Source organism: Synchiropus splendidus, chromosome 5 (genome assembly GCF_027744825.2).
Source record: "Synchiropus splendidus isolate RoL2022-P1 chromosome 5, RoL_Sspl_1.0, whole genome shotgun sequence".
In the NCBI taxonomy this organism is placed as follows: Eukaryota; Metazoa; Chordata; class Actinopteri; order Syngnathiformes; family Callionymidae; genus Synchiropus; species Synchiropus splendidus.
Window position 1 is genome coordinate 5,135,774 of NC_071338.1, and position 70,533 is coordinate 5,206,306.

General features: G+C 42.7%; 5 protein-coding genes and 1 long non-coding RNA gene across 9 annotated transcripts; 2 read left to right on the forward strand and 4 right to left on the reverse strand.

Moving 5' to 3' along the window:
- Positions 1–252: 252 nt before the first annotated feature.
- Positions 253–14,178, forward strand: LOC128759408 (protein phosphatase 1 regulatory subunit 1B-like). 2 transcript variants are annotated; one of them, XM_053866305.1, is made up of 5 exons: positions 253–568; positions 7,261–7,344; positions 11,125–11,200; positions 12,002–12,124; positions 12,201–14,178. In XM_053866305.1, exons 1-5 carry the CDS (start codon positions 440–442, stop codon positions 12,326–12,328), a joined length of 540 nt encoding a protein of 179 aa, XP_053722280.1. In that variant the 5' UTR covers positions 253–439; the 3' UTR covers positions 12,329–14,178. The 2 variants fall into 2 exon arrangements, with proteins under 2 accessions (XP_053722280.1, XP_053722281.1); XM_053866306.1 differs by having other exon boundaries at positions 12,204–13,827.
- Positions 14,179–16,062: 1,884 nt separating this feature from the next.
- Positions 16,063–17,692, reverse strand: LOC128758645 (phenylethanolamine N-methyltransferase). The gene is made up of 3 exons (XM_053864818.1): positions 17,527–17,692; positions 16,861–17,071; positions 16,063–16,507 (listed from the first exon to the last, which is right to left on the reverse strand). The coding sequence occupies exons 1-3, from the start codon at positions 17,690–17,692 to the stop codon at positions 16,063–16,065; spliced, it is 822 nt and encodes a 273-aa protein (XP_053720793.1).
- Positions 17,693–18,871: 1,179 nt separating this feature from the next.
- LOC128758985 (uncharacterized) lies at positions 18,872–21,501 on the reverse strand. The gene is made up of 3 exons (XR_008414559.1): positions 21,399–21,501; positions 19,929–20,072; positions 18,872–19,851 (listed from the first exon to the last, which is right to left on the reverse strand). It is a non-coding gene; the product is annotated as an uncharacterized LOC128758985 (long non-coding RNA).
- Positions 21,502–23,706: 2,205 nt separating this feature from the next.
- Positions 23,707–33,920, forward strand: aldh18a1 (aldehyde dehydrogenase 18 family, member A1). Of its 3 annotated transcripts, none has more exons than XM_053865532.1 (16): positions 23,707–23,835; positions 24,685–24,834; positions 26,957–27,061; positions 27,129–27,287; positions 28,193–28,283; positions 28,590–28,714; positions 28,826–28,970; positions 29,050–29,123; positions 30,138–30,231; positions 30,487–30,707; positions 31,075–31,212; positions 31,298–31,493; positions 31,570–31,691; positions 31,773–31,959; positions 32,758–32,853; positions 33,182–33,920. In XM_053865532.1, exons 2-16 carry the CDS (start codon positions 24,715–24,717, stop codon positions 33,376–33,378), a joined length of 2,070 nt encoding a protein of 689 aa, XP_053721507.1. In that variant the 5' UTR covers positions 23,707–23,835; positions 24,685–24,714; the 3' UTR covers positions 33,379–33,920. The 3 variants fall into 3 exon arrangements, with proteins under 3 accessions (XP_053721507.1, XP_053721508.1, XP_053721509.1); XM_053865533.1 differs by having other exon boundaries at positions 27,129–27,281; XM_053865534.1 differs by lacking the exon at positions 26,957–27,061.
- Positions 33,921–37,906: 3,986 nt separating this feature from the next.
- On the reverse strand, positions 37,907–40,486 carry LOC128759395 (gamma-crystallin S-1-like). The gene is made up of 3 exons (XM_053866287.1): positions 40,352–40,486; positions 39,211–39,453; positions 37,907–38,434 (listed from the first exon to the last, which is right to left on the reverse strand). Exons 1-3 carry the CDS (start codon positions 40,358–40,360, stop codon positions 38,159–38,161), a joined length of 528 nt encoding a protein of 175 aa, XP_053722262.1. The 5' UTR covers positions 40,361–40,486; the 3' UTR covers positions 37,907–38,158.
- A 658-nt stretch (positions 40,487–41,144) lies between these two features.
- Positions 41,145–43,720, reverse strand: crygmxl2 (crystallin, gamma MX, like 2). The gene is made up of 3 exons (XM_053865540.1): positions 43,712–43,720; positions 41,879–42,121; positions 41,145–41,414 (listed from the first exon to the last, which is right to left on the reverse strand). The coding sequence occupies exons 1-3, from the start codon at positions 43,718–43,720 to the stop codon at positions 41,145–41,147; spliced, it is 522 nt and encodes a 173-aa protein (XP_053721515.1).
- Positions 43,721–70,533: the final 26,813 nt, after the last annotated feature.

Sequence of the window (70,533 nt, forward strand, 5' to 3'; positions counted from 1 at the left end):
TCTTGCGTGCGTTCATTTCAGACCCCCCTTTCTTGTTTGGACAATATACAATTCTGCAATTGATTCCCTTTTGGCAATCAAGTTGTATTATTCCCATTAATGTTTTTTTTCTTCCACATTAACGCATCACTTAATGTAACATGTCGCAGCAGCTAAAATAAGCATTTTCTGTGTGTAATTACACTGCTGTTTTCCCCACTGAACTTGAACACACCGTGAATGCTCGTCACGCTCCTCCGTCCTCATCCTCGCTGATCGCTCCTGGAGGGGGGAGGGAGGACTTGAGAGAGGACGGCGTGAGCACTGTGACCATGAGAAGGTTCTCCGTCCACAGCTCTGTTTGAAATGTATTTGATGCGGTAATATTTGCATCGACTAAAGCGCATTTAGATACAACTCCCACGGGAAGGTTTGCTGGATCGTCGGAAGCCGGGTCGTGATGGATCCACTGTTGCCAACCGACACGGGTGTGATGGACAGAGAGGAAGACAAGGACGCCAAGAGGAAGATCCAGTTCTCTGTGCCTTCTGGAGTGCCCACCCAGCTGGACCCCCGACAGGTGGAAATGGTGAGTGTTGTTGTGCCGCTGTTTACCCTCTATGGGCGTGCGCGCGTGCCAAGCCTCCAACTACTCCCAGCACCTCGACTTGGTCGCCACTCATGCTTCACCACTATCAATAGGAACTTAAGTATTAAGTACGACGGCTTCTTCCCACAACTAGTGCAAGTAGAGTCGCGTTTGTAATTACAGTTTCCCGTAAAACGTCCTTCTGCCAACATCAGCGTGTGCAGTATGTGTGCATTCTGATATATATATATATATATATATATATATATATATATATATATATATATATATATATATATATATATATATATATATATACCGTCATCGTTCATCATCACTTTTACAAACATCACCCACTTCTCTTGCGCTGCCAGTATTGTACCGTGTAGTTTACACCATGTGCAGTAACCTGCTGACAACCTGTAACCAGCAACCATCACCATATACACCTCGTCTGTTACTGTGAAATCTACCTGTACCACAAAGATGAATGCTCCAACATTTATAACCATAACTGTAAAATGTGATGCAAATGATCGAGTCCAAGATGACCATCACGTTGGCCGCAGTATTTACAACAGGTCGAGAAACAAAAGTTGAAAGACAAAAACAAAATCTAAATGAATCAAAATTACCAGTAAACAAAATCCAATCCAACGGTGGAATAAAAAAAAAAAAAAAAAATGGAGGAGACAGGGCACAGCGGGTCTGGGACACAACACCCAGCGACAGCTAGGCAAACACACAAAAAATGCTAGAAACAAAACTAGAACTCAGAGGAAGACCCAGAAGAAAACTGTGCCGGGTTAAAACAGATCTTTGAGAACATTACGTTAAAATATCAATGCTTCAAAAACACAAGCATACATAAAACAGTGGAAATTTCCACCATGGCAAACCAAGCTCCATTTCTGCCAAGCAAGGACCAACACCAAGCACACAACAGGAAGCGACTTCCACAATATAGGTTTTGGAACCAAAGTTGCATCTGATCCAAAACACTAGGAGTTATGATAGGGTTATGTTCCTAAAGCAGGAAAATAACCCAAACTTAAAACACAAAGTTGAAAATCAGGCTGCACAAACAGGTGTCTGATTGTCACTGGCTAATGCAACTTTTTTAATGATTAGTGGACTTGTTGATGTGTATGGGTTGAAAATGTGTGTATTGTAGTGTGGTAATGGTAATAAAAAAGAAACAAAATATTGTTGGAAATTGCTCCATTTGAAGTCTACTGGCTCTCTCTGTATCTGGTGCAAGTCAAGATGCTCAGTCAAAGCCATGCGTCCAACAATGCGGCAGCTCTGTAAGATGGGTAAAAACAAGGTCACACCCAAGTCTGGTGGCTTGTCACAAGGACTGTGATGAGGTCAACCATGGCATAAACGCTTCACACCTCATGGACCAAGAGAGAGCATTTCCCATTCTGTGTCAATTGAGGCTAACAGGTCATTACATAACAAGCAATGCTGGATTCTGATGAAGTCTTTGCTTTTGATTGAGGGCAGCAGGAGACAGGCAGCACTTGGATTAAGCTGAGCTGTTTGCAGCCTCCGTTGTTGTTGTTAAATATGACAAAGAAGGAAGGTGAGCAGAGAGGGAGGGAGGAAGGATGTCAAGAATACGACTGTCAGGGATATTAAAAAACAGATTTGCCTCGGGCAAACATATGGGAAAAAGGTCAGTTAGTGAGTCATACATCAGAAGGAGGTGGTGATTATGTTATGTAAAGTGCTGCAGTCAATGCTGCACTAAAACTGCGGAAGATTCATCACAATTTGGGCACCCTGAACAGTAAACCGACTTCAAAAAGATGAACTTGCCAAACCATGTAAGAGCAATATGTCCTTATTAGGTGAAGGGCTTTGGTTTTTCATTGTGTTTACTCAATGCAGTGCCCATTCCCATGGGTGCACTGGTGTGCAGCTAATTTGGCTGTCATCATGTCAGCCATCCAATGGTGGCACAGGTTTTTTTTTTTAATTAACTAATTCATTTGAAAATTTATGTTTTAGCAGGGAAGCATCTATCCACATGTTTTCCATTTATAGTCAGAGAATTTGGATATCTGTTGACACTAGGGATGCACCGATTCTGATCCTGGTATTGGGTATCACCCGATTCAGCCTCTTAAAGTTGGATCAGTGAAAAACTGCCGATTCGGGAGCCGATCCTACCGCTTAAACTCTTATGTTTAGTGTTCATGTTGAGATCATGCGGGGAGCCCGTCATTATGATAACATGGCAGCAGCTCACAGCAGATACAGCGCTGTGCAGCGGAGTTCTATTTCCTATGTGCTCTGCCCTCTCACGGCCTTCGCTATTGGAAAAACACGCTATGAACATATTCATAGAACCTCTGTTATGTGAGTAAGCACCAATTTTCAATTTCCACCTGAAGCTGAGCGGATCACTAGTTTGTCACTGACTTGAATGAGTGAATGAATGAATGGATGTACACAGCAGCTGCGCATGTGTGTACTGTAGGAAGTGCTTCATTGAGCGTAAAACGCTGAACCAGCTTAGCTAGATCACGTGTCACTGCACTACCCCACTGAGATCTGTAAATCATCAAATAAAATCATTGCAGAGTCTCTAAAACGGCGGATGGCATTGTTAAAGTTTGTTTTGAATTGAGCCTGAGCTTAAACTACAATTATAATCCTCCTGAAAAAAAAAAAATCTCCAACTTGCATGTAGAATCCTTGTCGATTTGAGGCGGTGCTGCAGGCAACATTCTTTAGAGAGAGAAAGACAGAGATAGAGAGAGAGAGAGTTTGTAATATCCATAAGACGTCATTTTTACTTAAAGCATGACCAGTGTTATACCACAACATGGAAAGATGGTGAATACCTAAGCACTGGTATCGGATCGATATCGGTCTACACCCAAAGCCCAGGAATCGGTATCAGTATCGAAAATAAAATGAAAGTCGGTGCATCCCTAGCTGATACTGCACATATATTATTCTGATATGATGCTACTGCTCTGTGGTCTATTCTGTGACCAACCGTTGAATGCATTCAAACATAACCCTGCAGAGACCACAAGCTAGCCGTAGGCTCTAAAAAAAGGCCTTCAAAACACCATTATCATGGAGTCAAATGTGGCAGGTTTGGGGCTTCATGCATACTTACATGGATTCCACACTGAAACATGGTACCAAAATACCAGCATCATACCAACTAGTAGTGATGCTGTGAAGACAGAAAAGAGTTTGGTGGCGTTAGAAGCTAGACATCCATAGTGTCAGGTTGTGGTCCATTTCCAACCATGCGGTTACTCAGAAAGTATGAATCATGTGCTGAAACATCTCACCACAGTGTTGCCTCATTGTGTTCACCCATCACATTTGATCTCTACAATGACTGAATTGTTTTTTCATTGACATGTAGTACCTAAACTCAACGACGTGTTTTACTCTGCTTAATAGTGTTGACTGTTGTGGTGTGAATGTTTCTGAAACTGCCGGAGATGTTCTAAATGCAGAGCGTGGGTTGTGGCCAAAGCCATATTCCTGTATGTGTGCTTCGTTTTGATGGGGAATATCAACATGTATTGTGAAGAGAGCACCTACATCACAATATTGATAATGATTGATCATTTGAACTACGTGACTTGCTCCTTCGAAATTCTGTATATTCATATATAATTGTTTCCTATAGTTGGACATGACGTGATTTCATTCTGTAACAACATACTCCTTTTGTCTTTGGTGAATGATAAGATCTTAGGTCATTTTATTTATTATCTTTTGAAGATGATTCATCGCATTTTGAGTGTGCACATGATTTTAACTACAATGTAAATAGACGATGCATTGGATTCAATACTCGTTTGGCAGGAAAAGAAAAATAAAAGAAACTTTTGTTTAAGCTTTTGCAAGCCACTGTGTGAGGTTGTGGTTTCTTCTCAGTCAGTTCAAGTGAGACATGTCAGCATGTCCACATTTAAACAATGATACCTACATGTTTGCTTCAGCACTATGAAGGCATCCATTTTAGCTTCTCTTTGGACTCTGAAATTTGTATAATTTAAAATATTACATCATGATTTATTTTTAGTAGTGATATTTGTCAGACAAAATATAAGAAAGTTGTCGAAAATGCATAAACATTGATCAAGTTCTATATGTCACAGTGGTATACACAATTCCCAGCACCTAGCTATATGGACAAAGTTAAGTTGGTGGACTGGAATGATAGTTTTCACAAAACTGAGAAGTGTGATAATCCGCTTCCCTCTGTGCAACATACTGCAAGTGCTCATGCATAGCAGACATACTACCATGGTCAGAAGCTTAGTTTTGTTTTGGTGTCATCCAATCCAACACTGGTTTGAGTTGCCAGTGGTCTGTCCTAGGGGTATGCACACTTTCACCACCAAAACCGTCCACTTGACAATCTAGTTCCTAAAACCCAGCATGTGGTCCCCTTCAACCCTTAATTCAGGACTTTATTTACACCGTTGCTTATCTTTCTCTTTGAAGATAATGTTTTGAATAAAATATAATGTGAGGTAAAAACCTTTAAAAAGTTTATTGTCAGACAATGAATTGCCTGTAAACAGTCCTGACTCCCACCCTGTCGGATTATGTTGGAGAAAAACACTGACATGCCGCTGCTGAAGACTTCTGGTGCTTTATGGTTCTTATGTAGTGTATATATTTTATTCCAACACAGATTTGTCATCCATTTTGTGAAGAAACAAGTGCTGAACCTGCTGATCCCTCCTCAGAGATACCTCTTTTTGTGTGCAGCAGCACATGTCCACTTTCATATTTTCATGTTGTGGTGTGATGAACGGCATCTTTTACTTCAAATGTAAGTGGTATCTCCCACTCGAAGAGGAATGATGAATATGGATAAGTCCAGAGTGAGCAGCCCACACCTCCAACCCACGCTCTGATCCCAGATTGGACTGGAGCACAAACTAAAGACGGCGATTTCATAACATAATCAGGCTATTCTTTATCAGAAAGTCTTGTTGTTTTTCAATAGTTATGAAGAGCCATTGTTAGTTGTCAGTTACAGAGTCTTGGCTGCTTGAATCTTATTTTTAAGATCTCAAATCAATGTTGTACTCTCATTACCTGTGCTTTATTAAACATTCCCTCAGTCCAAATTATGCAAGGTGAGCTAAAATGTGATGACACTATTTGTTGTAACGTCCCATGAAATATTGTTCAGAGTGCTGGGAGCAGGTCTTTTTGTCAATGGAATAATGGGGAACTCTGTTCAGCTTAATGCTGGCTAGCATAATTCTCCAGCATGCAAGGATCTCCTCACCGGGATCTCTGTACTGAAAGCAGAAGGGGGGGCAGAGTGGTGGTGTGCTGTTGAGCATGTGAACTATGAAAGTGATGGAAGTCATTGCTGACTAGGGCTGAACGATTAAATGCATTTGCGATTAAACCGCAATGTGATAAAACGTGATTTTTTAACCGTAAGGCTGCGAGTTGACTGGTAACGTGACTTTCACGTTGGCGGTGCAGCGCAACGGTGAGCTTTAGCCATTGAGCTGTAAATTACGGCTTTAGCCTATAAAGGTAAAATGGGTGCAAAAGTGGCACATACCCGTAACACAAGACTTGTATCCATGCGTCAGAGGCACATACGCGTAACTGCACATTTGCATCCGTAAACCCCGTGGCATGTGCGTGTAAAAAGAAGATTTACATTCATACAAACATGAAAAGTCATTTCGACTGCATAAGTTCCACATACTCGTAGAACACGATCCGTATGTGCGTGCACCCTTTTGCACCTCTTCTCGTACCTGTAAATAAAACTGATGCGCACTAGTAGAAGTGGCGGCAATACGTGCCTGTTACTCCATGTGCGTTCCCGGTAGTCACGTGACGTCTATTGTCCAATTGGCTTTTTTTATTACTAATTATGGGCTGTTTATGTTCAGACAGTGCTTTAAAAGTGCAGTCTACGTTTACATGAAGAGTTGGACGTGTTAGAGTGGTAAAGCCACATATTGGTTTGCATTATTGTTGTAATATGCACTTTAGTTTGTGTGATTCATCAGTTTAGTAAGTCTACAGTTGAAACTGAAGTAGACAAATAAACCATCTTTCATTTTAATTCATGCTTCATTTGCCTTTATCTTAACATAAGAATAGCCTATAAGGAAGAACAATTATATATACTGAATCACATATGGTTATTATAATACAGATTGATTTATTAGTTGTGTTTGCTGCAAAATACATGAGAAGAGGACCTTGAAAAGTAATCGCACATTTAATCGCAATCGCAATATTGAGAGAAACAAATCGCAATTAGATTATTTCCCAAAATCGTTCAGCCCTATTGCTGACTAGCGTCTTCATCTTGCAGCTCACTTTGCAGCTTAGTTACCTTTTTCAGGCTTTCTTCAGCGGCTTGGCTCTACATGAAGGTGTGCTCAACTCTCTGCAGCTTGACTGTGGACGCATCTGACCAAATCACTGTTGAGCTAAAAGAGGGAAGTAGGGATTCCTCAACTTCCCACCAATGTCCAGCACTAATTCACGTTTAACGTAGCTGAGGCATAACGAGTACAAAGTCCTTCACGCAGCACAAATGTTGAAGTAGAAATCTTCATTTGTATTTAATTATGAGAGCAATACCAATGCTGCTAACTGCCAATTACTAATAAGTTACATTATTAATCAGGAAACTGTCTTCTGTCCCAATGTAGATTCGACGTCGGAGGCCAACACCTGCCACACTCTTCCGGCTAACAGACCCCCCATCACCAGAGGACGATGGAGGACCACAACAGGTTCATACTATTGACACCATCTGATAGTCAGTGCCTAACTTAGAACAAGGCTTTTGGCTAGGACTTTGAAACAGGGCGTCCAAAGGCCCGCCGTCAGCCTATAACCCTGTCCCCATTTAATTCCTCTCCCGACACGCCATGACAACAAACGGAAACTTGCAACAACTTGCGTGGTAAAAAAGAAGCTGTAAACATCTATTTGCACAAAAATAACTTAACAAAACAACAAATAACAAAACAAGCATCTAAATCAAATAACAAACAGAGATAAACAGATGCAGGGGTCTCCTGGGCAATTGCGGACAAGCATACAGTTTTACAGTCTGAGCTTTGTATCTGTGATAATTTTCTAAACTTTCACATCTTAAAACATTCATTCGTTCAAACACTATCTACACTATATTACCATAAGTATTTGCTCACACATCCCAATGATCAGAATTAGTGTCATAGTCACTTGGCCTGGCCACAGGTGTATAAAGTTAAGCACCAAGGTGTGCATACTGTTTTGACCAACATTTGTGAAAAATCGGGCCGCTCTCAGGAGCTCAGTGAATTCCAGCGTGGAACTGTCATAGGATGCCACCTGTGCAACAAATCCAGTCATGGGATTTCCTCGCTCCTAAATATTCCACAGTCGACTGTCAGCTTTACTCCATTTTTTTAGAGTGTGTGTGTGTAAAATAAATAGACATACATGAAAGTTGACGAGCCATACGTTGAAGTTGTGGGAATGAGTAGTGGAAAGTAGACTAGTGGCGGAGAAGTATGTTGGAGTGGTGGAGGACATGGGTGCCGAATGTAAGACGGTGGTGAGGTGTGCTGCAGGTGTAACAGAGGAGTTCAAGGTGGAGGTGGGACTGCACCAAGGCTCAGCTCTGAGCCCCTTCTTGTTTGCCATGGTGATGAACAGGTTGAGAGATGAGGTAAGACGAGAAGCCCCTTGGAGGATGATCTTGGCAGTTGACATTGTGATCTGTGGTGAGAGCAGGGAGCAAGTGGAAGATAAGCCAGAGAGGTGGAAGTGTGCCTTAGAAAGGAGAGGAATGAAGGTTAGCCGCTGTAAGACATAATACATGTGTGTGAATGAGAGGGACCCAAGTAGACAGGTGAAGTTAGAGGATGTAGAGATAAAGAAGGTGGAGCATTTTAAGTTCTCAGGCGCAACTGTCAGGGCGATGGAGAGTGTAAGAAAGCGGTGAAGAAGCAGGTGCAGGCAGGATGGAATAATTGGAGAAAAGTGTCAGATGTGATGTGTGACAAAAGGGTGTCGGCAAGGATGAAAGGAAAGGTGTACAAATCGGTGGTCAGGCCAGCAATGTTGTATGGTTTGGAAACAGTGGCACTGAGGAAAAGACAGAAGGCAGAGCTGGAGGTAGCAGAGATGAAGATCCTGAGGTTCTCTCTGGGAGTGAGCAGGATGGATAGGATCAGGAAGCAGTAGATCAGAGGGACAGCACATGTCAAGTGTTTAGGAGACAAAGTCAGAGAGGCTAGATTGAGATGGTTTGGACATGTACAGAGGAGAGATAGACAGTACATTGGGAGGAAGATGCTGAGGTTGGAACTGCCAGGCAGAAGGTGGAAAGAGGAGATTTATGGACGAGGACATGAGATTTGTAGGTTTGAGAGAAGAGGAAGCAGAGGACAGGGTGAGATGGAGGAGGATGACCCGCTGTGGGAGAAGCTGAAAAGAAGAGAAAAAGAAATAGAACCACATGTATTTTGATGCCTGTTAGTCTATTTTGCCACCAAGCCACCCTGCCACAAATCTTTGGTTTATTCTGCCTGGGAAAGAGGTGGAAGTCACTGGGGACAAGGTCTGGAGCCCACGGTGGATTAGGGAGGAGTTGGTAGCCACACAGGCTTCCAACTCCCAACTCGGCTAGTTTGGACTGGTGTGTCGTTGCGGTGTGTCTATTCCACAAACTGCAGTGACTGAACAACTGCAGCCACCAGTATGGTACTACAGTGGTACCTCGGTTCTCGACCACAATCCGTTCCAGAAGGCTGATTGAGAAGTGATTTGTTCGAAATCTGAATCGATTTTTCCCATTACAATTAGTGGAAAAAGAAATAATGCGTTCCAGGCCTTAAAATACGCTTTTGTAGGAGTGAATGTAGCGTGTCTGCTGCAGGTGCGCTGTTCGTCTATGTGTGTGGTCGGTGCATGAGGGAGGGGCATGAGTGAAGAGGTGCCCAGTGCGTGTCCAGCTCTGAATGTGCGGGTCTGTGCAGTTTGGCTGTGACAAAGTCATAAACCAAGTAACGCTCTGTCCCAGACTCGCCTCATCCCTGTCCCAGCTCCAGCCGACAACAGGACATCAAACCCTGGATTGCGCGCTCCGGCCTCGGAGGTGTCGAGAGGGAACAGCTACCCTGTGACACTCTACCACGGTCCAGTGCGGAGAAGGTTTTACACCTCAATATGAAGAAAAAACAGTCAGTAAATGTAGCTAACGGGACACGTCTGCATACAGAGGCTGCGTTTCACACAATAACAAAGCGCGTCATGGGTCAGCTGATCGGTCCGAGCAGGCTATGTTTTTTCCAGCTTTTATCGGGGGCGTTCGAGTTCTGGATTGTCGTTCGAAATCAGAAGCAAAAAAATCTCGAAATCTTTGTGCGAACTCCGATTTGTTCAAAGTCTGGGACGTTCGAAGTCCGAGGTACCACTGTATATGGAATCAGTAGTTAAGACATTGATGAACACTAGCTGATACCCTACCATAGACATGCTTTGTTGAGGTTCATTTATTGATTGAGTCAGTTATGATCCTCAACACATTTAGGTTTTGAAAACTTCACTAATCCTGAGAGGACAATTCATTTCAATAGTCAACCTGTGTTGGAGCAACAATGGAGCATCAACAGCACAGAGAGGCGGAATGCAAAGTGACAATTTCGCTGTCCATTTTGCAATTGCGCTTTTAACTAAGGACTTTAAGGGATTTTCCTTGTGGTTTATTTACATTGTACCACCAACTGCTGGCAGTGAGTCACAAGTGGCTGCTGGCACCTGGCTCTCCCCGCCTGGCTCACCGCCCTGCGCATCGTATCCTTTCCACCCTTTCGCTGTCGGCTCTTGACTGTTATGTTCCGCCCCATTGGTGGACTGGTCGCACAGTCACTTGTCCAGTTCACATGTTTATTTGATGATGTTGGTCTTATGTCACTGATGGTGTCAAAGGCACTCAAGAACATGATCAGCATGAGCAATGTGCATGCACATTCTGTTGGAATCAAGCCATCATGGACTCAACCATCTCTTTGTGGTGAACCCAACATGATAAGCATTAGACACAATGAACTGATGACAACATTTGTAGCCAATGCATTTAATCATCTTACTTGAAATACTTGAATAAAAGGTCAAAGACTCAATAATAATAATAATAATATTTCGGGATGCACAGTTTTTTTCCAAGACGAGTATTGTACAAGTACTTGCATTTTTCTTATATTTTGTTATTTGAACATTCCTCAGTATGATCTTTTTTTGTGAATGTGTGATGGTCCAACATTGGTATTGGTGCATCAATAATAATAATAATAATAATAATAATAATAATAATAATAATAATAATAATAATAATAATAATAATAAAGTGTGTTTATGCTGTCAAGATGTTCATTCTTTCATTCTTAATTCCTCATCGTTCTCTCTCCTCATAATTGTAAATATTTATCTTGTGACTATTGACCTGTGGGCCAAATTAAGGGCGCCCTACCTTTTTGAATCAAATATAAATTTTGAATTTGGGTGTCTGTTTTCTGCAGTGGATGCTCAGGGAAAACGGCCTTCTCAAAGGAAAACTGGTCAACATGTCGTCGTACCAGCCTCCTTCTCTCAAAGGTCAGAGTTTGGTGTTTTTCACATCTGAGAATAAATCGTCCCTCAAAGTGGAGATTTGGCAGATCCTCTCTGACTGGATAACTGACATATGCTCTGTATCTGCACTGGAATGTATGCCGTCCAAAAATCACAAGTTTGCGTGCGTGTGTATTTGTGTGTTTTTGTGTGTGGTACGTGTGCGTGTGTGTGCTGTGTGTGTGTGTATGTGTATGTGTGTGTGTGTGAGACTGTGTGATGTGAGATTACTTAGAGACAGCTGTGAGGTTGTTCTGGATAATACTGGATTAAAGACCTACATCGGCAGAATTTATTCGCGCACACACACACACACACACACACACACACACACACACACACACACACACACACACACACACACACACACAGACGTTGGTTTTGCTGTTTTTGTGTGGACCTCTCACCCTTAACTTAACCATCCAAAAGAAATGGCTAACCTTAACCAGGACTCTGAACCAAACTAACCATCAAATTATAATAAACAACTTTTACTGACATTTTGACCCTCTAACCCTTGTGAGGACATATTTAGTAGCTTCAATACTCAAAATGAGGCTTGACATGTATAAATGAGGCTTGTTGATTAACAACTCATTTAGGTTCTCACAAAGATAGGAGTTCAGGAACACACACACCTCAGCAGCTGTTATACTGTAAGTATTGAATTATCAAATAATGAATGTAAAGCTTTGATTTGAAATCACTCACTCTGAGCAGTGTGTTTTGAGACACTGCTCTGGGGAACGAACATCACCAAAGAGGATGGTATGAATTTGTTTTTAGCTGTACAGAGAATTGCCCAGGCCCACCTGTCCTCAATAGACATGACCTCCATGGACAAAGAAGACACCTCATCTGAAGAAGAAGTGGGTGAAGACAATGGACAAGTCCAGCTGACATCGACAGGTGACACTCAGCTCCTTTAAACGTATTAGTGTATGCTGGACAATTATCATTGTCTTAATGGGAAGTTCTTCTCCAGCAGATCAAAAAGAAAGAGAACCTTTTGGAGATCTGTCGTCCGACAGTTTGACAGGAAGCTGTGATCTCAGCAGTCACCAGGCAACTGAAGATGATGCAGAGGACAGTAAGGAAGAAGAGGGTGAATGATTTCTGCCCGAGTAACCAGAGACTGATGCGAAGGAAGAACACAAGCACATGCTATATGTGTATGAATTATAGGGGCTCATGGGTTATTTTACAATAGTGACATTGCTCAATTTTACATAATCTAACCTAATATTTCATGATAATGTTTTCATTTTTAAATGATAAACAGACTTACTACTTGCTACAAGTGGCCGCTTTGGAGTAGTCTGAACTTTTTCATAAATCGTCATCTCTCCTAACTCTGCAGCTAGTGTCATATTGGGATGATTTTTGACTTTGACCAGGACTCAGAATGTAAGGGACTGGCATACGGTGCATTGAAGACACAAGAGTTCAGCTGTCATCCAAACCTGGCTGACAAAACTCACAGCAGACTTCTACTGTCACCACACAGAGTCCTCAGGCAATGGAAAACTAGATCATTCATCAGATATTCTAAATTCATACACGGAACTCCTGCAAAGAGATGTGTGCCCGGGTGGCTTGAGTGTATCTCCGCATGAGGACATTTAAAGAGTGTTGAAGAGTTAAAGAACTTTCCGCTTTGCAAACATCATGGAATGCATTTTTCAACGTTTGGCGACATTGATTCCTTTTAACTGGTTGTAGGCAGTGGTGGGAAATTGTGTATTGTAATGTTCAAACGAGTGTGGTGGAAGTCCAAAACAAAATTAAACTATGCCAAGACACACTTCCAGAAATCAGTGAAGTCAGTGGTGCGATGGTGAATCATGACTGATGAATGTGTGCACATACCTTTTCATGATGTTTTGGGACAGAACATTTTAGCTGTTAAGAAAAGATGTACATAGATGCTCTTGTTTCTACTCTACTTACCTCCAAATGTGTTGAGGTTAAACTGATGATTGAAGCATATGTTGGTGTGAGTTTGATGACTGATGACCCATTGGGACCCCCTGTACGTATTGCTAAACTCTGTGTGTACATTTTTGTTACCAAGACTAATAGCAGGGCTTGAGAATAAAAGCACATATACGCCAGCACTCACTAACTGACACCATGTTCAATTAACAGAAAATAGTTCAGAATTTAGGCCATGTTTTATTTTTAATGAGCAAGCGAAAGAAAAAATGGGTTTAAGCAAAGAGATGAGACTTGTTGGCAGAGAAAGTAACTAACCTTTTTTTCCTTTATTAAACAAACATTAACAACTTGGGAGCTTTTACGTTAACCTATGAAGCGATTGTTCTCCTGATTTCATAGATGAACTATTCCTTGTTGGTGCTTGTTGATAATAAAAGGACTCTTGACTGAAACTGGAGTGGTTTGCTATCGGTGCAAATTCTGTGTTAATGTATGTATTTAATGTATTTCCTTTTTAATGTTGTCTGCTGTAACACTTTTAGTTCAGCATGGAGAGGGTAAGTGACTTGTTATAATGGTGCTCTTGGGTTGTATGACACAAACACGGTTACAGAATAGAAAGATGGAGTTGGACGCAGGGGAGGCTGAAATGTGGTTGGTAATGGAAAATAAAGTGGATTTAAAAATAAAAATCAACAAAAGGATTAAGAAGATTTGTGCCACGATGGAAGCTGACCAAAGCTAGTGATTTCATAAAAGCCAGAATACAGTGTAATCACACAGAAGACGGAAAACATAATATGTGGTCGACACAACTAAAGGACATGTTTGACATGATAGAATAGTAGGACGAGCCCCTGTCTTAAATCTGCCTCGTACAGTCACAGGACGTTTACTGTTACGAAAACTCGTGTGACTCGAGCTAAGCCGATGCTAGTTGAGACGCTTATTACATTTTTATTCCATGCAGTTTATGACTAATGTGATCCATTTGGAACAAATGTAAGAAAAAGGCAATGTAGGTAAGAGTGCAATAGCAGGCTGGTGAGTGAAGGAGTAGTAGTATCTTGGCGAGCGCGTCTATTACCTGCTCAGTTGCTCAACATCATTAGCTATGGCGGTGCTATGAGAATGATGAATGGCTGGAGTAGATCGTGGAGCAGAGCAGGTAAAACCGGTCCTGAGTGGGTGCATGTTTATGCTCCAACCAATCAATGTTCAGAGATCTGACCATTGATCACTATTAATGTTTAAATCCTGACCTACCAATGTCTCACTCACAAGAAAGATTCTCCTGCATAAGTCTTCAGATGATTGAATGACTTCAAACATTGCTAGAGACATCACTGATATTCATTTGCAGTTTGCCATCATGACGTGAGTCAGAGCATGTGGTCTTTCTATTTTATCTGTTGAACAGAGGGGTGGAGTAACTATTGCAAATAATCTTTTTTCCCCTTCAGAGAGGGTTGTGTTCCCGAGGAAAAAGCTTCATCATTATACTCGTATTTCTGCCATAAACTAAGTTAACAACTGACAACTTTCAGTTGAGGCAATGAAGAAACAAACCATTTCACCACACAACCATTCATTTACATAACCAAATACAACTAAACCACATACTTCTAAAGCGTGAAAGGCAAAAACAAGTCAAATTGAGAGAAAGTAGCGTGACAGTTGAAATTGGCTTTTTTTTTAAAGGAAATTAGATAATACAGGGTTCAAGTTGTTGTACTTTTATATATAGCAATAAATCAGCAAATTTACAGTAAGTACAGTAAGTGAAGTTAAAGAAAAACCTTTCAGCATTTTCCTGTTTGTGGTTGCCACGGCAAGTCAGTTTCCTCCTGCGTGGCCTATCTTGTGCAGCCTCTCTATATCACACCTATCCTTCTCTTATTCTCCTTTAGCACATCCTTAAACCTAAACACTTGTTTTCCTCTCCCTTTGTGAGTTACTTTTATTTCGAGCAGTCTTCTTTCAACATCTCATCTCTCCTCTCATGTCCAAACCACCTTTGGCCTACGTAACCTTTCAAACATTTATCCTGTCTCTCTGATGTACTAATTTCTGATGTCCTTCCAAGTCACTCCCAATGGAGTCACTCCATATGTTGCAAATGAGTAGAGAACACTTTCTCTACTCATCAGCTGTGTTCACAGTCATGAAGATTCCATTGAACAGTTTCATTGCTCGCTGTTCTCAACGGTTCCACGCCTACATTGGGATGTTGAAGTTTAAACCTACTACCTAACTTGTCAAATATGAATGATAAATACCATTGCATAATTAAATGGAATGAAATAAAACAAAAACAATGGAGTCCTCTCAGACAGGGTGTATTCAAACTTTCATTTAACATTGCCTTCCGATCGCATGCGGTTACTAAATACATGGAAGAAATAAGAATCAAGGCAGTCTAGTCTGGTCTAGGTAGGTGATCGGGTGGCAACAAACAAAGACTGCTGAAAGTGCTTTATTGAACACCACAATCAAGTTCACATGCACAAGGATGCAAGAATGAGAAAGACATTGAATTATTTATTATTAAATGATCTAACAGATTAAACTGTTAAAAAGAAAATAGACCATTCAAAGGACCCAAGTTTCCATCCAAAATGATGAGAAAAATTAATTTACTTTCAAATTTCGATGCAGAAATGGTAATTGATTCGACAAAGAAAACAAAATCAAAGTTGTTGTTCACTGAATTTATATTTTTTCCCCACACATTAAAGACAAAAGATACTTATTAGCAGAATATTGTATTTAGTGCGCATCAAAATAGCATAACTGAATGTAGTGTCTGTGTTGTGACCATAGGTGTCAGTGTTTACCTACTTTTCTGCCCACCCCGTTATTCTCGGTACTCCTGTTTTTGCTCGTGAATGTCAGAGCAGAGACGGGCTTCAGTCCGATTCCTTTCTTGCCTTCACGAAAAACACCCCAGTCACATCATCCACCCCCACCCTCATGTCTTCAGGAAGTGTGTACACTTCCAGCCTGATCAGGGTGAAGCCACTTTCCCTCAGACTAGAACATACTTGGGCCTCATTTAGAGGGACCACTGGGATCTTAACCCCTGGTCCCCCAAAATAGTAGCTCTCCCCCAGAGCGCCAATGAGCATGAGGTGGCCACCAGGCCGCAGGAGCTTCTGGATGTGACCCAGAGCTTTGGTGAAAGTGGCCAGGTCAGGGCTGACACTCTCTAAACAGAAGCAGGACACCAAGCAGTCGGCTCCTGATGGAGGCAAAGCTTCTGGATCCACAGGATGAGGGCGGTGGACGTCGACTGGAAGGATGTCAGTGATCACCTTGCGGAGCTTCGCTGCTTTCTCTGTCCACGCTGTGGGCCTGTTGCGATCCAAACATGGTAAGGGAAGTAAAAGGGTCAAAGGGACATCATTTTAAGAGAAGAAAGAAATTAATTCTGCAATTCAATTGGGTTGCGATTATTGCAATAATTCAATTACATCATCATTTAACAAACCACGCTTATTTATTTGTTTGGGCTACTGTATTAGGAAAACTTTGATTTGCTAAATGCTTTGCACAGTGCTAGTAAATATTTGTCTGTTACTAATGTCGTGAGTGGATTTTAGTGGCTGTCAAGTGAATTTCAAAATGTGGCTATTTATTAGTTCATCATTCCTCCTGCAAAGAAAAAAAGTTTTTTTTTCTCATATTATATAGAAAGTGACCCCCACCGTCGTCCCTCCAGCTTGCAGACATGCTGCAGATATGGAGTCCAGTCCAGTCCACATCCATTTTTGTCCTCCAGCCAGCGCCTCAGCGTTTGTCGGTTCACCTCCAGGAAGTCAGTCAGAACCACCTGACTGAAAATCTCACAGCCACTAAGGACCTGGTACAAAGTGGGCCCAGATCCAATGTCCACCAGTAGCTTACCGCTAACATCCCCTGCAACACATGTCATGAAAATAGAAAACCAATTTGTGGAAAGAAGAGTGGACAGAATTCGTAGTTTTGACAAAACGCACCATCAAAGATTTCACTTGACTGATGAATTAAAAAAAATAAAAATGAAACAAACTCACACAGACTTAAAATAACTGTACTGCAGAATCAATACCAGGGTCGCATCAGCAGCTTGTCTCTTTAAGGATTTAAAGTCCATATAAATAACATTTTTTCATATAAATTACAAATAAGAATGTCTAGAATGGACATCAGAACCATAATAGTTGTTTGGGGGACATACAGTGTTCTTACTAACTTGTGTCAAAAATTAGCGAGAAAAAACCCCAAAACATAAACAAATGAACAGTGGTGGAGCAGAATGCTGCATGTCTAAACTGCTGTTAATAAAATTGAACGGAATACCATGAAGAGATCTGAGTAAAAGTCTTCTGTACCTTCAGTAAAGGCCCTGTGCAAGCAGGCCAGTTTCCAGGGCACAATGCTGTCCTTCCTCTCGAAGTCGGCCCTGGGTGGAGTGTAATTATACTGAAGATACGCCGCTGGATCGAACCTCTGGTAGCACTTCGCCATGGCTGCCACTCCACTCTCTTTTTCCTCCATCTTAGTGTTCCAGCTACTTCTGCTCCGTACAATGATCAGTGTAGCCCCTGTACCTGAATATATACACCTGAGTGTGTGGCAAGTGTGTGTCCCTCCTATTGTTCACCTGCCTCTTAACTGCATTTTGTGGATAATAACTTTTGACCTGCTCACCTTGCCTGGCCTCTGGCACTGAACACCATCAGATTAGGGGGTTTCCACCTAGACTGGACCCACTAATGGATGGACCCATCATTGCTCTCAGGTCTCCAGCTGCTGAACAGACCCTGTCCATATCTTCACTATCATTGTAAAGGGCTTTTTCTGAGCAAACAACCTACCAGAGCCTATTTACTGTGAGGCAGATAAAGGTGGATGATGGTGATTTGATCTCACTAATGTTCTAGTTTCTGGCGGCCGTCCTCAGTAACAATTGTAATCCTTTTGTCCATCAGGAACATCCATAATTAGGTTTGAGTGTCAAACGAAGTTGAGCAACATCTTTTAGTTTTGCTAAGTTCTAAGTGCAGCACTGTGTGGTGCAGTTTCATGTGCCCAGACTGTCATCATTTTTCACTGTTGTGACACCTCACAGTCAAAACCAGACAAACTACGCTGACAATAATCTCCATGACAGGACTAAAGGAGCAGAATGATTTTTTGTTTGTTTGTTTTCATGCTAACAGTGCATGTTAAATTACGAGTTATTCAACTAAATGGTTATATACTAAATTATATTTAAACTGAATTGAGTAAAAAAAGAGTGAAGAAAATTAGTAGGTGTCATCGATGGTTTTCTACGGCCATTGATTTGCTTTTGTACAACCTTCACTCTTCATTGGGATCATGTTCTGTCTAGCGGATAAATTTGTAACATGAATAAATAAATAAACATGATAAACCTGCTATTGTGTATCCTGAACCCAAAATGGAGACGGTTTGTTTGAATATTAATTTACACTTCCTGGTCAACAATCAAACTCAAGAGACAAAACTTTAGTTTGTTTTGTTTTTGTATTTTTTCTATGAATGTCTTTAAAGAGATTTGAAATTATCTACAGTGACTTTTTTTTTTTACTACCAACTACAAAGTAACTACAAATTTACCAACCAATATCTCCCTCACATTAAAGAGTAAAAAAGAGAAAAAAAAAACAATGCAGACATGGAAAGGTGTGTTTAATGGATACTTTCCTTGTAGTCCAGATGCTTACTTCTCAATGAAACCTCAATTGCCACAGTACCTCCTGTACAATAGGTTCTCTTTTGATTGTATAATGCACCTTCCTTCTTCCTTCCTGTCTAATGAAAATATACAAAATGCTGAACCAATAGCGCAAACATCTCAGACAATTCCGATCTCATCATACTAAACTCTGCTTGCTCCTAAAATGTGATCTTCCTATTTATCTCTGGTGCCAAAAAACAACCTAGATTACAAATGAACAGCTGAGCCAATATCAATTACTCGAAAGTGTCCTCCAATGTGTGATGCATTCTCAGGGAATCTACCATCAGCAGCTGTCAAATGTGGACCATCGACACAAGTAATCCGTTCTTAACACCGTTCTCATCCTGGCAGCTGAGTGGAACACACACACAGACATGCTGTTTGCAAATTAATTCAATTGCCAGCCATCTCAAAATAACAGTCCTCTCCCAAACCGACACATTGAATTACATTTGAAGTGAGAATGATTCTTCATCCACCACACGGCTTCCAAAACGTGCAGCTCACAGCACAGATAAACTGCAGTTACTTGAAACCTTGGACACTTCAGTCCTACACATGTCATTTATGTGCAGTGAGAACCATCTTTCATACAATGTCTCAAGTAGCAATGTTTAAAGTAGTATCGCAGAGGTGGTATTCTTAAAATGAAAAAAAAAAACACCCCAAAACAAGAATAAAGCAAAAGCACACTGATCGACCTGGAATACAGGGGTCTTCCTCTGATCCCTAACCAGATGCTCCTCGGAATCGTGGCCAGGCCTTCGGTGAGTGGAGTGGACTCTGCTGCGTGACTGGAGTGGTAGCAGAAGGTTCAAAGACTTGCTGCTGAGGCTTCCTGCGTGTGAGGACTTTGGGCGCAGATGGTCTCTGACTGATGGCGCCAGAGAGAAAGTGCTGGAGGCATCTCAGGGCCTCCTGGTATTTCTCTGATTCTGCAACTGGTGATCTGTAAAATTAAAGAAAAATCTTTTTTTTTTTTTGAAGAATCAGCTTGACATTAAAAGCTGCTTGTGTTGTAATAACCTGCGCTGCTGAGGGGGCATGCTGAGGCTGTGCCATTGGGCACTGTATCTCTGTCCTCTCTGCCAGTCCTCCTCCAGCACACTGCAGTGCAACTCTGCTCCTGTTGCAACACTGCTCACCACTGTTGTCTCCATCGATCCAATTCTTAATACACAGACAGTACTGCGTGAAAACTGACTGATAACCAATGGCTCCGTCGTATTTCAGGGGGGTTAAACACAATTAGCAATTACATGTGAAAACACCCAGCAGTCAACAAGTCAATATACATTCATTTGTGGTTGTTGCCAAGAAGTTACCACCCTTGTAAACCAGTTGATATACTGCTCTAGAATGTGATACATTAATGTTGCGGCAACTAATACACTTACTGTATGATGCCAATAATACGGTACTGTACTGATTTTGGAACATTGTTTAAAGCATTTACTTTGTGCACAGCACAGCCTATTCTCAGCCATTTACTGTATATTAGTGCCCCTTTGTGCATCAAAGCACTGACACTGACATCACATCACATGTACCGATCTGCACTGCTGTCTACATCACTGCATGTTGCTTTTATTCTGAACTATAATTATTGTGTGCTGTTTTCTACTGATGGTTTTCCAACTATAATCTGAAGCGCTACAATTGAGCTGCATTACTGTACTGCACTATGTTGAAGTACCATTATGCCATGAAGGGGTAGATATTCGTGCAGTCAAGGATTCGGATTAGTTAATTCAGAGTCTGTTGAAACCAGAGATTATGTGTTCCAAATTTGTACAGACAACCAAGTGAAATTTTGATACAATCTTAAACTTGTCTAGCGATAAACAACAATATGCACATCCAACAACAGAAAGACAGAAATGAGAAATCTCAGCTGTAGTTAGGAGCATGTTGCAAAAACCCAGCTTAGTATGTGCACACCTGTCTAGTTTTGCAGCACAGCCATGCACACATTTAAAGAATTGCCTTACAGGACAGTCCATGTGTAACATGAGGTTCAGGAAAATGGCAAAAATACAATCTGACTTATTTAAGATAGAAGAGGAAAAAAGACAGGAAACTGTGGGATATTGTTTCCTCTGATGACACTGTAAAGGAATACATAAGTTTTGTGTCATTGCAAGAAGCAGTCTGTTGATTTACAGTAAAAATGCAGCTCCTTTATTGCTTCCTACTTGTCACTGTAGTTGCTGCAGCCGTGAGGGCACAACAACATATGTAGTGGTCTCCATCGGAGACATGGAAAATATGTCAAAGCTGTTTCAAACCTCTTTTACGCATGACAAATCTCTGTCGCACACACTGCTCTGTTATGTCACTTAAGTAAATTCACCATTCCGCACTTCCAGAAAAACAATTGTTATATAAGTTATAAATATGAGATTTGGAATACGAGACTGTTTGATTTGATGTCATTAAACTAATCAAAAAACATGAAAACAAAACCAGTCACTTATTGTGGTCTTTTCTACTTACGTGCCCCGCTGTTGTCCGAGTGGTCCTCTTTCTGTCAGAGTAGAGGATGCTTGAATATTAGGGGTGTGAAAAGAATGGGAGGTGGGGTCCACATACTTGTGTGTCTGCAGTTGTTTTAATGTTTCCAATATTAGAAACCACACAAGCCGCCACCAGTGCGAGCTGAGAGGACTATGCCAGTGTGTAGTTTCATAGCTGTGTCATTCATGCTGCAATTCTGTAAATTCTATGGGAAGGTGGATCTAAACGTTTTATTCCACTGTAGGTTTGTGAAACAGTCAGAATTATGTTTTGTGATCACATTTTTAAAAGTTTTCATTCCAGCAAACTCTGTTTGTACTCAGTCATTTTATGTCCTGTATAATTGACGAAGGAACCGTGCACAAGATAAAAACGGAAAAACGTCGAATTGGTCAACCAGTGCGGCTCTGCAAAACTCTTTTGTTCAGACAGGACCACAAAAGAGGGATGAGGGAAAAGAACACAAACACACAGACAAAATGAAAAGGGTGAGCCGCAGCAGCGCTGAACTATGGCTAATATCTAGAAGGGAGTTTTTGCGTGAGTGCCACTGTGGGGGAGATGAACGGTTACACCGATAATTGATAATAGATGATCAAAAAAGTGAAGCGCCGGTCCGAGACTGTCCATAATCAGGTGGAAAATGTTGCACCAGTTTCGTCAGCAGGGGAGGAGTCATGCTGATGTGGAACCACCTCTGCTCCCTCTGTTCGTTTCTCTCCCTGTTGGGGTGTTAAGTTACTTTGGTTCAAGATCAAAGACTATTTCAAGAAGTCAGCACCCTTCTGGTTAAGTAAGAAAAACAGGTCTTCATTTTTGTGTGCAAGACAGCTGTTCTTTTTGTGTACATATCACTGTATGTGCTGCAAGTTTGGGTCCTTCAAGACATAATTTTGATATCTTGTAAAAGAGCTCACCAGTTGTAAAATATCTTGTGCCTTATTCTTGTTTTTCCTTTCCTCTGTTAAACTCTGCCAAGGAACTCAGGTTGAGCATGCTGCTGCAGAGGTTGGTCCTGACTTCTAGGAAACATCTGGATCCATCAGGAGACTTGCGCTGGTGGCTGATCAGACCGTTGACTCAAGGCAAGAGTGATCCACAACGATACACCGTTTGATTGAATAATTGTCAAACTAAACATTTTATGTCTGGTTGTTACGTTTAATAATTCTTCTCACAATATCTATGGATGACGTTTGAGACATTCGATTCACCAATGACTGTAATTTGCTCATTTTGAAATTTGTTTCAATGTAATATGAATAGAAATTTGTTTTAAAAAAGGACTGATAGTTTGGATAAAGGTTATGAGCTTTGAGCCCGTAATATTTTTTTAGGGAATAAGATGTAATGTCACTTAATAAAATCAACTGTGCATGCAGATTTTATTTATATATTTATTTACTTTTGCAGAAATCACTTCAAACTCATTCACGTAGTTACTAGCAATTCACTGGTTTTACTGAGGTTAAGTTTAAGGGCATTTTATTTGCTTGAAATATTATGCTGAAGAATGAATATGAGTGGATGAGTAAAAATAAATAAAAAACACACATGAAGAATCACTAACACTTAACTTGGATATATACAAGTATTATATGTGTAAAATATAATGGGATCTATATTACAGATAATCATATGACTATACAGGGAATGAAGTTCAAAGGCAGGATTGAAGATGTTGTTTAATACTGTTTCTTCATTATTGATTCTAGTTGTTTACCTGCACTTCTTGTCATTACCTGTATTTCTTTTCATTCAGACTTGATGCTCATCAACAGTAACCATATCTCATTGTTAATTGATGGATACATTGGCTACATGGAGGTGCAATGACGGGTCGCCTAGTTTTGTTTTTTTATTTGATCTAATTTGTCAGTAAAATGATTTTGTTTGACCATCATTGGTTTAACTGACTGCCAGACCACACAGACCAGACCGGAGATTTCTTCTGCCTCGCTGCTCCTCAATGGTGTGGCGCGTCAGCACTGGCTTTTCTTGTTTTCCTGCTGATGCGGCAGTTTATTTGTTGCCTTGGTTACGGATGGACATGTTGAGGGGTTTGTGGTCACTCTGTTTGCCCCAGTCATGCAATCAATGAGACGAAAGCATTGCAAAACAAGCTTATCCATAAGCTTGTGTAATCTTTGTCTGGTGAGACGTCTCTCAGAAATCATCCCAACACTAACCTTTGATCGTCATAGCAAACAGTTTTCCAGACCGTCGCTCTAGAGTGTGAGATTGACTGTTGTTCTCATCGATAGCTCCACAGATGAGGAGACATGGTAGCTCTTTTGCCCACCGGGGGGAACTTCGACATGCAAAGAGGATCGTGGTCAAGCTTGGCAGTGCGGTGGTGACCCGTGGGGATGAATGTGGGCTCGCTCTGGGCAGGCTGGCCTCCATAGTTGAGCAGGTGACACATGCACCACATCCACCCTCTCTCTCTCTCTGTCCCTCACACACACACACACAAACAAAAGTTTGGGTTTTACACAAGCCACAGTTAAACAATGACGATAAAATATGCCAGAATTTCATATTTTTGTCTTTCAGGTTACATACATGGAGCATTATGATTTTCCACTTCACTGCAGAAAAAAAAAAAAAAAAATCCAGTCAGCAACTTAGGCACCACATTATTAACATGAGGCAGATAAAGCCGTGTCTGTCAAATAGTAATAAAATACATCACAGTATAAAATAATGAATTATCTTCACTGATGAAGTGTCTTGAAAGTATCATGATGGCTAATTAATATTTTAAATGTTGGCGTAAGTTAAACTACTATGAACAGAATAATGATATGGAGCGTGTAGAGGTACTGATCACAAGGACAGAAAGGCCAATGCCAAAACTGCCGGCACACAGTGGTGCAGGAGAACTGAGATCTCTTTATAGGGTGTGTAATTATTTGTGTTTGCTTCCACACCCGGCCATATCTGACCATTGTTGATATTTTGGCCATTACCTTCATGAGGGCTCACCTCTACTGCTTTCATGTCACTTGATGGTGTCATGTTAATCAAAAGTATTTTCTGCAGAGCAGTTTGGTGTGAGGTAACTGGGAGAAAGACCTTCTAAAGGTCCATAACTTCAATCGCAGGTGATTCGTGCTATCACAGAGTAAACAGAAAAAAGTCTGGTATAATAGTCATTTGCTTGAACTGACTCTTCATTGATTTAATGCCTTTGACCAAATCTTCTGAGAGAAATTCGCGGGGTTGTGATCCGGGAGTCCTAATTGGCGGTGTTGTTGCCCAGGTGGCCGTGCTGCAGAGCCAGGGCAGGGAGATGATGATTGTCACCAGTGGAGCCGTGGCCTTTGGCAAGCAAAGATTAAGACATGAGATCCTGCTGTCTCAGAGCGTCCGCCAGGCCCTGCACTCAGGACATAATCAGCTCAAAGACATGGTAAGGAAAGTTGGAGGGAGGGACACAGTGGTAAAGTTTTAAATCAGGAGCCATCAAAAACAGACCAAGCTGCTGCTGCTCTCTGCGGGCTCCTGCAATAAAGATTCGACTGACATGAAGGTTTGTCGGTGGAAGAAAACAACAATATCATTTCAGGCCTTTAGACACTTTTTTTCCGTACGTGGGGCTACAGGCTGTCTAAAAGAAAACAGGTGTGTATATACGAGCATTCAAAAGACAGTATATCACAGAGGTATAAGACCAAAGAGATGATAACTGTATTTGTATACTAAAGAGCTGTTTTACTAAGATCCGTGTTTGCATTCGCTTAATAGTGTTCCGAAGGAACTGTGCATCATCACGCTGCTTCAGAAATGGAACATGCTCCTGAGAACGCTCTCATTGTTTAGAGTGGAAGATCAACTGTGGAGCCAGAGAACTGCTGCCACTCTTAGGCATCGCAGTACTGTGAGATACCATTACAATTTAAAACTGGTGTTGGGAACACTCCAATGTATATCACTTATTGCAAGCTTTCTGGTTTGCAACTGGCCAAGTTTGGGGACTAAACATGAGCTCAACACCAGTGTTAGGACCAAGGACTGCTTCAAAATGATATTACTTAACAGTGCTATTAACAACAACAACAACAACAACAACAACAACAATAATAATGTCTTGTCAATACCTGATTCATGCAGTGTGGTAACAGAATTCAAAGTGACTGCTCTTCTGATTTAAAGACCAACAAGAGTCACTGCCTACACCTGCTCGAAAAAGTACACACAAAAGTTGATTCTGCTGCATATGGATGAGTGAAAGCAGCTCTTCTGTGATGGCTGTTGACCCTTGTGATAATTGTGAGTTGTTATTTGAAGACTTGTCAGGCATGTCAAGACAAATATAATAAGTTTTAACTGAAGTACGCACACACACCCCCACATCGCGCTGTCTTTGTGGGGTCCGTTCATTGACGTGCAGCTTTCCCCAGCCTCTCACTCTAAATCCTACCATCCAAAACAAATGGCTAACCTTAACCATGACTCTGAACCAAACTAACCCCCCACTTATTACTTATGACCTCGTTGTTTTGAACTCGACATCTTAAAATTGGGGCTTAACCTTGTGTGGACCGTCAAAAGGGCCCCACCAAGGCATAAGGCCCCTCACAAGGAAGTGTTTTTCCCCCAAAGTTGTTGCAAAGTTGTTAGATGTGCTTAGACACACACACACACACACACACACACACACACACACACACACACACACACACACACACACACACACACACACACACACACACACACACACACACACACTGTCCTATGTGACATCACAGTGCACTTGACTCCAGATTCCAGGTAGTTAGTTCAGCTCTCCTGTTGGTGAAATGATCTCTGATTTACGCTGTAACAATGTGAGAGACAATGAGAGAATTGAGCCACATCATTTAACTTGTATTAAACACAAAAGCATACTTTTTTTTATTTTGGGGACTGCAAAGAGCATTAACGCTGCTCTCTCCTCCCTAGTTTATGGATGAAAGTTTTGAGTCTGGAGACGTTGATGTCATTTGCACCCACTCTATCCTGTCTACCAAAGCAGGAGCTTCGCATGAGTTCATGTCAAAAACAATGGTGAACAAAGCATATAGACGGTGAAGTGTGGCTTTTGTCTCCAAGTGGTTTTAACTTGCAAGTGTGCTGTTATTTGGAGTTCAACAGTGTACTGACAAGCTCGCGTTTCATGAGGGAGGCACTTCTAACAGCAGCTGTCAGCAGAGGCTGATTGAAGGTTTCTTCCTGACCAACCACCTCAGGATGTGTTTGGGGAGATGTGAGGGACTTGTGCAAATAGACTGCTCTGGTCAATTGGTGTCCAATACAGCTTTAAAAGACGCTCAAATCAGTAGTTTGCTCCTCTTTAAGTGGCCTCTCTGGCTGTACCTTTGCACCAGGAAATGCAAGTATACTCAAATTCATGATTGAAAAAAAAAACAGGATAAAGGCTCTGTAAAGTTATTAGCTTTTTGTGATATTATTCTTAGTTGTTAATAGATGTAGACTCTGTTAGTAACAGTTGTACAATGAGAAACTTTGTTATACTGTACTTGCTACCACAGAGTCTGCCAGTGCTGGAGGCCCGCGCGTGTGCTGCAGCGGGCCAGAGTGGCCTGATGGCTCTGTATGAAGCCATGTTCACTCAGTACAGCACCTGCACTGCACAGGTATCTTTTTCCATACGGCACATAGTCATTCCACACGTTTCTCTGAAGCTCATATCTGTTGTTGTAGGTTCTTGTTACCAACCTGGATTTCCATGATGACCAAAAGAGGCAGAATCTGAACAGTACTCTGCAGGAGCTGCTCCAAATGAACATCGTCCCTATCATCAACACCAACGATGCTGTGGTGCCGCCACCAGAGCCCAACAGCGACCTGCAGGGGGTAAATGTGGGTACAGGACTTGGGGCAGATGATGGTGAAAGTAGTGGCTGCAGTGTTTAAAGGAAGCTGGAGTGAAATCCGCCTCAAAACGCTCGGCCCCCTGCCTCACCTCATCGGCTCTGTACCTCAAAGCATGTGCATGTGGTCACAAGGGTTGAGAGGCCATCTGAAGGGAACTGGACTAACTACTGGATTTTTTTTCGCTTCTGATGAATACACTAACATGCTGTCTTGGAGGTAAACCCTCCCACTCTTCCTTCATCAGATATTCATGTGACTTCTGATTCTCTTTAAATAGACTCTGTTTGTGACTTCAGATTTGGAGCACAGCTGGTGGCTTGCATGTGTCCACTACTGTCTCTCCAATTAGTTTATATTTTGCAGATGTCACATCTTTAATCCACACTGGTTAGCTCATGAGACGCACACGTCTTGTGAGTATGTGGGCAAACTCAAAGCTTTATCGTGCATACATCTGCACTGAGCTATGGGAAATTTCAATTAGTCCTGCTAGATTTGAACAACAGTGCTGATGCAAGCTGATACAGCGTTACTATAGGCTTATGGATGTCCGATTATATTGAAATCTGCTTGCATCTGCATCAGTGAAAAAATAGTAACGTGCCTGGGTTTCGCAAAATGCTAGCGGAGTCCGAAGAAGTCCTCGTGGGACTGTTGTGGCTTACAAGCTTGTTCGTTACTTCACGAAATGTAGTTGTAAAACAACACTTACCCCTGCTCTTGTGTGTCTTTGGACACACTTACCTTACTGAACCCCTCAACTGCGCAGACAGTGAACGGCTGTTCAGAGCAGTCTCGCTTGAACAGATTTTTGTTCAGAAACTATATATATATATATATATAGTTTCTGTGAATCTCTTTATAAATTCTGAACCACTTTTCCCTTTTAGGTGATCAGCATTAAGGACAATGATAGTCTGGCAGCGAGGTTGGCAGTGGAGATGAAGGCTGAACTGCTGATCGCACTGTCAGACGTGGAAGGTATGTGTGTTACCAGTTGGATCAGCTGTTGGGGAACAACACCATCTGCCCTCGCTCTTCACTGGGGATCAGAAACAAATCAGTCAGGGTCAGCTGAGAGTTGCTGAACACAGACAAACATTGACCTTCTGCCTCCAGGACTGAATGGTAATGTTGTTGAGGCCAGTGTTAGAGTGACTGTGTTGAACCTCACAATCAATCCTGGACTGCAGTCACATGATGAAGTGAAATCAATGTGCAGAGCTGACATTGCCTCACCTCTCACCCTGACTGACGTGTCCTTAAGTTGTGTTCACGTTTTGTTAGGACTGTACAACAGCCCTCCTGGAACTGATGACGCCAAACTCATTGACATCTTCTATCCGAGAGATCAGCAGTCCATCACTTATGGGACCAAGTCCAGAGTGGGGATTGGTGGCATGGAGGCCAAGGTGGGACAGCAATGTCGCTTTTGTCATTAGAAATGAACTGTCTCATGAGTCCTGAGTCAATTGATAATTCACCCGTTACACAGTGTGTTTTCAAAAGTGACCCCTCCTCAGGTGAAAGCTGCCATCTGGGCACTGCAAGGCGGCACCTCAGTGGTCATTGCAAACGGGACTCATCCCAAAGTTACTGGTCACGTGATTACTGACATTGTTGATGGGAAGAAAGTGGGAACATTCTTCTCCATGATCAAACCAGACGGTGAGTTCACATCAGTAGACAGGTTTTGCTCAGCAACTGCGTCATCTCACGCGCACAAACCTCTGCTGACCGTCATAAGGCCCAACTGTGGAGCAGCAAGCTGAAATGGCCCGAAAGGCAGGGTGGCGCCTCGCATCTCTAGATCCAGACCAGGTGCGTCCGTTCAAGTACCAATACTTTACAACATTATTTGTGTTTTCTAGTACTTTAGTTGTGTTTGTTTTGTTGCCTCTCCAGAGCTTTTCATTTATTTACCCCAAAGAAGAAGAAATACACTTATCGCATTCTTGATTAATCGCCACCGATTAAGTGAGTTCACACTTTTTGGGCTTATTTTCTGCTAAATATACAAATGAAATAGGTAGTCCTAATTCTCTGCGTATTGAATACATTTATATGTACAAACAACATGTTTCTTCAGAAAGTCATGATGGTGACAATGTACCGATTTACAATTTACTTGGTGGTGAAATGATTTTTTTCGGTCATAAATATTTGCTTAAAGTATATTGTGTGTGTCCTAAATATAAACTTGGTATATTGTAGCTATAAAAATGTATATCTATTGGTTAACTCAAAATATGATTCGGTGATGTCTATGTACTACAGAGATTCCGGTAAACTGAATTATTTAAGTGCGTCACACTTCATAAGGCATTTTTGATCACTTGCGTTGTTGACATGAACACAATCACGTGCCAGCGAACACCTGGTCAATTTCAGCTCCTAGTCCCCAAATCAGGCTCAAGTCTCCTGCACTGTTGCACAAGATCAGCCAAGAGGTGTTAAATCCTTGTGTAGTTTTTACCACTTAAAATAAAGCCAAATTGCTCCGTCATAGAGTTATGTTCGTACTTTTTATTCACTCGTGACAAACAAATTTGCAATATGTGGAGTTGTTATTTGAGCGTTTTTGCTTGCCTTTTTGCCAGTTAAACACATTGGGCACTGCGTTCTAAATAAAAATCAATATACTGAAGCTGCAATCGACATAAATGGTCATCCAACAACACTGACTCGACACACACCACATAGTAAACGTGCTAATAATCCAGTCTTTATTGCGAGTTATTGTTGTCAGAAGGCGGCACGGCCTGACAGTTACAGAGATACACTGCCATCTGCTGGTCAGATTCTGTAAGTGCGCAAACTTATTTTTGTTACCAGAGAAGTGAGATCATTTTCCGTATTGCTGATCTACTGACTGAGAGGAGGGAGGAGATTCTGGCCGCCAACAAGATGGACATGGAGCTAGCTGTTGGTGCAGGTGAGCTCTAGATATATAGATATATAAATATATATATATTTAGGAACTAGGCTTGTGTTTGGATTATTTATTCCATGTTGTGATTTTTAACCTTGCTCCATTTCTTTGACAGCACTGACTAAAATGGGATTTTGCTGTAAAATACTGTGCTTCGAAATGGAACAGCCAAATTGCTGTTTGGTCAATGACTTTTGTTGTACATTCTCGTTCCACTGGAGGGCACCATATCAACACTCCTTCCCACTACAGGTCAGCTGCCTGCTCCCATGCTGAAGCGCCTGAGTCTCTCGCCGGCCAAACTCAACAGCTTGGCCACTGGTGTGCGACAGATTGCCGTTGCTGCTCAGGACAGCGTGGGCCGTGTGCTGCGGAGAACTAGGGTGGCGCACAACCTGGAGCTGGAGCAGATCACTGTGCCCATCGGGGTTCTGCTGGTCATCTTTGAGGCACGGCCCGACTGCCTACCACAGGTATATAAGCAGAGATGGCAAACCCTGTCAAAATGCCAGTATAAAGCCTTGTCTACTGAGAACACACAGTCTATACAGACCACATAAATGAGTTTGCCGTGACACCCCATGTCTAATAGGGTGTATCTATGACTAATCCATGACGAATCTGCTGTGCTGCCAGGTTTCCTATGTTTTACATTTTGAAGTCTTTTCTTAGGTTAAATGAGAAATTTTAATGGCAAGAAACAATTAATCGAATGGCATGCAAATGTTCTGTTCACCCGCTTTAGCATCATTTCATATGGTCACTGTTCGCATACCAAAGCAGTTGGTGCACAGATACAAGCATGTTTGGAATACCTGGCATCCTCTGGTCCCCCTGCAGGTGTCTGCTTTGGCCATCGCCAGTGGCAACGCTGTTTTGCTAAAGGGAGGGAAGGAGGCAGGCAACACCAACCAAGTGCTGCAGCAGCTCACACATGAGGCTCTGGATATGTTTCAAGTCAAAGACGCGGTGCAGCTGGTGAAACTAGCTCTCAACACTTGGACAAAACACAATGCTCCCGCTGTTTTTAGATGACAGTACTTAGGCACATTATTTCAACCAGGTGAGCACACGCGAGGAGGTGGAGGACCTTTGCCGACTGGACAAGATGATTGATCTGATCATCCCCAGAGGGTCATCCAAACTGGTGCGAGACATCCAGCGTGCTGCAAAAGGAATTCCTGTTTTGGGACACAGTGAGGGAATCTGCCACGTCTATGTTGATGCTGAAGCAAGCATAGACAAAGTAGTCAAGATTGGTAAAGCAAACCAAAGTATTTTTTTTTGTGTGTGTGCAAGAGGTCTTGACCTGTATTAATGAGGCTTCTGTTGTAGTCAGGGACTCCAAGTGTGACTACCCAGCTGCATGTAACGCCATGGAAACACTGCTGATTCACCGCAACGTCCTGAGGACGCCGCTGTTTGACCAGATCATTGACATGTTGCGCAATGAACGAGTGAAGTTTGAAATGCTCAAAGCACAGTCTATTTCAATGACAGCTTAACTCAACAGACAGAAATACATTCAATGTTCTCAGGTGAAGATCCATGCCGGTCCTCGTTTCACCTCCTACATGACATTCAGCCCGTCAGAGGCCCGCTCACTTCGGACAGAATATGGGGGTCTGGAGTGCTGCATGGAGGTGGTGGACAGCACGGAGGAGGCTATAGAGCACATACGCAAATATGGCAGCGCTCACACTGACGTCATCATCACAGAGAACGGTAGATATTTAAGGAGGAATCACACGATTGGCCACTTCCCAGGTGTTTTTCAGCGGTCGACGTATGTATTTATTACAATGGGTTTATCCAGGAGCAGTGGAAAATCACTGCTTTTCAGGCTCTCATGTTCCAGGTGAGCGATCACAGTCACGTAGTCCCATGCTCCGTCTTACAACCAGCCAGGGTCTCCCTGATAGAGAGATGCAGGTGGCTGTCACCAGCTCTGGTGCTGTTGGCCACAATTTACACCTACGAGTCCATACAAGGAGAGACATCAGCTGTCCTGCCTACTAACACCAGAAATCCTCTATGTTCTGGTCTGTAGATTCTTGATATCCACTTGATCAATTTTAACAACTGCAACAGTTTCCACCTCAAAAAAACAATTTGCAGAGGGGAAACCAGAAAGGACACTGCCATACAGGCAGCCTGTGGTGATTTCATGTTTTGAAAAACCGAATACAGCCACAACTTTATCTACAGACTGAGGACATTTCAATAAAATGCTTCTCAACTGAAATAACTCACATGGTTTGAACATATATTTACAGTATGTCCTCAGCAATGAAAGAAAGAGTTCCCAAATAACAATTTAATGTCAGGTAAATCCAAGGTCAGGACCAGTCCAGCTCTTGGTCCTGTGTTGTGGTGCCAATGTCTTTCTGTTCAGACAGCAAAATACAAGTTTAATACGAGCTTAATGTGACGTAGTGTAAAAGATCATTGTGCTTGTAGAAGGTCTCACAGTTTTGTGCATGCATAATGTAAGAATGGGGAGTGATGCAACTGTTGTTTCAGAGGTCACAGCGGAGCAGTTCCTGACCCATCTGGACAGTGCTTGTGTATTCTGGAACGCGAGCTCGAGGTTTGCTGATGGTTACCGCTTTGGCTTGGGTATGTGGAGTCAATGAGACATTTTTCTGTTTCTACCTACCCTCACACGGAGACTTTTTAGATGTAGGAATGATTTGCAGGAACCATTTTGTTCTATGAACCATTCTTCCCTCCTGGTGCGCGTTTACGGCGACATCATAGGGAGGCTGGGACCCTCACGATCGCTGAGACACACACAGCTAATGCACAATAGTGATGACGAGGCAACAGTGTTTATGTTCTCAGTGAAATCAATCTACAATCACTTCCTTTTTTTGAGTGATGTCAGTGGCCAAATCACTCTGGTGTGTGAATAGACCCATAAACAGTTCCTACATCTTCCCACCAGGAGCTGAGGTGGGTATCAGCACGGCCCGTATCCATGCACGGGGTCCAGTGGGGCTGGAGGGGCTGCTCACCACCAAGTGGATTCTGAGGGGGAACGGACACGCGGTGGCTGACTTCTCTGAGAATGGGACCATGAAGTATCTCCATGAAAATATGCCTGTCGTGCAGCCTGTGGCCAGTCAGAGGGACAGCAACTAGATGGGAGACACTGCTGTGTTCACCTGGCCACAAGACTGGGAAGGTGTTTTCAGGAGCTGCAGGTCTCAGTGGACCATCATGTGGGTGTCAACGTTTCTAAGATCTGACATTGCGTATGCAGACGAGCAGACTGATGTCCCTCTTTGGTGGGAATTTGTTTCCAAGACTGACTTCACTTGAATAGCTGTTTGTCCAACTATGTGTGCAACCGACTGTGGATATAATTATGTGCCAGATATTTGTTTCAAGAAATGATTTTCGCATCAAAATCCAGACGATCTTCTTTTGAATTGTATCCTACTTGTGTTACTGTTTTAAGTTACTGTACTAAGTTTTCCAGGCAAACCAGTCGCTGCAGAACTCAGTGGCGACAGAGGAGAAATTCTCAAGAGTAAAAGTGATGGCAACAGCGAAGATGGTGACATCCAGTTCTTTGTGAATAAAACAATTGAAAAGAATGTGGGACACTAATCCGATGGCAGGCCAAAAACAACTTTCATTTTGCAAGATGAACTAAATAAATTCAAGGGGCTGTGATCAGCCTGATCAACTGAGAACCTGTTATTTGAGAGATCACATTTGGTCAGTACATACATACATCCTCAGTTAACCAGCTCTTAGTCCAGTTCAGGGTTGTCGGAGTGCGGGAGCCTATCCCAGCAGTCATTGGGTGAGAGGCAGGAATACACACAGGCAGAGGGATAACGTGCAAACTCCACCCAGAAAGCTCCAGAGCTGGATTCAAACCTTGAATCTTCTTGCTGTGAGGCAGCAGTGCTAACCATTGTTCCATCGTGCTGCCCAGCAAGAAACAAGCAACTAGCAAGAAAGACGTTCCAGGAGATACAGGCAGCTCAAAATTGCACTGCTGAGGCCCAGGTCCTTGTCCAGTGATTCTCAGATCCTGTACGAGGATGGAACCACCATAGGCTGCTCAACCAGGGTGTGTGTTGACGTGACCTGCTCATATGGTGTGAATATTGAACAAAAAATACATTTTGTATGAGTGAATTGCATGATCATGTCTTCCACGCATACTAAAGACGCACTGATGTGATGGTGAATGGACTTCTGCTCCACCATGACAGCCGTGTTATGATCAGTCACAGGACCAAACTGCCAACTGGGGCCCAGGTCGGACCTGGACGGACAAATATTTCCAATTTCGAAGACACTCATGTTCAAACAGTCAGAGAGAGTTGATGCATTTGAAAAGGCCATGCAATTTCCTTGTCAGAATTCTGACAAAAAAGTTGAGAGGAAAAAAAGGGCTGCCCTCCTTTAGTCATTTTCCTTTATTTGCTAACTTCCTCTGAACATTGTGTCTTAACGCAGAGCCGCGGCATCCAAGCTGCAGCAGAGCAAAAACCGTAATTGACGCTATGCCTCCTTCACGCTGGAGGGGAGAACATGGCTGCTTTTAAAGTTAACTCTGTAACACTCCAGCCTCTCCGCTACTATCCTCATGTCTCACACTTAACGATTGCTTTGGCTCGTCATAATAGCAGCATTGTAGAATAAAGGAGAAAGTTGAAAAAGAATATTTGGATATATATTTTTCTTTGATTGTTTTTCACTCTCGCTTGAAATGTCGAGCATTTGAACACGTAGATTCATCTGCATTTCAGCACTGATCTTTCTGCTGTTACAAAGAACACAAATTAATGGGGGAAAAAAGAGATGGATGGATCTGGAAAACAGAGGCTTTTTCTCTTTTTTTATTTTTATAGAGTTGCCCATAGGGGAATTCGGATTGCTGGAAGTGGGGCAAGAAAGATGGAAGACAATACTATAGAGGTTTAATTATCCAGCCATCAGAAATGAAAGGGGCGCAAAGGAGAACTGAGGCTAATAATGGAATCATACGTCTGTGTTCCTTTTGTGCCTTTTTTCTTGCTATCGCTCCTCTCTATCATCTAAAGAATTCATTCTCCAAAACGCACTACTTACCCTTCAATCAGCCTCCCATCACTGCGTCCAAAGGGTTCAGAGATGAAGAGCGATGCAAAACTTGGATTTCGTTCTTTTGTCTTCTTTCTTCGTTTAAATGTGTGGAGTGATTGAACGTTTGTGAAATGACTGGAGGAGGAAGAGGAGCCATCAGACGGTGCTCATCTGTGTGTTGCTCTGAGTCATTATATTCCGGGGTTACTGGAGACATTCAGGTGTTGGACCCGTGACATTGATCAGAAACAGTGATGAGATGAGCCAACCAAGTTGGCTGTGTTAGTTTAAGTGTGACCAACAATGTTTTTAAAAGATGAACTGCTGGCTACGGGTATTTAAGAAATACAGTCATTGGCCCCATTACAGCTATTTCCAAAGTGCTTGAAAACTGCAACTAGAAAAGAGAGAGAGTGCAAACCTCCACCAAGCATCTTCTGTCCACCCCCAAAACAATCCCCTAATGACAAACAATCCTTCCAAAAAACTCCTGGATTGGGACGGTGATGACGTCTTTGCTTGATCCAAACAAGAAACAAACCCGAGCACCTTGAGATGTAATCGTGCTCATCGATGTTAATACAAGGGGCACAGCCCCAGGTGTCAGCTGGAACCACAAATTTCAGTGACAGTGAAAAGTCAGAAGACAGTAAAATGATTTCCTGAATGTTCCTCCAGTAAGACAGAGTGAATGACCACCGTCACAAGTGCAGGGTCTGAGATTGAATGCGACAACAATCTCACTTCCAAAAAAGGAAGGGAGATTATCGTCGCAATCAAAGACACATTTGGGGGTAGAAAAGACCTTTTGCAGAAATAGGAAAGAACAAAGTGAAATCATTCTGACAGCATTTTGATTTGGCTGTTGGATGAGAGACTCATTCTACTTTAATCTCGCCAACAGTACAGTACTGTCAACAGTACAATGAAGCACCTGTGTGTCAGCTCACCTGTGGTTGTGTTCAGGCAGTGGGTTCAATGGTGCTGTCATTTCGGAGCCAGCGTTTCAGTGTCTGATGCATGTGAGTGTAGCAAGCCACTGTGTGCAGTGTTTTGCCAACATTGTGATGCAGAAATCATGCTCCTAAACTCTAAGTTTGCACATCCACATTCCATCAAATGTTGTTTACTTTGTCCTGTAATAACCCTGAACTAACTTCACGGCATCGGCCTGGACAGCTGCGGCTCCTTTAATCTTCCATCAGCCCCAGCACAAAGATGAACAGCAGCCTGTTGATGGTGTGGTGTCTGCAGGGTATTGTTGTTCACAAATAACAAAATGACATGATGAGGGCAAATCACTGGACATGTATAGCAAAGCTGACAGTCCTTTAATTGGACATTACTCAAGGCCAAATCTCATATTTCTTGTTCCTCTTGATCTTAAGAGACTCAGACGTGCTCCCTACAGAGCTTCACATTTTTTTAAAATCAATAATTAATGGTCAAAGTTATTTATTCATGTGTATCTCAGCCAATTAGGCATCGCCTAATTAACAATTTCAATAATTGATATTTATTTCTGAAAGACCTGTGTATCTTGGGCTGATGAAAAATGCATGAGCAGGGATGTGGACTGGGTTTTGTTTTTTGTTCTGAGAGAGCTTGATGCTTGGGGCTAATACCAGGCCACTTTGACTGGAAATCTTTGAGCTGGCACTTGGCCTCTGATGTGCATCTGATATGGGCATCTTTCATGGACCCAAAGCGCTCGTACTGTAGCATGTGATCTGGTAAAGACTCCGACATGCTCATCCTCAGATAGCCTTTTTTACTCTTTAATATCAAGCTTCAAAGATGGGGCTTCTGTTTCCTTCACAATTTCCCTTGTATGTACATGTGCTGTGTGTCTGTGTGTGGGTGAGTGCGTGTGCATGTGTGCGCTGTGTTGTATGTGCACAAGTGAAGGTGTGTGTGTGTTTGTAAGGTGTGTGTGTGTGTGTGTGCAAAGACTCAGGTTTGTCGTAGCATCTTTGTGGGGACATTTTCATTGCCATAATGCTTTCCCCTGCCTCTCACCCTAAACCCAACGGTCCAAAACACATGGCTAACCTTAACCAGGACTATGAACCAAACTAAAACCCAATTATGCCGACCGTGTTGTTTAGATGACATCCTCCTCAAATCGTGCTTAACCTTGTGGGGTCCGTCAAACGGCCCACAAATGCCCAGCCTCTTACCCCTAACTTAACCATCCAAAGTTTCATATTTACTGGAAACATGTCATAAAAGCAAGTCTGTGGTTGCATTTGATTCAATAAAGACTTTTGACGAGTCAAGATATTGCCAAGGTCAATATCTTAGTTGAGCCAAGATGACTTCAGATCAACTGTCTACAATGTATATTTAAGTGAAATAAATGTAAAATGTCGTAAAGCAAAATTGAGACTTGAAAGTCAAAAGTTGTACATAGCTGCAACAGACAACACAGATACCTGAAACTTACATCTTCTCTTGAACTGAAGATGCAGTATTACAAACGGTTCACGGTTTGTAAAAGTCAACATCCCATAGACTAGCGTGAGAGTTTAGTTGAACATTTTTGTGGGTCAGGAATTCTACAGATGAAATGACTAGCCAAAGCTAAAGCTTTGTACAGTTGGTTTTTATTATGATTCCAGGAGGCAGAAGCGAAAAGAAAAGAACTGACTAAAGTCAAAAGATGACCAGGTTCACAACAAACAATGGGCACTCTTTTGGAACAAAGAATGAAAAAAAAAGTGTAAACCAACCAAACTCAAGACCATCCCCAACATGCTGCCATGATTTGACTGGACACAGGGTATGCTAGCATTGGTTTGCGGAGTTGATGCGAGGTAAAACAGTAAAAGTGGAATCAGTAGAATTCGGTCACGCGCCTCAGAGAGCCAAAAGTCGGGCTGGGGCTTCCCCACTCGTTGTGTCTGCGGTACTCGCCAGGGCGTAGAAAGTACTGGCGCCCCCTGTAGTTGGGGTGTTCATGAAGCATCCAGTATCCATCCATGACGTTGACGGAGGAGATGTCACGAGTGTGGAAGCGATCATTCAGATCAGGACAATCTTCCATCAGCTCCAGATTCTGGCCCCCAAAGTCAGCGCGCTCAAAGATCTTCATCCTGTAGTTCCCATTGTACTAGGACAGAGGAGAGCTCATTTATGACTCATGTTGGTAAGTGTTTTCTGAGTCGCTACTTGAAGCCTCTGTGGTTCTCTCTCTATTTCTGTCATTTAAAATCTACATATTTGCATTTAAAATACTGTTTATTATATTGTACCCGACAGATAATGAGCTCTGACAGGGTAGGTGTTAGATACAGCAACGCCGTGTCTTATCACGACTCTTTAACATGAAGTAACCTTTGGCCGCCTACCATAAAAGGACACAGCAAACAAAGCTAGGTTCTTTATTTTACAGCTTAGTACCAGATGGATCAAAAGGCATTCATCATTTCCCCTGAATAACAACTTTTCTCGTGATATAAATTTCTTAATAAACTAATTTCTCTGCTGTCACACACGCACTGCTTTTTGTTTTTGTTTTTTTATTATAGTCTTTGATAGCAGTGAATACGGGAATCCAAAAGGGTTCCACATATAAAGATAGACCAATAATTGGTTTGTCCTACGAATTGTTTGTACACAATGTAGGACAAATCAATATAGCACTTTTCTTCCACAACTTTTCTGTCCTAATCATCCTCTTGTTTTGCTTCTTTTTTTTCTTGACCCAATTTTTCAAGTGTAGTTTTGGGTCAGCCAAGCAGGGGCATTTAAAAATAGCCACAGGTCTTGGCGCTCGGTGCCAAAAACAAAGGCAATTGTCCTGGGAACTAATCATTGCTGAACTGGCACTAGTACAGAGACAGAGAACAATGTGGCAGATAGGACGGCGCATCAGTTAAAACTCACAGGTGGCACCATACGGCAGGAGCGGATGTAGTCATTGAAGCCGCCCCAGCGTTGGTAATCAGGGTACTCGCCCTTGTACAGCATGTACTGGTAGCCATTATAATTGGGCTTCTCATAGGTGACCCAGCACCCGCTCTCCACTCTTATTGAATTGCAGCGACTGAAGTAATTCTGCAACTCAGGACAGTCGTTGTTGCACTCATAGTGATGGCCCTGAAAGTTCTTGTCTTCGTAGAAGATGATCTGTGTGCAGAAGTGGACACTGAGTGACAACACAACATTTTTTTTCTCATATACAAATCAACTGACATTTTAAACTCGCTGTCCAAACTCAGAGTTATGGTGAGGAAGTTGCCATGAGCAAGTACATGCACAATACACTAGCATGCAAACGAATCCACCTCTGCACGAGCACGTTTATTCTCCAGAGTTCTGCCCTTCCATCACATCATGATCATTCCCACAAAGGAATTTGTTCACGTGAAATAACATGTTGCCACTTTAACATGGGATCGTCCACACGTTTGACTTTGGAGCGCTTTCTAGAACAACTTGAAGGCTAAGACTCACAAGGATTTGAAAGGTATGCTTTTAACCCAGATCAAGTGCTTCACACTGGCAGAACAAACCAAACAACATGAGCTTTACTCAGGTGTGAGGAATAAGCACAAAGCTGATTCAATACTCTAGACTTTGCATCAAAACAGTACAATGAAAACCTCCATGGAGTTGTGTATCTTCGGAAATGCCAACAGCATAAAAAATGATCACAGCATTGATTTTCTTTTAAGTATCATTTCCTTTCTTAAATTTTGCCTCTTTGACGGTTGAAATAACGTAGAAATGTCCTGTTTTCACACAATATTTCATCATCTAACATTGTGCCATATCGACTGGTGACCGGAGATGACAGAAGTGCCTCATGTTGAAACTGCAGTTATACTTAATAATTAATACATAATTAGCTCTTGGGATTGTGGGATATCAGATGATAGAAAATTGGGATGTTTTGGATGAAGATAAACTCATTAGTCACGCACAGTGGTCTCACTCCAAACAGGCAAAACAGTCGAAGAGTTGAACGGCCACACAAAAAGAAGGATCAGCTGTTTAAGCTTTTGACTTCAGATTGCTGACTTACCTTGCTCATCGTGACTCTGGTCAGTTCAGAGCGGAACAGATGTCAAGCTGCTATTGGACCTCTTTATAGACCTTTCTGGGATCAGGACTCTGCCAGCATCACACAAAACACTGTTGTGTCAGCACAGTAGGCTTTATAGACCACAAACTATTCCACTGCGGCAGACGCTTTGTCCCTGTCAAATCTCTGCGTGTCGACAAAATACTGTACTGTGGCCCTTAAAGTTGCAGCATCTGCCTTTATTTGTGCGAGTCATGCAAACCTGGCGTGGCGGATGGAGCTTACCATTTTGCTGCTGTGCGTGGGAGCCTTCCCAAACCAGCATGTTGTTAATAATAAAAAGATAAAACATTGAATTATTGGAGGAAAATCGTAGCTTGGTGTCACATGGTAGAAGAAGGACTGTTAGCCGTGGTCATCCCAGTCTGCAGGAGTGGCCCATCTGCGTAGGAAAGTCAGTGTGAAGCAGCACCCTATTTTGATACGTGGGTGTACAAGTCCTTTGGTGTCATAATGTTTTGTGGATAAACAGCTGCTAAAACTGGTGTTCAAAAGAGACACCATTCACTTTTCGATGTGGTACTTTTTATGGGGGCCATTTTTCACTTCCCATCTAAGTACAGGTACTTGGACTGAACGACTGGCCTCTGCTCTGTCTGTCATTAAGTGTCAGAAAGCAGCACTCCATTCACAAACATGCTGTGAAAGATGAATGTGATGCATGCTATGAGGAACACACATGGTTGACCATGATAGCTTTCATATTTATTGATTTCAAAGTGGAATCTTAGCCCTAGCTCTTTATCTTTCTCAAAGAACCCACTAAAGGGTCGGAGCCACCCCAGTCCACAAAGGACTTGTACTCCCCAGGGCATAGGAAATACTGCCGGCCCCTAAAGTGAGGGTGCTCGTAAAGGACCCAGAAGCCTTCCGAGACTTTGCAAGAGTGAATGTCATGGATGTGGAGTCGGTCAAAGATATCAGCGCAGTCATCCGAGAACTCCATGGAGTGTCCCGTTAGGTCCGGCCTGCTATAGATCCTCATCTTGAACTCTCCCCGGTACTGTAAGACGAGAGGGATAGAAGCACAGTTATGATGTGATTTTAGTAGATGTGAGCCTCAGAGATGGTTTTCTGCTTCGAGCTCGTCTCTAATCATTTAAATTCAATGGAGTTCTTCAAGAAACTAACTATCGAAGAGAATGAGTTGCTGCTCTTTCCGTGCATGTCAGAATCCCCCCTCTCCAGTCTGCCAGAAACACTCAGTGTGAGTGGCTGAATTAGAATGAAGGCACCAGGTCTTGTGGGGGAGTATCATATTCCTTTTAAAGGCTGACGGAGTCTCCTTGTGGGCCTCGGAGCAGAGCCTTTCATGCTATGACCTGCCTGAGTGCGTTTAAATGGAATCAAACGCTCAGTGATTGACATCCGTCTCTGATGTTGTATTTGATGTACGATGTGATGGGGGAAATGAGGATGGGGGGGGCGGGTGGGGAGATACAAGTCCTGTCTGTTTGATTGACTTACAGTGGGTATCATCTGGCAGGAGCGGATGCAGTTGTTGAATCCCATCCAGCAAGGATAGTCGGGATAGTCGCCTTGGCCGAGGATGTACTGGTAACCTTTATAGCAGGGCTTCTCGTAGGCCACCCACCGGCCTCCAGTCACCTGGATTGAGTTACAACATTTAAAGTGCCTAAAGGTGTCAACGGTGTCAGTGCTGCACTCCCATTTGCGGCCCAGGAAGTTGCGGCCTTCATAGAAAATTATCTGTAGTGAAAAGAGAAAGGGTGAGTCGTGACTGGCGAGATGCAATACTCGGCAAGAACTGCGGGGGACACTGTTCTCCCTTTAATAGCTTCAATACTACTGACAACACAAATCCCACATTGGATACTAAAATAACCGACTTTGGTAAATACTGCGCTCTTCACTCGACTGCAGAGAACCGAACCCTAACCCTTTACATAGCGGGGTAATGGCACAGTGACCTCACTTGAGTCAAAACACCAAAAACAGGAAACATAGGAAGTGAGCTAAATTAATTGACACGGCTTACGACGGTCGGTTAAAAGGGTCAGTTTGGAATTATAAATTACCATTTAATATCCACAAAAACAATAAAGCAGACCGTCGGAACAAACACTGGAACAAGAGTAAAGGGCAAAGACAACCTCTCCAACTACAACCTGTCTCTCACGTGCCCTAACCTCCATATGCCCTTTCTTTACCTTCAAAAATAAGTACATGAAAATTCAAAACGCGTAATAATTGTTAACGAATTTATTGATTAATTCTAATTGGTGCTGAATATAGTTGAACTAGGGTTAATCTGCATAAATAACCACATGAGTCATGGTGCATGTAGCATCTTAGCCCACTTGAGTTACCTTGACTTCAAAATACTCTCTGAGTTTGTTGTACAAGTAACATCCGACTTACAACTTGCTCCACCTACGTCCACCCGTACTTATGACCACGGCCAGCAGATGCTTTTTTTTTTTTAAATTCTGGCACCGCAGCAGTTGGCAGCCCGCCAACTCGTACGACAGTTACAGCAGCACAGCATCTCACTCTCACACAGCCATCTACCACTACAGTAGGACCTATAACTCTCGCGTCAGTTATTTTGAATGCCATTTGACTTACGTCCAGTCTGACTTCCAACCGGTTGGTCGGAACCAATCTTGGTCCTAAGTCGGATCTTACTTGTACTACATAAGTGCATTAATATGGGAAAAATTATTGCAGTACTACGGGCTGTCGGTAGATTCAAAGTTTTATTTTCAATCACACTAAAGCGGAGTTAACTCGAGATTAATGGGAAATTAATCATACTTCTTGTATCTGCTCTAAATATACTTTAAGTTGGAGGAAGACTTTATCAACACAAGAGTGGCCAATAATGTTTCCAATGTTATGCTTTAGGCTTGTTTTGGAGCCTCTTCAGTATCTCTGAGGTTATTCTAAAGAATTTTCTTGACAGTATGATGGCGATGTTGTAGTAAACAAATGTTTGCACCTATGCGTCGCGCCACACAGGTTATCTTACACTGCTCTGCTTATGAAGTAAATAGAAATATTAAATACAGATTCTGTTGAATGGAGACTTCTTTGAATGGCACTCACTTCAGTGAATGTTTTGCCAAGCTTCATAGCCAACAGATCAAGTTCCTGTCACCGTCAAATGAGGAAGTTGAGTTGGTCATGAAGCAGGTGACTTTCATTATGACTGATAAAACACTCCCCAAAAAGTAAAAAACAAAAAAAGAGTAAAAAAACAGTTGTTGTTTGCATAAAAGGAAATTATTCCCAATGATAACTTGTTTTAAGCTATTCACTGAAAAAAATGGACCATACCTTTCCCATGTTTCTGAAGTTGTGGAGACCCAGAGTCAGGTGGACAAGACTTTATAACGCTTACCCTAGTGATGACGATTCCTATGACATAACCAGTATTCTTCAGGCTTTTGAAAAAAGAGAGAGAGAGAGAAGAGAAACAAAAACAAAAACAAACACAAACAATGACCTTGCCCTCTGTTCTCGGGTTTACCTATTGAGGTCAGACTCCACCCTCACACACAAATGTATCACACATATTCTGTTCTGATATATGTGGGTGACTCTCGTCCAACCGTGAACGTGTGATGCAGCCTTTTGAAACATTGCACAAAGGGACATTTACATTGTGTCTGCCCAAATACAAATGCTTTGTGTGTATATATAGTGGATTCATGTCAGAAACGCTCAGTGTATACGTGAAAATGCACAACTGACTGCAGAGAGCTGAGAACTCCTCCGTCCCAGTCACTTTGCCAGAGCAGTTTGATCAGTGCATGACCATACACAACACATTTCTGATCAACAGGAACACTGAGTCAACCAAAAATGAACATTGCTTTTGTTATATCTTGCAAGTGACCAGACTATTCACCTCTGTTTACCCAGCAAGGGTCACTGGTGTCTGTCGAAGTGTGTTCACACCAAACATGATTGTTTGCATTGCTTGTAAAAGCAGTGGTCATTGGTTTCCAGTGAAAAAAGGAGACTTCCCCTCTCACAAGTCAAAACAGATCATCCTGCTGGGGGCTGCTCTAAGGTTAGTGGACAATTGCAGCCCTTTATCCACACTGGATGCACACAAAAGCAAAAAAGATGGACCCCACTGGGTTCATCAGATTCGTCAGACCAGCTAGGTGAGTTGTCACTCGTAGTCCTTGCTTTTATGGCCCCAAATGTGTGTGACCTGAAGATTGACTTGACTTATAAATCAGTTGCTTTCAACTCTCTACATCTCATTTGGTGCGAACGGACCCATGGTATACATATGTTTGCATGTGCAGTTACAAGACGAATTAACCAGACAGCGCACATATGTGTGCCACTGGAAGGATGTTTATCGCAACAAATAAAGAACAAAAACAACCAAACTGAAATTACTCTAAGAGCATTTTTATTTTTGTCTCAGTTTTGTGACTTTGTGTTGTGTACGCTGGTCCTGAAGCAAATGGAAACTAAGAAACACACACCAAATAACGGGTCATTCAAAAAAACAAAAACATAAAACAAAGTAACATTTTCAAAGCAAAAATAAAAAAACAGAAGATTTTTCAATGGTTAAGTGTTCAATGTAATGACCAGCATGTTGACAGTCTACATCTGTTCCATCTAGTAGGGCCTTATTGTGTATTTTTGTTTTTTGTAATTGAACTCTCTGTCAACATGTCAACACTTTCTGGTTGGCACAGAATGGTTCCGTGTTGTGCCATTCATGATGGCTCAATATACAGTATCGCACTTTTTGAATCACTTATATTACAATGTGATGCTTAACATTAGTGTTGTGTTTTGACTTTTGCATGATAAATAAAAAAAATATCCCAGAATGTTACATACAGCATTTAAACTCCTTTAAATTGTAAGGCACTGATATTCATATTGAAGATCTGAAATTCTGCCTTACTTGACAACAAATAAAAATACATATAAATATCGTTGTGTAACATCATCAGCCAGTCAATCTCACAGGCTAAGGTTAGCTTTTGTAGCCTAAAAGTTAAATAGATAAAGTTGTGGTGGTAAGGCGGTAAACCGTCTCAAGTTCAAATTTTGCAAAAAGGCTGCTGTTTACGTGGAATGAGCCCAGAACTACAAAAATGGGGGATGGGCATGAGTCCGGTTTCAATTGATCACAGATATGAATCATCGATTAAACGTCTTTGTTCATAAAAACTGAAGTGACCGTGTCACCTTGGAGAGACGTTATTGCTGCATTTCAACAGGGAAGTTATTATAACAGCAAACCACATGACACTTGTTTGAACTGGGAAATTCTGAAGTTTTGAATGTAATCCATTAAGATGTACTACCCAAAGCTAGATCCTTCTCATTCTTTTTTTTTTTTCACAGTGTGTGGAATCCCCTGCTTTGCAAGCTTGGATTCATGCACGTCAGTGTGGAACAGGTCATAGTAAAACTTTTGCTCCATTCCGTTAAGTGGTGCTGAAAGCCTGGACTGAGACAAGGTTTTGTTCTGTTGATGTAATCTGCACTGATCTGTTGTCTCTGTTAGCTTCCATAGCCTGCAGTCGTACTCTGATGCCAGACGGGACTGCTCTGTTTGCAGATGTACAGACAGAACCGTTCTATGTGTGTATGCACGATTGAAAAGCTGAGGTCTGGCGCCTCTGTGTGTTTCAGTCTTTGTACGAAGTGATAGATGTTTGGACTTGCTTCTTTGGCTTGTAAGCATAGCCCAGAGCTGAAGGGGAAAAGGCCAGAAAAGATCTGCCGCCATGCACTGTGTTCCCAAAGCCCAGCTGATGCCAGAAAGGTCACTCTCATCCTTTAGCCTTTCATCAGGATAAATAGCACTGTGGCCCTCTCTGTACTTTGTGGGCTCACAGCTTTAACTGAGACAACATGCAGTTACCATTACCTTCCTGCGCGAAAACAGAACACAGTCCTGATATTTCCGAAGCAATGCGACACTCGTGGAGTGTGAAGGAACAAGTGTTGATGGAGCTTTGACTCCTTTGATCACTCGTCAACTTGAAACTCTCACAGGCTTCAATAGGTTTCATGTTCCAAGCTGCACTCTTTTTCCATGACATAAGTAGATCATTGATACCCTTTCATCACGTCATGCCGCGTAATTGTGGCAGATTATCAGAGGGGATGTTGTTTTGTTTTGTGAGTTTCTGCAGCAAATATTTACTCCTAGAGGGAAAGTTGTATCAGAAGATATAACACACAACTGTTTAGATTTCCCTGGTATGCTCATTCATACTTTAATGCTTTCTTTTATCACAGTTATTGGGAGTAAAATATGTTGATGCGGCTGGAAAGCAGAGGAATGACATGCAAGCTCTGTTTGTCTGGCATGGTACCACAGTGAAACGCATCATTTGGGAGATTTATAACGTGCTGGATGGATGTCTGAGATAAAGAAGCAATGAACACATTTACGGGGATTTCAGCATATCTGCTAACAAGACACTGCAAGAGGTATATTGTTTGTTTCGTTAAAAAGAAAAAGAACTAGAATGATTCCAACAGGAAAGTCCGCACATAATACATCAAATGTACGTATCTTCACTATGTTTTATTTATGTACAATGTTTCTCAACATTTAATTTCTCAACATCAGTTCTTATTTGTGTACGGTATTTCAAATTGCCAATGTAATAATTTTAGAATATTGTTAGAATTTTAGATATTCCCTGCTCAATCGTATTCTTGGATGGAGAAAAAGCACTTGATAGGCTGGAATGGAAATATGTTTGGGAAACATAGCAGGGATTCTTACACTTTTTGATCTAGGGGCCCACCTTTTCCAGAACAAACAGGTCCGGGGCCCTTTCAAAGAATAGAACTGATGCATTACTGTGATTTGTGATTTCAGAATTATTGGTTTCATTTGTGTTCAATAACCATACATGTAAACAAACCAAAACCTTGTGAAATGACATGAAACCATGTGATATTAAAGATATTTGTCATCGAAAAGTCCAACCAGCAGCAGAACCAGGTGCAAGTCATGTTCTGTTCAGAAAATTGGAAAAACTCTACATCATGAATAAAATTCTGAATAAAGTAAATATAGTAAAACAATGTCTTAATTCCATGAAATATTTTCTTTTTCATAAAAACACTCTAAAGAAGATAAGCGCAAATGAAATTATTGCCATAAAATGCTTGAATTAATTTAAAAAACTGCTCCAACAGGTGAGCAGTTTTTACTTTACTGGGGGAGCCATGATTTTCATTGTCATTTTCAAGAACTTCTTCATAGTTGGTAACTATCACAATTTAGCAGCTGTCAGGTCGTGACTCACTAGTGCCACCATATGTGGCAAGTGTGGAACACAAAAAACTTCTCGCGGGTCAACCATCTTGGCCCTATGGTTAAGAATCACTGATCTAGATTTCGTTTTGGGGCTTTCACATGGTTAAGATATTACGTGCAAATCCAAGCACAATGGTATAAACTGGAAACACTTATTCGACACAGTTTTCAGTCTCTCTGGGAACCAGACAGGGATGCCCCGTCACCTTCACTTTTTGCGTTGTCTCTTGAACCCCAAAAAAACAGGCAACATTCATCTATTAATGTGGTTACTTTCTTCAACACTGACCACTGCATATCATTATACACAGATGATATTCTACTGTACTTAAGCAGCGTGTCCCAAACGTTGCATCTGCTCTCTTTCTTTGAAAGTTTTAGCTCTTTCTCTGGATGCAAAATTAATTGGACCAAATCAGTGTCAAGGCATTTATAAGTGTTAATGACGTATAACATTACCGTCACACATACATCCAGTGAGGAATTTCAAATATCTTGGTGTGGAAATGTTGTGTGGAAATATTCATCACTCTCCTTAATTGTGAAACACAATTCCCAAAACATATACTGTAAAACAATACTAAGAATGAGCCAATTCTAATTTTTAATACTAAGAACCTTGAACGCCTCCCAAATCTCCCCAACTCATTCCAGGCACGTATATCCGTAACATAACGGGACATTCTACCTCGGATACATTTCTTTTCTTCCATGGTTCCCCACACTACAGTTAAAGACTGTTGGCAAAAACATAATTCATTTGTTTAAGAACTGGTAAATTTTTTTTTTTAAAAAGGGTCACATCTGAAAATCACAACCTTACAGCGGGATTGCTCCCAAGGACAGCTCTCAGTTCCAAACCTTTAGATATACCATTGATCCTTCATCCTTAACAGTCTCTCAGAGGCCCATCATTTCTCCTTTACTTTTACGAAGCAGCAATGAAATATAGAAATAAAGACAAAGTCGCACCAACATTCAATAATAATCTACATTTATCTGGGAACAAACCCTTCACATCTACCAATTTGGAGAGCAGGGGAGCACATACTGAAAACTGTTATCAATAAAAGAGGTTTGTTGAATTTTAACAATCTGAAAGACAAACATTATTTACCTAGTGCACTTTTTTTCTATATCTACAGCTGAGGTCAGCAATGTGTGCGTATGGTGTACCATGGCACATTTCCCTTTTATCACACCCTAAACGCAAATCATAACCTTGTCTCACATGACTAGAGGTGTAGCGTCAAAACTGTACAAATTGTATTCTGAAGCTCAATCACGTCTACCAGTGGAAGCTACATGGTGGTGAGAGTTAGCTCCCATCTATAACAAAGAATTCTGCGAGGATTGTGTGTGGTCAAATATCAAAATGACTTCCCAAAGTACCCAAACCACCAATTGAACTGACATTACAAATTCGCTCAAAGGATTGTTAGGTATTTCTGCTTGTTCTTCTTTAAAAAATGACGAGAGATCAGTGAACTTGAGATCAAGGGAAATTTTACTTCGAAGGAGCCAGAGTTCACAGAAGCAACGCTGGTTTACAAAAGTGAAGGCTGACTGGAGACTGATGCTTAGAGGTGTCCATTATACAGCGAGTCCACATTCCTGCCATCCGAGAATGTTGTTGCAGTAAGGAGACGCGTGCATTTTGGGAAAAGCATTAGCTTAAATATAGAAACTAAGGGGCCTTTGGATTGCAGTGCGGACATCAGCATGTATGCATAGAATTACAAGTAAGCAGTAAATCTCTTCAGTTCAAACCTAAAGGGAAAACCAGGGGTGAACCATAAATATGATCAATCAATCACATTTTCTTTATCAGGATGCACCTCACATCCAGAAAACACTTCCTCATGAAGTTAGCCAAATCTGCCAATTGCGACCTGTGTTCCTTCAAGACACGTGGAATATTTTTGGTTTTGGTTTTGTTGCTAATGTGTGTAATATTATTCAGCTACAATTCCATCTGCTTCTTCATGATGATTCCGGTTTACTGCTGCAAAGAAGATGCTTGCTTTGAGATGGAAACCGATGGACTGTCTGTCTGTCAATATCTCAATGGACAAATACTACTATACGACATTGTGTGAAAGGGGAGAGCGGTGAGGCAAACGCATGGTGAAAGCACAAAAACTATTAGCAGCCTTCAGCGTCGCTTGTTGACGCATTGACGGCGAGATACGTGAAAAAAGACATAGGTATGGGTTAGTCATGGGATGGCAGTCCATTCATTTTATGCTCACTCACATGTCAAATTGGTATTTAAAGCTCATCAAACTGCCATGCATTTTAGTCATGGTGACTCAGTGCACCACTAAGGAGGAGAGCCACGCACAATTTCATAAATAGCAACTGACATCAAGTGTCCTTCAGTGAAGAGAGCTTCAGCAGTCTCCCGTGAGTCCCTGCCTCGTGTATTCCAGCAAACCCTCATGTGCTGCTCATCTGCACGTAAGGTGTTCCGCGACATTCCCTCCTGTGCCTAGAGCTACTGTACATGGAAGTAAAATGAACGTAACACTCTACGCTGAAGGCGACCTTTTCTGTCAGTATAGGCTGAAAAAGCTCACTTTCCCAACGCCCTTATATGACACCATGGGAGTGAGGATGGGTTGATCAAAACAGAGGGAAAACAGAAGGAGCATCAAATGAGCCCTAGAAAAATGTGGGGAACATGGCCTTAATCAAAAAATCTAAAGGGAAGAAATCAGAGTCTCGGAGAAACCTGGGAGAATTTTCAGCAAATATAGTGTACCGGTTCCTCATGACACTGGAGACAGAAACACATCCATCTGAATGACACAACACCTGAGTTATGGGTTTTCATGTAGGGCCATAAATTATCTGACATTATGTTGAACAAGCAGAATAATCTCTCCATTGTTTTCTCCAGACCAGATTCAGCAAGACACTCACTCACTTTGCAATGAGAGGGCCAACGGTTTGATACAGGAGTTAAAGAAGTCTCTGTGTCGAAGAGGAAAAACAAGAGGAAAAAGCACCTGTTTTCACAACAAAAGCGGTTGTGTTGAATCTTTTTTTCTTCTTTTTCCTCAAAGTGCAACTAATGTCCATAACACAAGAAAAGCAACACTTTCAAGACCACCTCCTTGATGTCTCCACTTTGTTTTAATACGTTTGATCATGTGAGATTTCATCATCAGAATCAGAGTCAACTTTATTGCCAGGGTCAGTGAGGATCCCACCAACTGGGAAAGTGCGTTATGAACAAAAACATAACATAATAATAATAAAGAGTAATAACAGAAGTAACTAATAATTAAAGAACCCACAAACAACAAAGGCTGTTCACAAATTCATCGGTCTGACGGCCGAGGGGAAGAAGCTAAGATGTTCCTGTGACGGGAGGTTCTGGTCTGGATTGTCCGCAGCCTCCTGCAAGAGGGAAGAGGGACAAACAGTCTATGACCAGGGTGAGAAGGGTTGGCTCTGATCCGACCTGCACGTCTCTGGGTCCTGAAGACATGCAGGTCCTGAAGAGGTTTTCTGATGCTGAAGTTTTCTGATGGCGTGGTGGCTCTCATGTAAGCAGTGCCGGACCATCAGGCTGCAGCCCTGTTGTACACTTATTTGCAAAATCTCAGAAAGACTCTAACAAGACGGCCACAGTTTGCCGACAGCGGCACAAGAAACATGTCAGAGTAGAATCACACAGCTGCGCCAGGCTGCCCCCCCATCAACATGTTAAACACGAACAAAATAAATATCTCAAACGTTTGCACTCGCCAAGCGCTAAGCCTGCGGTGGCCGCCTGATTGGAAGTGGCGAACTTACTTCGCCTGTTTATCTCACCTGTGTGGCTTTAGATCCCGGGGAAATGCAGGGCCAGAGAACGGCGTGATACACACTGGAATGCCACCAAACAGCTGTAGTTTCATTGCTCTGAAGCTTGTTTGCCCATAAATATCCTCATATGTTTAAGCCACAGGCTTCCAGGAGCGAGAAGAGTTGCGGTTAGTCTGGAAATGCTATGAGTATCCAATCACAGTTCACGTTCAAGTTTGGTTCACAGGTCACGTTCATCATGAGGCCAGCTACAAGGCCTCACTGTCCCCAACTCGTGATCTGATAGCTATCGCAACAATCCATCAACTATATGTGTCCATTCACTCTGAGGGCAACTGCACCTTCGCTGATCTCAAATATTCACACTGGGATGTACTATGACATGCATATGATTATTATATATACTATATATATATAATAATCATATATTATATATACTATATACTCCCCCTGGAACTGCAACCTTATCGTGGTGGTTGAATGATGCTATGTTGTCGGGGGCGTTATGCCCCTGGTAGGGTCTCCCATGGCAAACAGGTCCTAGGTGACGGGTCAGACTAAGAGCAGTTCAGAAGCCCCGATGAAAACAACTACATCATAAGTGCTCATGGCACCAGGACACCCTTGGCCGGAGGTCTATGATAGACTTTGTGATCGTGTCATCTGACCTTCGGCCACGTGTCTCGGACACTCGGGTGAAAAGAGGGGCAGAGCTGTCAACCGATCACCACCTGGTGGTGAGTGTGATCCGCTGGCAGGGGAGGAAGCCGGTCAGACCGGGCAGGCCTAAACGTATTGTGAGGGTCTGCTGGGAACGCCTGGCGGAACCCGCTGTCAGTGGCGTCTTTAACTCCCACCTCCGGGAGAGTTTCTCCCAGATCCCGAGGGAGGTAGGTGACATGGAGTCTGAATGGGCCATGTTCTCCTCCCCCATTGTCAATGCGGCTGCGCGTAGTTGCGGTCGTAAGGTCTCCGGTGCCAGTCGTGGCGGCAATCCCCGAACCCGGTGGTGGACACAGAAAGTAAGGGATGCCGTCAGGCTGAAGAAGGAGTCCTATCGGGTCTTGGTGGCCTGTGGGACTCCTGAGGCAGCAGACCTGTACCGGTAGGCCAAGCGTGCCGCTTCCCGTGCAGTCTTGGAGGCAAAAACTTGGGTCTGGGAGGAGTTCGGAGAGGCCATGGAGGAGGACCATTGGTCAGCCTCCAAGAAATTCTGGCAAACCGTCTCAGAAGGGGGAAGCAGTGCCTCACCAGCACTGTTTACAGTGCTGGGGGGGAAACTGCTGACCTCGACTGGTGATGTTGTCGGGCGGTGGAAAGAATACTTCGAGGGTCTCCTCAATCCCGCCGTCACGTCTTCCATTCAGGAAGCGGGGACTGAGGACTCAGACGACTCTCTCATCACCCTGGCCGAAGTCAACGAGGTTGTTCATAAGGTCCTCGGTGGTAGGGCCCCGGGGGTTGACGAGATCCGTCCTGAGTATCTGAAATCCCTGGATGTTGTAGGGCTGTCGTGGCTGACACGTCTCTGCAACATCGCGTGGCAGTCGGGGACAGTGCCTCTGGATTGACAGACCGAGGTGGTGGTCCTCCTGTTTAAGAAGGGGGACCGGAGGGTGTGTTCCAACTACAGAAGGATCACACTCCTCAGCCTCCCTGGAAAGGTCTATTCCAGGGTACTAGAGAGGAGACTTCGGCCAATAGTCGAACCTCAGATCCAGGAGGAACAGTGTGGTTTTTGTACTGGTCGTGGAACACTGGACCAGCTCTATACCCTCCATCGGGTGCTCGAGGGTTCATGGGAGTTTGCCCAATGGGGTTTGGAATATGGGGTACGGGGCCCTCTGCTAGGGGCTGTCCACTCCCTGTATGACCGGTGCAGGAGCATGGTTCGCATTGCCGGCAGTAAATCAGACCTGTTCCCGGTACGTGTTGGCCTCCGCCAGGGCTGCCCTTTGTCACCAGTTCTGTTCATCACTTTTATGGACAGAATTTCTAGGCGTAGCCAGGGGTCGGAGGGGATCCGGTTCGGGAACCACAGAATTTCATCTCTGCTATTTGCGGACGATGTTGTTCTGCTGGCCTCATCGGACCGAGACCTTCAGCATGCGCTGGGGCGGTTTGCAGCCGAGTGTGAAGCGGCCGGGATGAGGATCAGCACCTCCAAGTCTGAGGCCATGGTTCTCGACCGGAATAAGGTGGTTTGCTCTCTCCAGGTTGGTGGAGAGTTCTTGCCCCAAGTGGTGGAGTTTAAGTATCTCGGGGTCTTGTTCTCGAGTGAGGGAAAAGGGGAGCGTGAGATTGATAGACGGGTTGGTGCAGCGGCAGCAGTGATGCGGTCGCTGTATCGGACCGTCGTGGTGAAGAGGGAGCTGAGTCACAAGACGAAGCTCTCGATTTACCGATCGATCTACGTTCCCACCCTCACCTATGGTCACGAGCTTTGGGTCATGACCGAAAGGATGAGATCGCGGATACAAGCGGCTGAAATGAGTTTCCTCCGCAGATTGGCTGGGCGCACCCTTAGAGATAGGGTGAGGAGTTTGGTCATCCGGGAGGAGAGGAACCAGTTGAGGTGGCTCGGGCATCTGATCCGGATGCCCCCTGGAGCTGGAGGAGGTTTGTGCGGACCGGGAAGTTTGGGCTTCCCTGCTCCGAATGCTGCCTCCGCGACCCGACCCCGGATAAGCGGTAGAAGAAGGTGAAGGTATATACTATATATAATATAGTTTGGGAACATTTCTGGTTGTTACACAGCAGAGAAGGCCCACCACTGAGATCCAGCCATGCTGGAAAGACGAGTCTGCCATGATATGATGAAGCCATGTGTTATTCAAGTTTGTAGGTTCATTAATTCTCATAATGAGTTTTATGTTGTGAGCGTGCCTATGAACACCACACACTCACATAGGTCTAGTGCTCTCTGATTTACTCTGGACTGCTCTGTCTGGAAGTGAGGGAGGAAAACTGTGACTCAGGAACCTAATCTGTATTAAACACAAAAGTGTTGATCTGTAATTGATTTTGGAGAAAGTCTAGTAATGTAGGGAACATCATCATTGCTGTCTCCTCACTCACTCATGGTTTGTTTTTCCAAGTTTGTCTAGAGTCCAGAGACACTCCAGTGAAGTCGTTTGCCAGGCTTCTCTAGTCCACCAAAGCAGGACCTCCACTCATTGTGAGGTTGCTTTTGGATCGCAGACAGAAACGCTGTCAACTGAAAAAGGAGCGCTAAAGAAAATTCTGAAAGAAATTTGCACTGATTCCTGCATTGTTTCAGCAGAGGCAAAGATAATATTCACAACCAAGAACAGCAGGATGATGCAGGGATGACTTCTGAACATTAGGAAAGTCTCTTTTGTGCTTCGATCATGTCAATCTGAACAAAACAAGTCAACAATAGGATGCGATTGCAAATTCATATATGTTCATGAAACAATGGAGAGTAGCATTTGTTCACACTTTGTTCACGCCTTTAATGTCATGATGACTGACTCCACTGTGATTTTCCTACTTCTACTCTGCCTCTCTACCCTGCATCGGTGTGCATACCGCTTTAAGACAATCACGTGACTGATCAATGAACTATGTCGACTCGGCATATGTAACTGCAGTTCTATGAATATGTGCGAATCCCTCTAACAGCCTTCGCTATTGGTCAAAAAAAAAAAACATGCTGAAGGCCGTTGGGATTAGTTCCCTCCCAGCATGGCCTAAAAAAGACCAAGACCATACCTCAGGAACCCTGTGGTTGACGTCCTACCGGCTCGGCAGAAGATGCACCTCTAGAAAGGACAGTATGAACAACTGAGGTGTCTAGTAAGTCCTTCAAGTAGACTCGAGTGAAGGTCAATGCAGATGACCAAAACGCCGACTGGCAGATGTCCTCCATGGAAGCTCCGTGAAACGGATCTTATGGAGTGTGTTCTGAGGCCCTTCTGTGGCCTCATACGCCTTCTTGATGGCTGAGCACACCCAGTGTGCCAGCCTCTGGGAAGACCTTTCAGACTCCCACCATAACAGACGAACAGTCCGTCCGACAGTCTAAGTCCCCTACTGCGAACCTCAGGTGTGACAGGGGAGGATGGGGATGGAGAAGTTGGCGTCTGTTAGATCCACAGAAGTCATCCAGTCTCCTGGTCTGACACACTCGAGAAGTTGTCTAACTGTCAGCATTCTAAACTGACATGTTACAATATGAGTGTTTAACCTACTGTCCAGGATGGGTCTCAACGCATTTGATCTCTTCGGTACGAGGAAATAGACCAAGTAAAATCCTGCTTTGCAAGCTTTGGAACCTTTGATATATATGTTGGTACCTTTTGAAGCTCCTGGCACAGACGGGAGTAGCGGCCCAGGCGCTCGCCTAGCTTTCTTGGGTGTGGGTTTGCTTAGGTCTTGGGGCACAGAGTTAACTGCACACGTCAGATCCCTGTCACAGAGAGTGGAGTTAGCAGTCCGCGCCTGGCGACAGACAACGCATAAACACACTGGGTGAGGGAATAGCATTTAGACATTTTATTGAAAGACTGGGCAGAGGAAGTGGTTATGACGCTTGGGCCCAGGCTGGCTGCTCCCTCTGACCGGGGAGGAAGAAAAGGAGACAGCAGTAGGTGGAGGACGTGAAGAAGCTGCAGGTGTGGAAGGGGTCCGTCGAACCAGACCTCTCTGCTGGCAAGCGAGACTTTCAGTCTGGTGCCTGATGTAGATGGAGCCTCATGACTGGCCTGGATTTGTTGGTTCAGTTGTGCTGACTCTTTTTTGACCTCCATCTTCTCCAGAAGCTCCGGAACATTGGTGCCGAAAAGTGCGTTGTCAGAGATCGGTGTTCACACCATGGTCTGCCTGTCCGCTTCTTTCAGGGTTGTCTTGGACAGCCAGATATTGTGGCAACCTTTCAGATCTTCCGTTCTGGGTGTGCTCCAGTCGTTCCTCGACTGAGCCCTCCTATTCGAACACCGTTCTGTCCAGGGCCCCCACCAGGAACGTCACGTTATTGGCGAGATTCTGGAGGTGAAGTGAGCAGGAGGAGGTCTGGTCGACAAGCTGCATGGTGAGGTGGTCCTTCTCATCCGGAGGAATCAGAATCAGAATCAGAATCAGAATCAGAATCAGAATCAAATTTATTGCCATGGTCAGTGGGGAGCCCACTAACTAGGAAAGTGTTTTGAAATAACATGCAGTCAAAAAGTAAATAGATAATAAAATAAAATAAAATAAAGTAAAATAAAAATAAATAAATAAATAGAATAACATTACAACAAGGCTGTTCATGAATTTAACAGTCTGACGGCCGAGGGGAAGAAGCTGTTCCTGTGACGGGAGGTTCTGGTCTGGATGGACCGTAGCCTCCTGCCAGAGGGAAGAGGAACAAACAGTCCATGTCCAGGGTGAGAAGGGTCGGCTCTGATCCGACCTGCACGTCTCTGGGTCCTGGAGACACACAGGTCCTGAAGAGGTGGCAGGCTGCAACCGATCACCTTCTCAGCAGAACGTACGATGCGCTGCAGTCTGTTCTCGTCCCTGGAGGTGGCACTGTTGTACCAGACGGTGATAGAGGATGTGAGGATGGACTGGATGATGGCCGTGTAGAACTCCACCAGCAACTTCATCGGCAGTCGTAGTTTTCGTAGCTGCCTTAGGAAGAACATTCTTTGCTGGGCTGTTTTAAATTGAATATCACTGCACACCAAAGTTTGGCTAAAAGATAAATTCAAGCATCAACTTAGGGTCCGTCAAACTTGTCCTTGTCCTAACTGAAGCGACAGTTCAGTTAAATATGCTGGTCTAAGTCACTGTTAATTCAAAGATAAAATACCATTGGGGAAGGTCATCCTAGATAAGTTTTGGAAGGATGGGACCAGTGGCCTTTATGATGGGGTCAATAATGGTGAGGTCAGAGGTTAGCTCTCTCTGACACAGCACGTGTGCACAATATGTGTGTGAGTGAGGGCTTGTTTATACTGCCTCATGGGGACAAATTTTTGACAAAACACGATCCTCATGGGGACCTCATGAGTGAGATCCTTGTGAGAACCTGTATGAGTTTTTAATCAACAGAGTGAGGACTTTTGGCCAGTCCTAGCTCAGTTATTATATTTGGGTTTTAGTTTGGTTCAGATTAAAGGGTAACTTTAGCCATTTGTTTGAGATGGTTAGGTTTAGGGTGAGAGGCTTGGGAAAGGGTTATGTCTATGACGGTCCTCACTAAGATAGGAAGGTGTGTGTGCGTGCGTGCATGCACGTGTGGTTTGTTAATCCTACTTTGTGGGGATCAATTCTTAACAAAACACTATCCTTGTGAGGACCGTATGACTTTCTGGGGACATTTGGCTGGACGCCACGAGGTTAAGCCTCAATTTAAGGGTGAAGACTTCAAAACAACTAGGTCATTACGATTGGGTTTCAGTTTGGTCCTGCTTAAGTTAACCATTTGCTGGATGGTTAGGTTTAGGCTGGGAGCCTGGGGAAAACATTATGGCAATGAGCGGCCCCCACAAGGATGGCGCGACACACCTCTGTGTGTGTGATATTAATCCTATATCTTTTTTATTTATTTTATTTTATGATAAGAGTATTGGTGTTTGAACACAATTGTTAATCCAGCTTTTTACAGTCCTGTTCTCTATTCCGCTGATGGAGCTACGTAATAGATGTGCAATACATCCATACATTAAAGATCACGCTTCCATTATTGCAAGAGCTTCTGAGAAACATCAGCAAACCCAATCTCATTAGCCAGGGACCTCAACTCCTCCATATCTCAGATGGCTTCCAGAAGGGTACCTCGTGTCTCTGGCTCTCAAATGATCGTCTTTAGCTGTGCTCCAAGACATCTCCTACCCACCCTGAAGGGAAAGGAACATCACAAGAGCCCTTGCCTGCTTTCTCGGTTCCCGCCGGAGGAGAAGAAAGCTACCCGCTGTGGAGCATTCCACTCTTCATCTCTGAATGATGGAAGAAGGGAAAGGAGCTGTGAGCTGGATGAGGGCGCAGGGAATGGGTGGGGGTATTACAGCTCCATTGTGTCCGAGAATCTCATTGAGCAACCTATGTTGCCCTGTGGGAGATGACGACACTATTAGGCCCCAGAATGGCTGTCAGTTGGGGACCTCTGTCATTGATGTATAGAGAGGGCAGAAAACCTGAACAGATATCAGTTAGTTAACTGTCAACCCCTTTCATCTACACAGCTTCCCAAACACCCGGTCTGTATAATCAGAAGGTGCCATTTGCACACCATAACATATTTCAGGTCAAAGGGCTCGGCTGTCAATTTAAAACACGCTGTGGTCCCTTTTTCCACACTGATGTCTCTCGCTTCCCGCTTCACACTCGATCATTGTGGCGAGAGATTAAATTCATTGTGTAAGCACTATGTGGCGAAAACAAGAGACAAGTTTGCTCCTGAGAAATGGTTAATTTGGTGCAGAAAATGTGGTACGATTGGAAAAAAAATGTTTGCCAAACTATACTCCCACACCGGGAGTAAAATGAGGGACCTATGTTTTTTCTTCCGAGAGATCATTCTCGCCATTTTTTCTGTCACAAAATCTCCAGGCTTTCTCTCTCTCTCTCTTGTCGCTGCCAGCGCCTGGCTCTATCGGGATTGCCAGACACAGGAGGCACTGTGAGCCGGTGCCAGGGCTCGTATTTACCGCGATGTGTCTGATGTGTTCCATCATTTTTTTTTCTTTGCTGGAGGATAATTAAAAGAGGAAATGGTGTTGGATGAAGAGAGTGTGGAAGCAGAAGGAAAGGGACTGAGCGAATGGATGCAGCTGTCAGTTATTGTGGATATGTTGTTTGTTTTTGTGTTAAACTGGTTGCTACCCGGATTTAGTCTTCAACTTTGTGGTAAATGGTACATGTAATTAAAACACAGTTAATTATGAAGAACTTTTGCAGGCAAAATGTCAACGAACATTTGTTTGTCTTAAACATTCGCTCATGCTGTTGAGATTTGGGTCATTCAACCTTTTAACTCCTCCAAATGGAACTTTTTTGTCCTTAAATCCACAGATACAAAATAATTATTTTTTTTTCATTTTTTTTCCAAACAGCAGTTACTTTTACTTTTCTTGAAAGCAGTAGTATGTGGGTCACACCAAATTCTATGCTATCAACCCAAGTCTTGTGTCAACCTGATAAAAATCATTGGGTTTTTCTTCTTGACCTGGTTTTCTTGTGACTGGGGGTCACTGGATGAATCACGGTGCCACTTGCATATCATATTAGATGGTTGGTTGTCTGCAAACAGAAAGATCACTGCCATTGTTTTTCAGCACGCCTTTCAACATCACTGCGTTGAAACCTACATTGTGATGACATAAGTTTCATGAAGGGTTTTTTGGTAAAGAGAATAAGTGCAAAACATGTTTCAATAAAAGTTTTAGATTTGGTTGGGCAAACTTAGAAGTGATTTGATTTTGGTGGGGATCCGAACGTTCTTAGGCTTCCTCCATTGATTTTCAAAAGGGCACCAGACGAGACAGAAAGCTCCAGAATGAGACCCGCGAAATCGATAGACAACTAAGATCTGACATTTTCATGAACTATAGCAAGAGAAACTGAGCAAAACCCTGCAGAAAACAATACACTGGCATCAGCGAGATATCAACATTATGACAAAACTGTGCACCAGATCACTGGTTTCCCTCACTAGAGTAATCACTACCAGGAAAAACATTCAAGGATAAGAGGATTGAATCTGCTATGGGTAAAGGCCCATTGTGAAGAATACAATGATCTTTTCTGCATCAGAAGAAATGTAAGGTTAAATAAATTCTCTGCTCAAGATAGACTTAGCCCAGAGCAACGACTGCCTCATGAAGTTGAAAAGTTCTGAGTGAAATTCCAGGAGGGGTTTAAGGTCCTAAAGGAGGCATGGTGGACTAGAGAGTCACTTTATATGAGCAGACTAGGATCACATTTGACTGTGATCACCCACTGACAGCCTATAAAGACAGCTTGGAACTCGTGGCAATAAGAAAACCTGCTCGGTGAAGCTGAGAGTATGAACCAGTGTTGCTTTGGCAGCCATTTCGGTTTTAGTCTTTCAGATATACACATGTGCACCTGAGCATTGTGTATATTTCACACACAACGTTTATGATGCATCGCATCATGTGCCTCAACACATCATTTTGCCCAAATAAAACAATGATCAGAAAAGAATGCCCTTCACAATACATTTTGATTATTGATTGTTTGCTTTTTGAAAATGTGATGGCGCACAACACATTGAACGTTGGCCAAATTTATCATGTATCCCAACTGTTTGTTTTGTTTTTTTTCTTTTGTGCTGACAATATTTAGCCACAACGTCACTAGATACAGTGACACGCATCAGCTACTGCACAGTAGCACAGCCAAGCTAACTTACATGGGAGATCAACTGCGTGAACCAAGCTAATTCAAGCCCATTAGCAGCTCATTTACCTCAAGCGGTACGTGGGAAATGTTGTGTATGCATCAAAACTAATGCTCGACTAATATCATCAACATTGTTGTGACTTACATACAAACAACTCTCACCACGGTCAGCCCTCGGTCAGGTGCGGCTAATGGTTTGTTTTTTTTGTAGCCACATTTGTCACCGGCCTGTTTCTCCACTGCACATTTGCGTTTTGCTTTGGAGAGATTGTAAACAAAGTGCCGCCACAGTCATAGTCCAAGAGTCAATGTAAGTGCTGCAGCCGGGCAGGTGGTGAGCGTGTACAAACACTGGTGCTTCGTCTGACAGATATTGTGGGTTACACGCTCAAGAATGTCACATATTTTCAATGTCTGAGAAACCATCTATGTACATTTTCATCTGGTATCGTCTCGTCAACAAAAACCTATAGAGTAATTGTCGCTTTATTGTCAACAAGGGCCCATGTTTAGCTTGTTATCGTTAGGTTATCATCATGAAAAAAAGGGTTGTTGAATGAGATATTGTTGTGAAAACAGCACTGGTATGAACAAGGGTGTGGAGTAAAGACTGAACCATCGGAGGACGTCTGAAAACAGACAGAGAAGTGTCTAGAAACGAACGATGATGGCAAACAACAGCTGGGCAGCAGTTTCTTGAGCCCAGCTCTGTAGATACGAAGGGTGCTGCTTTGTGCCTGGCAGACAGCTTCTGCGTTTCATCTATTTGACCTCAAGCCAATAAAGTTTGTTAGTCATTTGTTCATTTAATTGTGTGCTGTGGTTTATAACCATATGAAATGCTGTTGGTAAGCACTGGCTCTCAGCGCCTTCCTAGTTTTCTGATGTTGGCTTGAGATGTTACACTTGTGAAATAATGTCTGCTGCACATAACAATCAGAGGAAGCTGCAACGCCATATCGTAGCTGGCTGTAAGTTGCAAACCAATTAGATGACGAAAATGTGGGTTTATTTGTGATTGTGCGGCAAAAACATCCTGATTTTTATTGGATCATGGTTGACACAGAAGCTGTTCTCTGCTAACACATGACCATTTACAAGTATTGGAGCTCAGAAGAAATGACAACAGGGATAGTTACAAACCTGTCTATGGTCAAAGAGCAGTGTGAAACTGCTCTCTTCACTTGCAGGAGTGGTCACAAAAGTTAAGTCAAGTTAAAGCAGTCCAACCTCAGGATTCCTAAAGTGGCTCTGAAACATCTAATGTTACCTTCATTTCTGTGAAAGAGCCCGAGATATTGGTTGACAAGTTGTGACTTGGGCATTCAGTAGCCTGTCGTTGAGAAGAAGGAGCTCAGCCAAAACATGAAGCTTGTTCTCCATTTATGTCCTTACCAGTCAGGAGCTTTGGGGAGTGGAAGAACAAAATCACAGATCCGAGTGGTAGAGATGAGTTTTCTCAGCAGGATTTCTGACTTACTTTAGTGAATTCTCCACATCAAGAGGAACAAGATGACATGGCTTGGGGACCCTTTCCAGATCTGTCCTGAATGCCTACCTGATAAAGCCTTCCACACATGTCCAACTGCCCCTGTGGGCAGACCCACGACACTCTCGAGCAGGGCTGGGCAAACTGTTCCACAAAGGGCCTCGGTGGGTGCAGGTTTTTGTTCCAACCAATCAAGAGGACACCTTTTCACCAATCAGGTGTCTTCAGAATGTGATCGGGTGATTGTCAGTCTGGTGTTGCTTGTTTCATCTGAAACCTCACGGGCTAAACTGTGTGTGCTTGATCGATGTCTCTCAGTGGGCCTGGCAACACCAATGTCTTCCCACAGAAGAGTGGGAGGGAGTTCTTGGCCAGAGTCAAGAAGCAAATGGATGGATGCATGGCTGGATGGATGGATAAATGTCACCTGGAACACGATCAAAAAAAGACCGGTTGTGATAGGAGTATAGGCAGGTAATTGTCACCAGTTATTATATCTCTTGCTGTATTGTGGATTACATTGAAAAAGTGATACAACTCAATTTTAAATGTGATTTTATGTGATTGTACTGAAAATATATTTGATAAAAAACATTTTTTTTCTCTTGCTTGGCATCACAATGTCATTAAACAGTGCTGGCTGTGAAGTTGAAATGAATAGTTTAGTGTCATAGATCCAAGATCATCAAACACATGCACACATCTTAACCCTCCATCATGTCTGCATCATCATCTGCAAGAAACTGTGAGTGTTTCTTCATCACCTGCTTCAATTAGACATTCTGCGCCACCTCTAGCTCACAAGCTGATCTAAAGCGGGACAGCTCCTCTGTCTCAGCCGACTCACCTGGGGGAGCGGCGGCTTTCAGTTGCTCTCCACCCGTCAATGGCTTCTTTTTTGACAGGCTGTGTTTCCTCTGCCCCCAAAAGCTATCAAGGTTTAAAGAGCAACTTTTTGTCCTGTAATCCAAGTGCCTTTCAAACACATCACGCTGTTTACTGACACATGACAACCTCTCCATCCTCCATCCTTACAAGACGCTGCCTCACCTTCGTGCCTCGTCCCCCCCAGAGCTCTGTGAAGAAACAAAGCGGCGGCAAGACAACGGCCCCTTGCCTTTCACTCTCTGTACATTTGTAATCAGATGTGATGCTGTTGTTCACTTCTTCAAATTTGTCATCAAAGCAAATGTGTTCTGACAACAGCAAGTGACAAGTGCACCAGAGGAGAGGAATCAGCTCTTTCACGCTGCATATCAATTATTGATCGACATGCCCCCACCCCCGCCGAGCCCCCTATCCTCCAGCCCAGCAAGCAGACACCTTGTGATAATGAAATACACCAATTTAAAAAATAAATAATCACGCGGGGTCGGCCCCATTGTTGCTCAACGTTACGGGCTTGATTGACTGGCTGCACATTTCTCTGGTTGGCAGTCAGTTAGATGAAAGCAGCTCCTCTCATCGCCCAGGGCCACTAGCAATTTATTTAGAGGAGATGTGCTGCCGTCCCAGCAGGTAACAATATTGGACAGATACGCTCAGGATCATCACAGCTTTGAGGTGCCTCTCAAATCCCACCTTGCTCACTGATGCATGCACAACAATGGCTGAGGAAATGCTGCTTATTCACTCTGAAATCACTCTTAATCAGATTAATACTTTGAATTTCCAAAAGAAATGCATATACTAGCTGTGGCCAGATGGGCTTCATCCAAATTTGTAGTATGAACCAGTTAAATATGGATTCATCGGTATATGTTACGCACCTTTATCATTTTGTTTTTGACGTATTATGTTCCCTTTCTTTGTTCAATTCTTTCATAAAAGCCACACTGCACTTCCTGGGAATTTCATCATGAATCATGAGTTATTTGTTTGAAGAGTGCCAGCCAGTGCTGGGGTACAGTGAAACATTTTGCGGCTGAGGTTTGTCGCTGGTGACAGGACAATTTTACTGATGGTTCCTTGCACGCACATCACTACTTTCATTCGATTTTATGGTTTAAAAGAAAGAAAAAAACATGTCATAATGTCATGTCTTCAAGTCAACACATGCAAACAACACATTATGAGAGAAATTTTTAAAATGATCATAGCCAAGATAAAACTGTCTTCAGTTCAGCCACCTAATTTGAGTGCTCTAATGGTTAGTCTGGACACCATCCTTGTGACCGCAGCACCAGGCGTTCACATGAAGATAAAGGCAGGGAAAGGTGAGGGTTGTTCATTAGTACCGCTCTGGTTACGCTTACACTTGTAATTGTGAAGCGGATCTCACACTGTCATCAAACTGTACTACTAGAAACAAAAGCACAATCATAACCATGCGCTACCAAATATGTAGAGTAACTTCATCTTACTGGACCAAAAATGTCCAAAGTTGTTTCTATACTTTGTGACTGGCCATGCTTCTATTGAAAGACGTCGCATATAAGGATTATGTTTCTCTTTTGAATGAAAGGAAAGAATGAAACAATGAATGTTTTTTTCAGATTTCTCTGACAAACTGTAAATGCCTGACATGACAAATTTTATGACATTTGTATATCCATTCCACGAGTTATATAAGTGGATGACATCAGTTAGTAAATTGTGATGTAATATGCTAGTTTAACATGTGTGACTGTGTTTTAGAAAGCTGCGCTCACTTGGGCAATCGGAGTTTGGCCTTTCTACCTGATGAAAGTTTTCTGCTTTTTTCATGTCTGAGCATTGCCTCCTCTGCTTGGCTGAGACTGTAAAAGCTGACGCGTGTTCGGAGGTCTCTACATGGTGGAAAATCATGATTCAGGCATGAATAAATGCTGGTAAATGAATGAACATTTGCAGAAAACAACATGAATACATATTGTACATCAAGGCCTCTATAAATGTTGGTAACTCATTTCAATAGAAAGAAGTAGATGAATAACAATAACAATAACAATAACAATAGAATAAATTGTTATTGCAGTGTTGCATTAGCTATAATTATTGTATGTGAGTTAGTAGTAGCTTTTATGTTTTTATTAATTTATTTTACATTATATTTACTATTGTTTATCGATTTTACATTTTCTCAACATGAACATATGCAGTCATAATTTTTACTGGATATCTACTGTCAAAACTTTTTTCAGGATAAGTGGAACATAGACCCACATGAGGAAACAATCCTGTAAGAATCATGTGTAAGTGGTTATAAGTTGTCGCTCTGAAGCTCCAGATGCCGCTCCACAGCAACACTTTCCCCACACTGATGAGCAATAGATGCTTTCATCCAAATTACCTGACTGTGCTAAAGAGCAAGACTGAAATTCCACACTGAAACAAACGTTAAACGTTTCAAATGAGAAGTAGCCATTTACTCCTGTTTACTTTTTGTCTATATGCATTAAGCTTGTATGGTCATTTTGCTTGAATTTCATTTTTAGCTTAACTTTTTCAACTCTGCACAAAAGATTGCTGGTTTACGGATTGTATTCCACCAATAGCAAACGTAGGGCTCTGTAATGTAATGCATCTGATTGACAACAATAAATGACAAATAAACAAATCACACACATTTCAAATTAAAATCCAAAATATCTTCTTTCTTGGTCAACATCTAAACTATATTCCAAATCCATATTATAAACAATTTCAACATTTGTTTTGTGGTGCCTTCTTTCTTCACAAAGTCCACAAACTGATCTAAATGTCTTGTATAAATCTTTTTTTTTCTCTTTGTTGGTTTTTGGCTTTCAATAATGCACTTCATTGTACTGATGCATTTATGTCGTTCTTCTATCTCAATAAATGAGGTTGTGGTAGGGCTGATGAGTTTGTGTATATTTTATTTTTTTATTAGATTTTTTTTTTCACTTATCATTTACATTATGACTGTAAAAAAAAGTAATGATATTGTTAATTGTTGTTTTTTGTCTCTCTTCTAGATCCTTCTTCATGGAAAACATTCGAATATGCATTCTGCTTTATCATAACTGGATGAAAAACTAAGTTCATTAATCTGATATGCGAGTGCTGTTTTTGAGTCATCATCAAGGTGCAGTGCACTTCCGTGCACTAGAGGGCACTAAAAGACAGAGAAACATTGGCGCTCTAACTGGTCTTTATTCTAAAACCAAGTCTGACTGAGCGTGGTTGTGTTATCCAGCATCTGAAGCCACGTATGTAAGCGGGGAAACGCTAACATGCAAAAAGCAACGACGCACTCCGAGTGTCTTTTATAAATATATATATATATATATATATATATATATATATATATATCCACCTGTCCACTTTAAACTCACACAGACCCCGGCACACACACACACACACACACACTGTAGTTTTTAGAAGTTTCAAACCGATCCGCCGGCTTGTGCTTTCACAGCACGGCCAAACCGCCGCAGACAAACAATGAGCGTTAGCTTTGTTGCGTGTCAATGTGGCGTTTTGAACCGCAGATGTAAGAATCACAACCGAAACTGCATGACCACTGTCATGTCCTTTCTTTCAGCGCAGCCCTGCTCTTTGTGTGGTCCCTCATTTAAAGTACTGAGGACAACTGGTCTTGCAGTGTGTCTGGGAAAAGATCGGATTCTTAATGGGGCTGCAGAATCATAATTGAATTGTCCGTTTTTTGGATTCCGAGCAACACATCTCCGATTCATGAATTCTTCAGAACCAGCTTATCTCGGTGGCAAGCACTGGTGAGTGGCTCTACTGGGATTTAATTGTGGCACGGTGAAGCGGAGGTAATGCGAGATGGAATCAAGAATGATATTAACATGCGCACGCAGTTGTTTTGTGTTGAAGGAAAATACTAGGGCGATGAGTTGACGAGGCCTCGGAGGAGCGCGCTAGAACGAGCCCGCCGCTGAAGACCCCCAAGATCCACTCCAGGGACCTTCAACCAAATTAAAAAACAATGACACACCAAGGGAGAGCCTAATTCCAATTCCCATCATCAAGACCCACATTCTTCACTCTTTTGCTTTTAACTTTTGTTTTCGCCTCTTTTCCCTCCACACTGTTGTTTTCTAGTTTGTTTTGCAGCCGCACTCCTCTGGCTGTCGCCGAGCGCTACAGCCACTTTCAAAGACTCGGCTGTCATGCGCCGCCTTTGTGTCCCGTTTGAAATTTTAACGTACATGTTGTCAGGGTGCCGTCAGCAGTGATTGGCAGGTCCGTCCCAGAGCAACACCGGGCTCGGCAGGCTGGCTGTCTTTTGTCAGAGGCAGCCGAAGAGAAGCAACAAAGAAAGAGGAGCAGAGGAGGGGGTGGTGGTGGAGGGGGGGGAATCAGACATAAATAAAACAAAACTGCTCTTGTGCATTTCTCAATAAAGACCAAATTAGATTAATGTTAAGGCAGAGCAGAGCAAAGCTGTGAGTGGTGGATACGTGACTTGATCTGTTCTTTGGCTTTGTTCCGAGCCGTTGATGGTGCTCAGCTTCGACATCATCGCAACAGGACACCAAAGACTGCACAGCAAGAGTCGTGGAAGAAGCAGCTGTACATGCTCACCCTCGCTGTCGCCTGCTTTCACTGTGGAGAAATTACAAAGGAACAAGTTTGTCCCATACTCACCTTATTCAATGCAAATAAGTGGTTGGAGGAATAGGAACAACAGTGACATTTGGCTACCACTGCAAGACTTATGGCTCTTGTGAACATTAGGCAGGCGAAAGTAAAGTAAGGTCAATAGAATTCTTGTTCCTTATAGGGGGGTAAATCCCATCCCCTGCACTAGCTGTGCAGCATTTTACGCAACTGGGAAGAGTGTGTTTATAAATTTCAACAAAAGCTGTGTTCCATGTAATATAATAAATAAAGAAACTTATATAAGTGTTGTATATAATATAAAGCACATATATGTGAGGATAACAATTGATTTACTGTTGTCAAATCAAACTGCGTCAAATTTAAGGGTCCCAGTGGCTCACAGCAACAAGTCTCTTGTATTGAAGTGCTCAAATCTCAGGTGAGTCTACAGGGCAAATCTTCCTTGTGTCATGTGAGAAATTCACAAGATCACAGGTCTCATGCGGAATGAAGGCCCCTGCTGGTTGTGATATCTGGCATATACGGGTGAACGCCTCTGCATTGGTGCATTGGCAATGAACGACCCAAGCAAAATGACAGCTCTCAAACTTCCCAAGAGTTGCTCCGATGCTTACATGCAGTCAAGGTGGGGCGGCTCAGCCTCTGGGTGCGAGTGCCATGGTGGTCACATTGACTTAAAAGCACAATAGCGACAATAACAGCTGAATCACTAAATGAAATCAAAGTTCATGTGCCTTCCTCAAGATGATTTTACTGCAGTTTGAGAGGCCATGTGTACATTGTAGAAGGTACTTCCACTCGCTGCTCAATTAAGCACATTGCACTTGGAATACACTTAATAATGATATTGGTAAAATACATGTAGAGCAATGACATCAAAAGCACAGTTTGAATGACTTAATGCCTTTGTTGTACTGTATCATGTTTAAATGTATTATTATTATGTCAGTAGTGAATCTAACTTTTGAGGAGGTTCTAAACCAAGTCATCTAATCCACCAGCTATTATGGTTAGATGCATCAAAAGCGTGCAAGTCACTGAAGAATTGAAGTTTGCCCTTCAAGAGATGTTCAGACCAAACAACCAGTCTGAGGACACCAACAATTGGCATCACTGAGTGTAAAACGTCCAACTTCCACTGACACACATTGGAAGCAGTCGCAGCTGGACTGGACCTTGGGCGGCTCACCATGGTTTTGGTCACCTTAAATACACCTTATACACCTTATATACACAGTATGGTGATTGATATGAGGATACCTCTGCAGACGCCACCTCCTACTCAGAGCAGGCAGCCTCTCGGAGCTTCTGCTGCCTCGGGTGTTAAAAGCGAGCCACTCGAGGATGCAGCAGCAAATAAATCGGAAATTTTGGAGTGTTTTGTGCGTCTTCCGACACATCTCTCCTTCTTTTTTTCCTGCAATTTCTAAGCTCCTCCTTTGCTTTTTGCCTTCAGCATTTTAGCTAAATATTGGGGAAGTTTCACGGTCTCACTTCAGGCCAGTGAAGTGTTCGTATGAACTTTCTATTGGACCAGCGTGCTGATAGTTTGCTAATTAGCCAATAGACCGCTTTGTTTATTGTGACAGTGAACGGCAAAGGAAGCTGCCCATTGGTTGACAAGACTCCATTGCTTAATTTCCTAACCTCTGGTAATCCAATAATGCAACAGCATAATTTTCTAGCCGTGTTCATGGGAATTTATTTTCCGTCTGTGGCTTGCTTTCTACCTCATAAATGTCAACACACGGTTCAATCCGTACGGTATGGAAGCAAGTGGCAGGCAAATGGACTAAGGATAAGGAAAGTGCACCTGCTGGGGTGGGTTTCATCAGATAGACACAGAAATATACACTGGGTGTGTAGCGAGGTAAGTATTGCATTTTTGAAATGCGTTCACTCACCCACTAGAAGCCACTGAAGGGAGGGCAGTGAGAGATATTTGGGGAAGGTCTATGGCCAGAACAAAGTTGCCGCAGGAATGTTGGTAGCCAGGTAGACTCCATGACTGCCATGACTATTTGGACTATTCCGTCTTGTCAAAGTTGAAGTTAAGATGCTTATAATGCAATCTGATTTGTTCCACATTTGCTGCAGACTAAGGAAGTCTTAGTCTGCACCAAATGTTCTGACAATGTCAACCAGAATGCTGTAATGGAATGGCACACAACGATCATGTAACAGATTCAAGCCAGCAGTCATTTCCAAATTCTTCACATCAGCTCAGAAGAAGATTTGCGTAAAGGTGTCCACTGACATGTTTTGAGAGGCTAGTGTTGTTTCTGCTCACCTTTTATCTGTTCTCCTGATTTGACGAAATTGTATTTCATATTTTCCAAAATGAGAGCATATATTCCCCCGTGGCCATGGCAAGACAGATGCACTTATTAAATTTGTCGCCGTATCTCCAAACGTCGACTTTACAGACTCTCGCTTGTCAGCAGCAAAGAGGCAACACTGATGTATCTGACTTTGTACCAGTGTTCATTAAACACACACCAAACACTCTTCAAAACCGCTCCATTAGTGCCTGCCTTCACAACAACAGGAGCTTGAATGCAATTTTTGACCATGAAATACTCCTTAAGCAGATGAAAGACACACTGGAATTGAAGTTTT

What these genes read in the sequence shown, in the direction of transcription:
- crygmxl2 (XM_053865540.1), bottom strand. An exon ending in CCTGCCAGATGATACCCACT is followed by an intron (nt 41,415 to 41,878) that starts GTAAGTCAATCA and finishes CTCGTCTTACAG; the next exon opens with TACCGGGGAGAGTTCAAGAT.
- LOC128759408 (XM_053866305.1), top strand. Translation starts at nt 440, where the DNA reads ATGGATCCACTGTTGCCAACCGACACGGGTGTGATGGACAGAGAGGAA. An exon ending in ACGATGGAGGACCACAACAG is followed by an intron (nt 7,345 to 11,124) that starts GTTCATACTATT and finishes TGTTTTCTGCAG; the next exon opens with TGGATGCTCAGGGAAAACGG. An exon ending in CCAGCCTCCTTCTCTCAAAG is followed by an intron (nt 11,201 to 12,001) that starts GTCAGAGTTTGG and finishes ATTTGTTTTTAG; the next exon opens with CTGTACAGAGAATTGCCCAG.
- LOC128758645 (XM_053864818.1), bottom strand. Translation starts at nt 17,692, where the DNA reads ATGGAGGAAAAAGAGAGTGGAGTGGCAGCCATGGCGAAGTGCTACCAG. An exon ending in GCACAGGGCCTTTACTGAAG is followed by an intron (nt 17,072 to 17,526) that starts GTACAGAAGACT and finishes CATGTGTTGCAG; the next exon opens with GGGATGTTAGCGGTAAGCTA. An exon ending in TGCAAGCTGGAGGGACGACG is followed by an intron (nt 16,508 to 16,860) that starts GTGGGGGTCACT and finishes GGATCGCAACAG; the next exon opens with GCCCACAGCGTGGACAGAGA.
- aldh18a1 (XM_053865532.1), top strand. Translation starts at nt 24,715, where the DNA reads ATGATGATTGTCACCAGTGGAGCCGTGGCCTTTGGCAAGCAAAGATTA. An exon ending in GCGACCTGCAGGGGGTAAAT is followed by an intron (nt 27,288 to 28,192) that starts GTGGGTACAGGA and finishes TTTCCCTTTTAG; the next exon opens with GTGATCAGCATTAAGGACAA. An exon ending in CTCCATGATCAAACCAGACG is followed by an intron (nt 28,971 to 29,049) that starts GTGAGTTCACAT and finishes GACCGTCATAAG; the next exon opens with GCCCAACTGTGGAGCAGCAA.
- LOC128759395 (XM_053866287.1), bottom strand. An exon ending in CCTGCCGTATGGTGCCACCT is followed by an intron (nt 38,435 to 39,210) that starts GTGAGTTTTAAC and finishes CCTCTGTCCTAG; the next exon opens with TACAATGGGAACTACAGGAT.